Below are 70,470 nucleotides of genomic sequence, written 5' to 3'. Positions count from 1 at the left end.
CTTCTCAGAGACAGGTGGGGCCGGGGCCGTGGGACCTGGAGACCCTCCTCTCACCTGGAGCCTGAGTCTCCCCTGACACAGCTTCAGCCTGTCCCTGCTCGCCCCAGAAGACTGTCCTTCCCAAACTCCTCCCCCTTGTGGGACACAGGCTGAGCCTTAAATCCCCTTTTGGGCTAAATGGGGACAGTTATCCCAGGGGCCTCCCTCTGTCCTTGAGGACAGACTGTCCCCTGTAGGAGCACCGGGCACTGTGCTGGGTGTTTTAGGGACAAGTGTCTCTTAATCTGAATAGAATCCAGCAGAAAAAGGAGAAAAAAGTGTTACTCTTCCCAATGGACAGATGCAGAAAAGGGGCTCTGTGTCTTGCCCAAGCTTCACAGTGCAGGGGGAGTGGGATTCTCACCTAGGGTGGGCTCACCCGAGAGTCCTGACCACTAGGCTGTCCTGCCTTGGGCTCTTCAGGAGAACGTCCACCCCTCCTGTCTCCCCAGATCTCTTGCCTTTGGCCTGCTCTGGTTTCTAGAAGAGGGGCTACAGTCACCGCCCCCCACCCCGGCCCCGCCGCACCCCGAGCCATTCTCTGCCTGGGATGCCTTTCCTCCTTCTCCTCCCAGCCATTTACCAGGCGAACTCCTACTTCACTGGTGGAGCCCAGCCAAACCCTGACTTCCTTCCAAGAGAGTCCCAAACTGTACCTCCTGTCCCCTGATCTGTGTTCCCACAGAGCTCCCCAAGAAGGGGGAAAAAAACTCAGGGGACGCGGCTGGGACATGAGTTCCAACCCAGCCCTGCCTGGGCAAAGGGGAGGGGACAGTCAGCTTGTTCTGGGTGCTCAGAAGGGCAGGACTGGGGCAGGGTGGACGTGAGAAGGAGGAAGTCCTTGGCTCACCCAGGAAAAGACGGATGGGCCACCCCTGTGACTAGTTGGCTTAGAGGCCAGGAGAAGGACAAGTTCCAGAAGGAGAGGGAAGCAGAGATCCAGACTGCCTAGCAGTGTCTGGCCGGCTGTCCACTAGCCCAAGACGATAGCCAGGCCCTCCCAGTGTGTGTGCAACTGGGCCTCTGTGGCAAGGCTGGGGTTGGGGGGTTATGTTCCGTGCACAGGGGCCCTAGAGGCCTACACCCAGTGAGCATGCGCACAGAGAGACAAAAGCCTCCCCTGAGAGCCCAGAGACCCCCACCCCGGGGTGGAGACAGCCAGCACTGCGAGCAGAGTGGTGTGGTTCTTCCTAAACTCAAGAGAATCCCCAGTGCCGAGAACGGTAACTGGCACACAATGGCCGCTTGCACGTTGGTTGGGTGGATGACTGAGTGACTGCCTGATCCCAGGCCCAGGGAGGAGGACCAGGAGCCTGAAGTCTGTCTGCCTGCTCCATTGTGAGGCAAGACTGCTTGGGTTCTGTGAGCCTGGGAGAGGGGGGTCTGCAGACAGGCTTCAAGGGGCCAAGAGGCAAGGGATGGGGACTGGGAGCACCACTGTGGAGCCGCTCTGTCTCTGGTGAAGCACCCTCTGATCCCTGGGTATTCACAGCATACCCCCAGAATCCCCAGCGGGGACCCCCACACACAGTTCCACAGTGGGCATTAAAGCTGGGTCTGTGGACTCAAACATCTCACTAGCTAGACCAGTGCCTCAGTGTTCTGGTGTGCTAAGGGGCCTGATGGAGCCCCCAAGGCACCGGTTTGCCGGGCCACCCACTTCCGGGGGTGACTTTGCACCAGCCCCAGCCTCTCCCCAGGCCTCAGTTTCCCCACTTATATAGTCAGATCCTGTGACCCCCTCTCCCTGCCCCAGGCCAGACCTGGCACACAGCAGATCCCCCCCTGTGACTGGCAAACAGCCCCTGGGACTGCCCGGGGATCCACGGACCAGCATGCACACACGCGTGCACACGCAGAGGCATGCACACAGGGTTAGGCATGTGCACGCAGGCCCATGCTCCCACAGGCATGCACGTTCACACAAGCAGACACACACTCACACCTTGCAAGCACACCCCACCCTCACACTCAGTCCCTCGCCGTGTGTCCCGGCCCTTCCCTCCCGACCCTCACCCTTGCCCAGGGCACTCACACCCACTCACACTCACGCTCCCTCACACACACCCCACAACGGCTGGGCACCGACAGTTGGCGCGGGCGGGGCTGGGAGCGGGAGGGAAAAAACCCGCGACTCTGCCGGGGAAGAGGGGTGCGGGGGGTGCGCGGGCGAGGGAAATGACAGCCCGCGGTCCCCCTGAGTCCCGGCTCATGAATATTAATATGGCGGTAATTAAAATGCAGGGACGCGGCAGGATGGATGCGGTGCCTCCGGAGCGCTGGGGAGCGCGGCGTCTTCGCAGGCGGGGTGGAACCCGCTCTCGCGGGCGATCAGGCTCCGGGGCCGGGAGGGTGGTGGGGAGCTAGGGGCCGGGGCCGAGGTCTGGGATCTTTTTCGGCGCGGCCGAGCGTGGCGGCCCCGCGTTCCCACCCGCGCCCTGCCCCAGGCCGGGCCGCCCGCCAGGCCGCCGTTTCCCGGAGCCGGCCCCCTCCCGCCCTCGCGGCCTGGTGATGTCATCGGCACAAAACTTTCCGCTTCCCGGCCGTCTCGGGGCCCTGAGTCATCGCCGCCCCCGGCCCGGCCCGCGCCGTCTGTTTGTGCAGTGCTGAGCCCCGCGGGGCCCCGGCCTGACTTCAGGCTGACACGGTCCGGAACCGCGTGGGGCCCCTGAACCCCACGCTGCGGGCAGCAGGGGTGGGGGGGCGGCGCTCCTGGGGGCTGTGGAGTCGGCTGTGGCGCCGGTAGGGCACACTCTGGGGTTCCAGTCTCAAATTGCCTTGACCTTGGGCAAGTCCTTTAGGCTTTCTGAACTCACGTGTCCTCACCTGCCACTTAGCAGGTGCTCCACGAATCTTCCCAGACTCAGTAAGTGCATTGTACTGCTGGGTGACCCCAGGCCCAGAGATGGGAAGGGACTCGTCCAAAGTCACACAGCACATGGGCAGCAGAGCTGGGTTTCTGGGCCCGAGTCCTTTCTGCCTTGCCACACGCTCTTAACGACTTGGGTTGAGGACCCATTGAGGTATCTGCTGATCGGGCAGACCTAACAAGGTGGGTGGAGGGGCGTGTTCTGGAGCAGGCCCACGGCGGGGGGTGGGGGGGTGAGTCCAGGCCAGTTTTCTCATCTCTAAAAGCAGGGCTGAAAATCAAGTCAGAAATAAGAAAAGGCTCCAATAAGAAAAGACCATGCAGTGTGAAGGCTACGGGGCAGCTGTTAGCACCGTATCCAGTGAGTGGGCCGATTTGGAGTCTGATGACCTGGGTTCAACTCGCTGGCTCTCAGCCCCCTGTCCTCCACACCTTGCTCTGCGCCCTCAAGTCAGGTACTGACAGCTGAACCCTGTGCCAGAGCTGCCACCTTCCGCCTCCCCAGCCTCCTGGGTGCTGGGAATGCTTGTTAGCAAATGCCTACCCCATCAGAGATGTATGGAGACTGACTGTACCCAAAACACGGCCACTCTTAGGCTCTTCCTTGGGTCTTTGGCCTATAACCTCAGGGCCCAGTGGATAGATGGAAATGAAGACCCTTCTGGCTGCTGCTCTCTGGGGCTGAGCAGGGATTAGGTCTGGGATCCCGGACCACACAGCTTCTCAGATGGGTGGTTGTGGCTCAGGCTGTTCCCCACATGCACCCCCAGGGCCACCCAGCGTCTCTCCTGGGTCCAGGCCTGCCCCTCCCGTGGGCCCGTGTGTGTCCGTGTGGCTGAGCCCTCCTGACCCACACCCTGCTCCTGCCCACACCTCCCCACTCCTGCTCACACCTCCCCACTCCTGCCCACACACTCCCCCTCAAGCATCAGAGAAAGATTCACCCCGCATCCCTGCCTCTCCCTACCCGCCCCCCCACCCAGCTTCACTAAGACTCTTTCAAGTGCTCCAGAGCTAGGGGGGCCTCTTCTTGCCTAGAGGCCTTTGTACGTGCTCTTCCCTTCCTCTGTTAGGAACACCCCCTCTCTCCTCTCCCCTGTTTCTGGTTAACATCTCCACCATCTCTCCTTAGCTCTTCCCCTGGGGAGTGTCCTAGTTACAACCGCCCCATAACACACACACACACACATTACACAGACCACACTGCACACAGGCGCAGGCACACTCCATTACACAGATCACAGACACAAAGGCTTACACATACACACACACACTTGCACATTTACACACTCTACATGCCGTAGACTGCAGACACACACCCGCACACATCACATGGACCATTCAGTGTGCACACCTTACATGCCCTGACCACACAACAAACGCACACACATTCACACACATACCTTACACAGTGGTGCCCCTCCTGTGGGCTCCTACAGCCTCTAGTCTTGCCTCCTCCCCATGTTATTTACCCTCCCCAACTCCAGTGAGGACAGGGACCCATCCCCCTTCTCTTCCATTCCAGCACAATCCAGACCTTGCACCAATTCTTGCTCAACCTTGATCCCTTCCCATGGGCAACATTTGTTTTTTGGCTAAGCCATGCGGCTTGTGGGATCTTAGTTCCCTAACCAAGGATCGAACTTGCGCCTCTGCTTTGGAAGTGTGGAGTCTTAAGCACTGGACCACGAGGGAAGCTCCCCCCCATGGCAAACACTGTCCCAGTCCCACTCCATCAAGGTCCTCTCAAATGAATACCCGCCCCTGTTTGTGCCAGGAGCTGTCCACACTCCCACTAGAGCCACTCCAGGCCTCGCCTTCTCACCCGCAGGTCACAGGCACCTGGGCTTTGAACAGCCACACTCCCAGGTGCGGCTGTCCCAACCCCTCCCACCCCCATCAACCCTCCAGGGCCTCAGGAGTATTTGGTGGCTTGAACGGCACCAGAACCTTGAGGTCACTTCTTTCAGGAGTCTCAGCTTTCTCATCTGTAAAATGACACTGGAAGTGTCTTGCAGAAACTCAGATGTGTCCCAGTGGATGTCATTTCAGGGCTGCCACGTTCCTGCTGGGCTGCGTTTGGGAATGAACTGAGCTTTGGTTGGTGCAACTCATCTTTGAGGTGAGCCCGCTCCCCAACTGAGTGTCCCGGTCATGCCCTTCCTGCAAACTGAGACCCTAGTGCACTTTGCGCTAAGCCCTGGAGTGGGGTTGGCTTGGGGTTCCTGACAAGTAGCAGGCATTGTCTGTTTGTGGGGGCTGCCTTGCAAGGAGGAAGACTTGTGACCTCCACGGAGGCGGGGAGGGAGATGGAAGGGGGGACAGGAAACCGGGCTGGAGCCTCAGATCCCCTCCTGCCATCCAGCAGAGTGCCACTGTGGTTGCCTGGCCCTGATGAGAGAAACTTCTAGAGAAGGAATGGTTTTGGCAAGTGACCAGAATCAGGAGAATGAGGGGAGACAGGCAGGTATGGATAAAGACCTGAGGAACCTGCTTTCAAGGTAGATGCATTTATGGGAGATGGGGAAGATGAACCTCACAGTGTCCACCCTCCCCGTCACTGCCCCTTGGGTGTTAGGGCCCCTTCCCTGGCCCAGCAAGGCCCAGCAGGAGCCCAGCAGCTCACCTGAGCTCAGACTCAGGGTGGCACACAACACTCCTTATTCAGAGAGGGAGAAACAGAGGCCAGGGCCAGGAGGGGACTGACCAGGCCACATGGAAGGGGGCGTGGATCTGCTGCCTGCTGCTCTCAGAGTTTTCCTTCACGGGGGAGTTGCTGACACCTCTGTGTGCCGGGCATGGAATTACATGCTGGGCACATGGTAAAGAAAGAATTCACTCCCACCCTGGTGGAGCTTAGAGGCTAAGGAGTGAGTAAATGAGGCAGCACAAGAAAAGCAGGAAAGGATGGAGGCTGGGATGGTGAAGACAGGGCACTCACACTTCTATAAACACTCCCTTATGTGGACCTGGGTTTGTGCCCCAGAGTTTCTTCCAGAACCTTCACTCATTCTGTCTAGTTAGTTAGTTCAGTCGCTCAGTCGTGTCTGACTCTTTGCAACCCCATGGTCTGCAGCATGCCAGGCCTCCCTGTCCATCACCAACTCCCAGGGCTTACTCAAACTCATGTCCATTGAGTCAGTGATGCCATCCAGCCATCTCATCCTCTGTCGTCCCCTTCTCCTCCCGCCTTCAATCTTTCCCAGCATCAGGGTCTTTGCCAATGAGTCAGTTCTTCGCACCAGGTGGCCAAGGTATTGGAGTTTCAGCTTCAACGTCAGTCCTTCCTATGAATATTCAGGACTAATTTCCTTTAGGATGGACTGGTTGGATCTCCTTGCAGTCCAAGGGACTCTCAAGAGTCTTCTCCAACACTACAGTTCAAATGCATCAGTTCTTCGGTGCTCAGCTTTCTTTATAGTCCAACTCTCACATTCATACGTGACTACTGGAAAAACCATAGCTTTGACTAGACATACCTTCATTCTGTCTAGGAACATGCTTTGAACACCTTCGCCTGAGGCAGAGTGATAAAGAACAAAATCCAGACTCTTCCTCCTGGCTGTGTGACTTTGGGCAAGTCCCTGTCCCTCTCAAACTCTTCATGTCGTGTCCTTCTCTGGAAAAATGGGTGCATATCCCTCAGAACTCTTGTGACAAAACCCTCAGATGTGGTGAAGTGTCTTCTCTGGCATGGGGACTCGAGCTGGACTCTATTCCAAATGGCCTCTGGACGTGACTGCTCAAGCCCCCTGGACCACTGGCCTCCCATTTCTGCCTGAACCCCAGTCCCTAGCAGCTCAGCTTTGGGAGGGTATGAGCGGTCCCTGCGAGGGAAGGCCCAGCACCAGCTGGCTGTGATGACAAGATGATTGGTACACATCTGGGCACTCTGGGCTCCTGCCTGTCTGAGGTGGAATGTTTCAAATTTAGATGAGTTCTAGAACCACGGGGTCAAGTGGGTTGGGTGAGCCATGGGCCCTGCCTCCTGTGACTTACTGATTTAAAAAAGATCAGCCACAGCTTCTAAGTACTGACCACCCCCATCCACCTTGCCTAACTCACACCCAACTGTTTGCAATCCATTCAAGTCCTTGGGCACCAACTGCAGGACCTCCACAGAGAGTCTTGAGGAGGCGGGGCTGCGACCTGAGGAGGCGGGGCCAAGAGCAGGTGCTCACCTAAGGGCAGAACACCAGGGGGATGTCCCAGGAAGTATCCTGAGACCCTAGGATGTCAGGCTGGAAGAGATCCCGGGGATCACCACTTTGGCGACCCTACATTGCCTATGCAGGAAAACTTCAGCTCAAAGAAGTGGAGACACTGGTCCAGGGGCACACAGCAAGGTCCTGGCCCAGCTGGGACTAGGTGGAAGGAGGGAGGCGGTTGAGCTTTGGAACTCAGCTGCCCGGGTTCAGTCTGGGTCTGTTGCCTGCTGGTCGCCTGCTGATTGTCTGTTGCTCGCTGAGTCTGTTGTGAGCCTAAGTCTCTGAACCCTCTGTGCTCCAGTCTACTCATTCTGTAGAATGGGAAGAATAATAGTTCCTATTTCAAAAGTGAGGACTTCCCTGGTGGTCCAAGTGGTTGGGACTCAATGCTGCCAATGCAGGGGGCACCGGTTCAATCCCTGATCCAGGAACTAAGATCTCACATGCCACAGTGTGGCCAACCCCCCTCCCCTCCAAAACGAACAAAACAAAAAGCAAAAATGGTTTTGAGAAATAAACATATTCTATGAGGTGAAGGCAGGAGGAGAAGGGGATGACAGAGGATGAAATGGTTGGATGGCCTCACTGACTCGATGGACATGAGTTTGAGCAAGCTCCGGGAGTTGGTGCTGGACAGGGAAGCCTGGCGTGCTGCGATTCATGGGGTCGAAAGAGTCGGACACGACTGAGCGACTGAACTGAACTAATGCAGGTATATGAGACCTGGTACATGGCATGCATTGATACCATTCTCAGTCTCCTGATTTCTAGTTCAGGGCAGGCTCATCTGGGCCAACTGCTCTGCCAACACTCAGATGGAGAAGTGAGCAAGACAGACCAAGTCTGCCTTCCTGGTGCCTACAGTCCAGATGGGAAACACCTGAAACAGTAACTCCAGAGCAAATCAGCCCATCACATTGAAGTCTCTCTGGTTCAGGGATTCAGGGAGGGTCCCATGGAGAGGGGCCACTTAAGCTGAGACTGGCAAAATGAAGAGCAGAAAGCATGGTTCCAGGCAGAGGGAATTACATGAGTGAAGACCCAGGGGGCAGAAAGGACATAAAACTGTCCAGATTGGAGGGAAGGTCCAAAGAACTGGAGCTTAGAACCAAAGGTGATGAGAGCAAGAGAAGCTGAGGGGAGGCAGACATCCGGAGCCTGGAAACACTGCGTCACGAAACCAGAGAGCCAGTGATGGGTAGAGAGGGAAAGAAGTGGTCTCTCAGGCCAGCATATTAGAAAGATCTATCTGGGGGACATCAGTTCAGTTGCTCAGTCGTGTCCGACTCTGCCACACCATGGACTGCACCATGCCAGGCCTCCCTATCCATCGCCAGCTCCCAGGGGACATAGGGGGCAGATTGATGGGGAGGCTGGCAGAGAGTGGGAGCTGGGGGCCAAGCATGGATTGGGGCAGGGGCAGTGGGTACAGGGTGAAGGGAGATGACTTCTTTAAGTGGAAAGCTCCTTGGATCTTGGGCTGGGGGTTGTGGAGGTAGAGGAGGAGGAGTCGGGATGGCACATGGGAACCAAACAGGGTCAGGGTGCATGGAGGGAAGTGATGGTCAGAAGCGAATTCCAAAAGAGGGGAAGGGCTGCCTTCAGTTTGGGCCACCCCAGCTGTAGCAGCATCCAAGAACCACAGCAGTGTCCTCAGACCCGAATCCCAGTTTAGAGAGTGGCACTCTGGCCCTTTTCTGATTGTGCCTTTTCTCACAGGGCAAGGAATTTGTGATCTGGGCACCTGGGACCATGAAATTCCCTGTTCAGTGGCCCCCAGCTCATGTCCTGGGTCCATCCTCCTGGGGGTGGTCTGAGCTGCCAGTTTGGGCACCTCTAATCCCGAGGGGTGACCAAGAGGTGGCTGTTTACAGGGAGTGTGGGCAGAGTTCAGTCATGCAGGCTGGAGCATCAGCACCCAAGCACACCCTCCCCTCACCCCCAGAAAAGAACAAAACCTGAGGCAGAAAGAAAAGAGTGGGTTGAGTGGAAACTGGAGGCCAGGGCCACCCCTCCCCATGCTGCCACTTCCAGCGTGGACCCCAGGAGCCTGTGATTTCTAAATACAAACCCAGCCTTCCAGGTGTGTTTGTCCTTAGGAAGGTGTATTTGTCAAGGAAGGAGGACAGAACATATTTTATTTAGCAGTTTGTTAGCTTGATTTATAACTTGTAAATACTCAGACACCAGGTATGTGGGCTTCTGCTTGTACTGCTGCCTCCAGTGCTGCCCAGAGAGAAGCCGCCTCCCAGGTTCCACTTCAGCAACGGGTGGCCGAACCTGGACCAGGAGGTTGACCCCAGGAGACCCTCCAGGCTTCAGAGCTTTCTGACCCCACTTCTTGCCCACCCGCTCCGTGCATCCATCCATCCATCCTCTGCCTTTAGCCCAAGGTCCTCCTGCCTACCCCTTTGAATGTTCACCTCCAGCCCCTCCTGCTCCAGGAAGCCTTCCCTCCCCCAGGCCCTGGCTCTCCAGCTTGTCACTGGTATTATCTGGTCACAGTGGCTGCTGGTGGTCTGACTAGCTGGGGATGTGGCTCCTTTGGGACCAGGAGCTCCTAGAAGCAGCACCTCCCAGAAGAAGCAGGGTTTTGCCAGTTGGGTAGGAATGCAGACTCAGGATGCACACAGGCTTGGGGTCAAATCCCAGCTCTGTGACTTTCCTGCTGTGTGACCTTGGGAGGCGCTTCGGGGCTCTGAGCCGGTTTCCTCTTCTGAAAACCCGTAATCATAACTGCACCTCTTGCAGTGAGGAGGCAATGTGGAACGCGGAGCCCACGTGTGCCCGGCACTTGGCAAGTACTGGGGAAGGGATTAGGAAGGGCAGGAGTTACATCACTCATTTCTTTTTACAGCTGAGAAAACAAGCGGAGGAGGCTCAGGGAGGTAAGGCCGGTTGCCCAAGGTCACACAGCCCAGTAGGAGGAGGATGGGGCCCCAGCGAGGCTGGCTGACTTGTGCTCTAATCACTGAGCCCTCTGGCCGCAGGCCCGCCCGCCCAAGTACCTTTCCCTGTCTCCGTGGCCCGTGGACCCCAAAGGCTGCGTGGGGCCACGGGGACAAGTGGCAAGGCCGAGGCTGAGCCCACGGGGCCGGAAGGGTTAACGCGCTCCGCCGCAATGGGCCGGCCTCCGGGGGAACCAGCCAATGGGTACGCGCCGCGATGAGGTAATGCCGGGGACCCGCGCGCGAGTGGGCGGAGCCCGTGGGGGTCCTCGCCGGGCTCGAATTCCTCGCCTCCCCACCTACTCCTCACCTTTGACCTTGATGTTCCCCACTCCCCACCCCGCAGCCTTACAGCCGCAGAAACCTCTGTGCTGGAGCCGAGTCTCAGGCGGCCAGGCGACCCTTAAGGTCTGCGGCATATGAACCTGAAGAGAGGTCCTGCCTCCTTTGAGCCTCAGTTTCCTCTTTTGCAAGAAGATCGCTGAAGACGCGACTAGCTGGTGAACGTTCTTGGATCCCAGAACGGTTTTCAGCCCCTCCCCGCCCTTGGCCCACCGTGTAGCGGCTACGACCCTGGCCCTGCCTAGGCAGTGTACGGCACACTGGGGCAAGGAATCCGCCCGGCCAAGTGGAAGGAGCCTCGCCAGCCCGTCACCCCCTCCGTGCGGGCCCCAGAGCATCGTCCCCTCCCTATCCCTGGGGTGTCTGCGATGTCTCTTCGCTGCCCCCAAGTCCCAAGTGAGCTGCAAAAGCAGGTGGACGGGCTAGTCTGGTGGTCACAGGTCAAAGTTCATTGAACCACCAAAATTAATTGAGTATCTACTACGTGCAGCTCAGAGCTCGGCGGGCTTCGGGGGCTGTCTGCGACCCGGGCACCCCTTCCTCGCTGGCCTGCTGGGGGCCCAGCGAGAGGGTTCTGGGCACGAAGCGGTTAAAGCCTTTCTAGCCGAGAAGCTGGCTCTGCTGCTGAGGCCCAGGCTTATTAGTCAGCTCGCGGGGAGGAGGGGGAGGCGGGCGGTGGGAGAGAGGAGGGGCTCGAGCTGAGAACCGCAGAAAGCAATTCTCAGGGGCTCCCAAGTGTGGGGAGGGCGGCACAGCAGGAGCTGCTGCTTCCCAGAAAGTTGATTATTTTTAACCCAGGAAGAAGAAAGGAAAGAGGCGAGGGAGAAGGACTCAGAGAAAAGAGGAGAGGATGGCAGAGGAGAGGAGAGGATGGCAGAGGAGAGGAGAGAATGGGGAAGGGGGGAGGGGAAGGAAAGGGAAGCTGAGCAGGAGAGAGGGGCCAGGCAAGGCAAAGCTGGGAGGGACTGCAGCCAGAGGCGGGGCCAGTGGGAATGGGGGAAGCCAGCCGGGGGTCTCTGGGAGGGGACTGGATGTGGAGGGGGCACGTCACCCCCCTCCTGAAGCCCTCTGGTTCCTCTCCCAGGCCTGGGCTGGGGGCAGGGGTGCTTCTATGGGACCCACCCCAGGCCACCCAGCCTGGGCAGAAAGCAGCGCCCTCTTGGGTATCCCCAACCCAGGGCTGTGTGGGGCACAGAGGCTAGGAGAATAGGGGGCACCAGGCAGCCACAGCCCTGCCCTAGGGTGCTATCCTGCCCACAGCAGCCCCATGACTTGCCCTTGTTTCGATGGTGATCACTGGGGAGGGGACAAGGAAGACCACCCTGAAAACCCCATATGTCTCTGCAAAGGAAGGGTTCAGCTTAGGGTGGAGCCAAGCTGAACACCAAACCCAGAGGGGGCCTACGAGGAGGGTGCTGAGGACACAGTGACAAACAAGACGGACACAGCCGGCCCACATGGGGCTCACGGTCCTGCAGGGGAGGCGGAGGCTGCACAGACCATTATGAATAGTGCATTAAATAATGGCAAGGGGGTGGCAGGCTGGCAGGGGACTGTGAGGGGCACTGGAAGGGCTGGTCCCAAGAGGCTGATCTCTGCAGGGGTCATGGGAGGGATCCTCAAGGAGGAAGGAGGGGTGCCTGAGGACTGGAGGGGCTTAACTAAGGGCAGAGTTACTGGTGGAGGGGGCGGGGATGGCGTGCTTGTGGATCCCAGAGGCACAAGGGCTCAAGAGAGCATCAGGGTGGCCCACCATAGCCCTTGTCCTAGAGACGGCCGGAAGCTTCAGAAGTTTTACAGAGCAGAGAGGGGAGACCAGGGCTTTCCAGGTGGTACAGTATAAAGAATCTGTTTGCCGATGCAGCGGACATAAAAGACGTAGGTTCTATTCCTGGGTTGGGAAGATCCCCTGGAGAAGGAAATGGCAAACCCACTCCAGTATTCTTGCCTGGAAAATCCCATGGTCAGAGAAGCCTGGCGGGCTACAGTCCGTGGGGTCACAAAGAGTCAGACGCTACTAAGGATTGAGCATGTACACACACTGAGAGGAGACTAGATCCGCAAAATTCACCTGGGCTGCCGGGGACAAAAGTGGGTACCGGAGAGGTCCCAGGATCCCAGGAGAGTGATGGCAGCCTGGCCCAGGGAAGTGGCCTCTGAGATGGAGGGAAGGCTGGCCTTGGACATGACTGGGAGGTCCAGAGCACAGGAGCTGGTGTGTCATCGTGTGAGGGGAAAGGAGGCCGAGGAGGGAAGTGCCAGAACACTTCCAGGCTCTGGCTCCTGCAAGGAGGGTGGCTGGGGCTGTCCCCTAAGACAGGGCAGCCAAGGGAGCAGGTTCATGGGAGGTCAGGTGTTTGTGTTGGGCCAGGGTGGGGACAGGCTGCAGGAACAGCCTGAGCAAAGGCGCAGAGAGGAGAAGGGCAAAGGAAACCACACAAGGACCGTGGAATGTGCTGGAATCTTCCAGAAAGTGGGACTGTGGCTGGTCTTGGTGCCCTTGACTGCAGGCAAAGAGGTCTGAAACCAAGTTGTAGTCAGCGGGGAGCATAAGAAGGCAAGTTCCAATGCTGGACATGGGGAGGGCACCCAGCAGTGACCAACAGGGGCAGGGACTGAGCCTATGACAGCAGGTGTCTACACCCCAGCACTGGAGGTGGGGATGTGAATGACTGGGGCATGTCATGAGCACACCTCTGGCACAGCCTATAGGGTGGGTGAGTAAGAGTAACTGTGCGTGTGTCCCTTGCACTGAGTGTCCTAACCTTCACTCAAGGCAGGCCCTGGGGGACACCTCCAAATCCTCCAGGACCAGAGTGTGTCTGACCAGGCCAGACCAGCTCAAGGGGGATGATGGATGGAGGAGGACCTCAGCCACCAGTCACAGCTCTGGAAGTCTTGGACACACACACACACATACACACACACGAAACCGCTGTGGAACCTGGAAGCAGCATCTGGCCCCCTCCCCAACGGAGCTGGGGCAGGTAGTGCTGGGATATTGGGTTATTGACTGGGGCGGGGGCAATGTCTGTATGCTTTCAACTACTTCAGGGGCCCGAGGAAGCCTTGCAGCAGCGACCCAGGGTCACCCACGCCCTCTACCCACCTTGGGTCCCAGTTGATCTTCTCCCAGGGTGCGAGGGCAGATCTGCTTAGCCTGGGGCTGCCCTTAATACAAGGGTCCAGTGGCTCAGCTGAGGCCTGATTCCAGATAGTGGCTGGTGCTGTGGCTTGACCACCTGCAGCTCTGACCTCACCTTGAGACTCTTGGACCACATGGATTTGTGGCTTTCCCATCAGTCCTGCTACCTACCGTTAGCACACAACCCCCCAGGGTGGGTGCACATCATAAAGTCAAGGTGAAGCTGAAGGAACAAACTTGAATCCAGACTCGTTGCCCGGCTGGCTGTGAGCACTGGCCTCTTGTGCCTCAGTTTCTTCATCTGAAAAATGGGCCTAATAATGGCAGAGGCAGAGAAATGGTGAAGGTAAGGCCCTTAGCAAGGAAAGGGGCTTGTCCCAGGTCACCTGCGGCCCTGAAGCTCCCCCATCAGTATGGGTTGCAGGCCTTCAAGGTGGAGGAGAATTGGGCTTACCGCCATGTCCCACCACGGGTTGGGTGGTGGTATTGTTCCTATCTGCAGGTGAGAAGAGAAAGGCTCAGAGAAATTGGTAACTGGCCCTACAGGACAGGAAGGGTGCAAATTCTCGGGCCTGCTCTCTCCCTGGGATTTGGGATTCCATTTCCACAGCCCTCGCCCTCCTCCAGATAGAAAAACTAAAGTGCAAAATGCATTTCCCCTGCAGGACATCCTCCTCCCTCTCCCCAAAACCACACAGTGACCCTGGCCTGGCCCTCTGCGCCCAGGAGGAGCAGGGTCCCCATCAGGCATCTCGGAGCTGGCTTTCACATCGATGGAGCACAAAGGGGGCTAGCCGGGCAGAGAAAGAGCCCGACAGGCCAGGAGCCGGCTCCATGGGCGCTTTTCTCCCCTCTTTCTTCCTCTCTGGGCTCTTTGTTAAGCTCCCTTTCAGCTGAGCCGGCAGAGCCTGGGTGTTCCGAGCTGACAATAATTGCTGCGTCTAGACAGTGTCTGGTATGAGGCCTCCCTCTCCCGCGCCTCCCCAAGGCTCCCTTTCCCAGCGCTGCCGACTCTGCCCCATGCCCTGCGGTTCCCACACCCCTTCCCTTCTTTCTGGCTGCCCAGGGTCCCCGTTCTGCCTTCCTCCTGCTCAGACCCTACACTTCTCTCTCCTTCTCCCTCTTCCATCTTCAGACACACTCACCCTATTGGGTCCCCAGGCCTGAAATCCAGGGAACAAAAGTGGATTTGCATTTGGCTCCAGTTGGCAGGCCTTGGAGAAGGCCGAGTCCAGCCAACCCTCCTGACTGTGGACTTGCCCAGGATCCCAGGCGGTCCACCTTGCTGAATTCTGGGCTAACCTGGAAAGCTCTGGGATTCACCCTGCTCCCTCCCTCATCTTTCCACCCATGCTTGGATGGGAACCCAGAGGAATCACCAGAGGTCCAAGGAAGAACCTTCTGGCAGCTCTCACCATCAGTGAGGGATAGACTGCTTTCAGGAAATGCAGGGAGTGGGAAGTGGATTTTCACAAGTTCTAAGATTTGTCCCTGCCCCCGCTCCGATCAGTCATTCTGGAAGGTTTTCCAGAATCTGAAGTCTCCTCACTTCTCAATTCTAGGATCAGAGTTGAGACCCTAGTGGTGATTCTGAGACAGTAATAATAATAGTTGGCCCTCTCCCTGCACCAGGGGCCTCCCGGGTGGCTCAGTGGTTAAGAATCCACCTGCCAAGCAGGAGATACGGGTTCAATCCCTGGGTCAGGAAGATCCCCTGGTGGAGCAACTCACTCCAGTATTCTTGCCTGGAAAATTCCATGGACAGAGGAGCCTGGTAGGCTACAGTCCATGGGGTCACAAAGAGTTGGACACGACTGGAGAATTGAGCATACCCTCCCTGAGACAAGCATCATACAGGGTCTGTATGATTTCTGCATATTCATTTATTTCATTTTCTCAACAGCCCTATGAGAGAGAGTGAAAACAAGACTGTACTTTGTCCCATTTTACAGATGAGGAAACTGAGGTCCAGAGAGGTTAAGTCACTTGCCCAAAGTAACAAAGCCAAGGAAGTGGAGGAGCCTGGATTTGAAGCCTCAGAGGATGGCTCCAGAGCCCCAACAATGAATAGCAATAGGAGTATTAAATGCTTACTGAGTACCTGAGGCTGCATTTAACATTTTACTTGTGCTGTGTCCTTTATCCTCACAGTAGTGAGTATAGGCTCCAGGGTTATGCCCATTATACGCATTAAAGGAGAATAGCCCAGGGCTGCTGGGTGTGGCCAGATGGTGACCTAACTCTGTTAGAAAGGCCCAGTAATCCCTGAGCTGCACGTGAAAAGCTTGGCCTGGAGCAGGAGCTCAATAAGTGTTGCTATTTCATTTCCCACTTCTTCCTTCTGGGTTTTCGTGAGCCCCAGCTAGGCTGGAGAAGACAGTGTGGGACTCTGTCCTCATGATACCATGGCCTAGAAGAGGGACCTGGCAAACCCGTCACTTTCAGTGTGGAGGGGAAATTATGATGACGTGAGTGAGGCAAGACCTCTGGGAGACAAGAGGAGGGACCCTGAATCCAAGAAGGCTTCCTGGAGGAGGTTGAATCAACACTGTCTAGGAGAATGAGTAAGAGTTGGGCAGGTTAAGTGACTTCCCTGGTGATCCAGTGGCTGAGACTGTGCTCCCAATGCAGGGGGCCCAGGTTCGGTCCTTGGTCAGGGAACTAGATCCCACATGCTGCAACCAAGATCCGGAGAAGCCAAATAAATAAATAAATAGTTGGTCAGGTTAAGGGGGAGGGAAAGTGCTCCTGGCAGAGGGACCCACACGTAAGAAGGTCTCGAAGTCCAGGGTTATCTCAGAGAACCCGAGATCTCTAAACAGCTTTGTTGGACTGAACAGATGCAAGGAAGTTAAGGAAGGAGCCAGGTGAGCCATAAGGCTGCAGCTGCGATTAGGAAGGGCCTCAACAGCCAGGCCACTGCGCCCTGGGACAGAACCCAAGGCTGGGAGGCCAGTTAGGAGACTTCAGGAGTCTGGGCAAGCAGGACTGGGATAATCAGAAAGATGTGGAATGGGCAGCCTGAGTAAATGAGACAGAGGCCTACAGAGTTTTAGAAAGATGGCCTCCTGTGATATTGGGGACTGGCCTGTGAGTTCGCCTTCAATGCCGTTCCAGACAAAGACGCAGCAAAGATGAAGGCGTGGAGGTGGGGGGGGGGGGCCGGGTGTGTGTCTGAGAGGGAGACAGTGGGGCCAGGTACTGAGCAGCCTTCATGATCAAGGTTTGGAGGATTAACTGGGAAGATTCATCTAGAACCTTGGCAGGACGGATTAAAGGGGCAAGCCTAGAGGCAGGGAGGCTGGGGAAGAGGCCAGGAGGAGGCCGCTGCTGAGTGGATTTTCCTTCCCAGCAGGTCGGTCCTCATCTTCAGCTGCTCTTCCCTTCTGCAGAGTCATTTTGATTTTGCACCGACTCCCTCCTCACAGGTGTTCACACCTTCCACCCCAGCTAGAGATGAAAGGAGGACACTCACCATTCAGTACTCACCCAGGCCATCCATCGACAGAAACGTCAGACAGCGCATCCACGCCTGATCACCTCTCTCGGCTGCCGGGGGAGCCCACACAAGCAGGCGCATCGATGAGCTCCCGGCCTGCCAACTCTGGGCCTGCCTCAGACTGATGCAGCTGGGTGGTGGCTTCTCTGGACTTCGCTTGAAAGGCGTAGCCTGGACCTTGCCGGGAGCCATGGGTGCAGAGCATGCACCTCTGGCCTCTATCCTGAAACACTGGACTGTGGATCTGATGCTGGGAGTTCAGACTGGAAAAGGAGAAACATAGGAACCAGCAGGCGATGTAAGGCCAGCGGGGATGGTCTGGGAGCAGTAACGGCGAAGATCACGGAGGCCCACCGTCCTACACTCCAAATCCCTGGCTACATAGGTTCAGAACTCAGAATTTCCCCACTTGTAGGAGGAAAGGATTGCACGTAGACCACATATCTCCTAACACCCCCAGTGAAGTGCGGGGCAGCCCCTGTAATCAGACGTGTTACCAGGTCTGCGGCAAAGCCTACGAACAAAGACACAAATCCTCTCTGAAGCTCAGTTTTCTCGTCTCTAACGTGGAGCAATGGCTGTACCAGGCTCACAGGGTTGCCCTGAGTATTTGATGCTTCCCGTGATACCGGCCAGCCCACAGGAGACACAGGTTCTTGGCCTGCCCTGAGCCCTCTGGGGCACGTGCTGCTCCTTTCCGGAATATTCACCCCTAGACATCTCAGGAGATAGCTCTCTCACTTCCTTCAGGACCCGCCCCAGCAGGACTTGCCCTGTCTATCCCCGTCTCCTCCCGCCCCTGTTCTCCTTTGTCTTCCTTCCCAACCTCTATCATTTGAAGTATCACTTAAATCAATTACTCCCTTGTTAATTGCCTGCCCTCCTGCAGTAGATTCCAAGCTCCGTGTAGTCAGGACTCTGTGCTGTCGCCCACTTTGCCCCAGAACTTAGGAAAGAGCTGGCACAGACGGGCGCTCTGACTTCTGTTGAATGAGCGGCAGTCTGTTAAATGTGCCTTGTGCATCGAAAAGGCTCAGTGAGGCCCAGCCCTGCACCATCAGCCTTGTTATTATTGATGCTGCTGTTATTATTTACTTTTTAGTTGCCCCAGGGCATGTGGCATCTTCCTGGACCAGGGATCAAACCCATCTCCTCTGCATTGGCAGGTGGATTCTTAACCACTCCACCACTAGGGAAGTCCCACTATTATGAATATTATTATTAGCATCATTACTCTGTTCCTGAGCTGATCCCAGTCCTTGGTTCTCCAGCCTCTGAAATGAGCATCCTGGGGACTGAGGCATCAGCCACCAGAAACAGAACAGGTTCTTGCTGGAGAGACAAAGGAGGCTGCCCGCCGCCCTGGGGGAGCCTGCGCCCCTCACTGGAGAGAGAGGCCTGGGAGAAGCTTGGAGAAGGCACACAGCCCCATTGAACAGGGCTGCCAGAAGGCCATACATAATTCATTGCCAAATGGGGCGGCGGGCGGCTGTGCGCTGGGGGCTCACTCCGCGCCTGGCACTTTGCTGACTGCTCCTCACACGTTGCCTCGTTGCATCTTCTTGGATTTGTGGGGTGCGAACCTTCCCCCGCCTCTCCCTTTTCCCCGGGGGGGAGCCTGAGGTTTAGAGGATGGGGCCACCGTGCAAGTCACCAGCTTCTCAGTGGCCAAGCGGGATCCACAGTCCCTGCCTCTCTCTGGAGGAAAGAGACAGCACTGGGGACCGAGTGGGGACTGAGACCTACCCGAGACGGGGCAGCAGAGGACGGGCCGGGTCACAGCAGGGCCAAAGGAAAAGGGCAGGGGACCCGCAGCCCACCTCCTCCTCCTCTCCTGGAGGACAAGCTCCCTGCCGTGGCCGCCAAGAGTGCTGGCTCTGGAGTTTCAAGGGCTCAGTTTGCTCAGCTGGAAAGTGGGAGGAACAGAACCCATCCCCTGGGGCTCCGAGGTCCTGCAGACAGGATGCTGGCTCAGAAAGGGGCATCCGCCCAGGAGGAAAGCCAGTCCCCAAAAAGGTTACATCCTCTGTGATTCCCTTCAGATAGCATATTTGAAGTCATACAATGATATGATGGAGGACAGACTAGGGACACGCTAGATGGAGGTGGAGTCGGGGTGTGCTTTTGAAAGAGCCCCAGGAGGGATCCTTGTGCCAATGGAAATGTCCTGCATCCTCCCTGTGACGGAGGATCCACAATTTCATCCTGTGATGAAATTGTATAGAACTAGACACACAAAAGCGTGTAAGGGAAACTGGGGAATCGGAGTAAGACTGGGGGCCATGTCGACGTCTACATCCCAGCCCTGATACTGTCCCTGTTGTTCCGCTCGATGCTTCCACTGGGGGAAGCTGGGTGAAGGGCACAGGGGGTCTCTCTGTACTACTTCCTACAACTGCACGTCCATCTACAACCATCTCAGTGGAGACGTCAATTTTTAAAAATATCATCTGGAGAATTCCCTGGGGGTCCAGCGGTTAGGCCCTCACGGCTGAGGGCCCGGGTGTGATCCCTGGTCAGGGAACTAGGATCCCTCGTGTGGCACAGCCCCCCCAAAACAAAACAATGTCATCTGCCTCTGCCCCAGAAAGGATTGCATGAACCACCGCAATTCGTTCTTTCCTCAGCTCTGAATTGTCCTTTCTGCCTCTCTCTGGGGGTCCCCAGTCTTTATTCCAGAATGTTCCTGTTGTCTCTCACTTTTGCCTAGACAGGACTTCAGTACTACCCCGTGGGAATCTAGACAGACCCTAGAGGAGGACAAGGAAGGCCTTTGTCATCTGTCTCCTGTCTGCATCCAGCTGGGAATCACAGCCACGCCAAGGCTCCCAGTCAGGATTATGAAAACCGTGAACCCACCAGCCTTGGTCTTCCTCTCCAAGAGAGTGTGGGCCAGTGGAGAGCATGCTGAGTGTCCGGCCCTACGGCTTCCAGACCCAGCCAATCTTCTGCCGCACTGTGTGACTCCAGACAATCCCTGTCCTCTTTTTGGTTCCTAGTTTCCTCATCTGAAGCACAAATGAACTGGACTGGATTATCCTTAGGGTTCTTCCAGGTCCGTGGAGAGGTGAGCCTGGCCCCTATGCTGCTACTCAGGGGACTCTCCTTGACATTTGTGTGATTGGTTGAGAAGAGCAGGGCCCAGGCCTGCCTCGGGCCCTCCCTGCCTTTTAGCATCAGTGCAGTGAGAGGTCATTAAGTCACTCAAAAAACGTGCATTGAGCACTCACCAACTGCCAAACACTGGGGAATAAAAGGTAGGGGGTGGAAGGGCAATGCTGTCCCTGCCTTTGCGGAACCTGCATTCTAGGAGGGAAGAAAGCCACAAAGAAAGACAAAATAGCAACTGAGATCATGCAAAGAAGGAAAGCAGCAGCTGCATTGGCATGTTTCAAGGCCATGGTGAGGGCTTCCCTGGGAAGTGACCATTGAGCCATTGAGCTGAGATCTGAGCAAGGAATCAACTCTAAGCAAAGAAGGGGGAAGATGGCCAAGAGTAGAGGCTCCTCCACAACAGCAGCGGCAAGAGCTGGGGGCCTGTGCAGAGCAGTGGTCTGGAGTGACAAATCATGTTCCAGGAAAGATCAACAGCTTCAGTGGGTGACACAGGAGAGCCGAGATGAGGGGAGCCAGGCTGAGGAGCCTCGTCCCCATCCCAGACAGAAGGGATCCTGTGAGCTGCATTACGCAAGGGATTTGTGTTTTGGATTTGGATTTTTTGTGTTGGATTTGTGTTTTGAAAATCTCCTCCTGGTTACCAAGAGGAGAGGAGACCTCATGGGTCCTCCTTGTTGCCTTATATTTTTACCATAGTGTTATTGAGGCATGTCCAAGCATTAAATGAAGCATAAGGTCCTTATAGCTCTTTTTGAAGATTGTTTTATTTTATTGTTTATTTCCTTCTGTGCTGGGTCTTTGTTGCTGCATGCAGGCTTTCTCTAGTTGCCGCGAGTAGGGGCTACTCTCTGACTGTGATGCGCAGGCTTGTCACTGTGGTGGCTTCTCTTGTTGCAGAGCACAGGCTCTGGGTGCATGCGCTTCAGTAGTTGCGTTGCTTAGGCATGTGGAATCTTCCTGGACCAGAGATTGTACCTGCGCTGGCAGGTGGATTCTTCACTGCTAGACCACCAGGGAAGTCTTCCTTATAGCTGTGAGAGCCACAAAACCAAGACAAATTGGTCAAGCAAATACAAAATCAAATCGGATTCATTTCATGGGACGTATCTTTTTTTGAAACTCTGTCACCACCTACAGTGCAACTATGGCCCAACTACTATGGCTCTGAGTCTGTGGGACAGAGCAGATTGGTTTTATGATCCAAGAAGAAAGGGGTAGACAACTCAAGAAAAAAAACGGAAGCAATGAATTAAAATACTTCACAAATGAAGAGCCAGATAACCAGCAAATGCACGATAAAAAGTGCCCAGCTTCATGACTCATCAAGAGGAAACACAAATTAAGAAGACAGTGAAGTACCACGTCAGACACAAGAAAAGTTAAAGCAAAGAAGACTGACAATGGCAAGTGTTAGTAAGCGCAAGGAGCAGCTGGAACTCACACCCAGCTGGCGGGAATGTGAATCACTGCAACCACTGTGGGAAGCCTGGCTGAGGTCTGCTCCAATTGGGTGCATCCCACTCTCTGACCCACACTTTCATTCCAAGGCATGCGGCTGTGTGTGCTCCAGAAGATGTGATGGGAAATGTTCATAGCAGCATTGTTTGCATAATAGCCCTGCATAGAATGAATCCAAATATCCTACAGTTGTAGATCAGACAGTCTAGTGGATAATTGGTCAGCTTTAAGGATGGATAAGGGCTTCCCCAGTGACTCAATGGTAAAGAGTCCACCTACAATGCAGGAGATGCGGGTTTGATCCTGAGTCAACTTGCAAGTGGTAACCCAGGTGCTTGGGCTTGATTGCCGGGAACTTGACACCAGGCATAAGAAGGGGGCTGGCTTTTCAAGCCAGAGAACAAGAGCTTCTTTGGGGAAAGAGGTCTTATCTGCAGCCCTGCGGCACTGGAAATTGGTGGAGACCTTGGCACAGGCTTCCAGGGAAGGAGAGGGTGCTGGGCAGCATGAGGCAGCCTCACAGACCATAGGCTATTGACCCCAGGCAGCCTTGGGAAAGCTAAGCTCCAGTCCTGAGTTAAGGATCCATTTGTTTGTACCTTAACCCCTCCCTACTTTCCTCCTTTGAGGTAGGTAAAGAAGGAGGGTTATTTCTTGCTCCTGAAAAGCAGACAAGTAACCTACATGCCAATGAGAAGGGTCCTGACTGTCTGGTATACAGCTGTTGCTCAGTGAAGTCTGGCTGGATGAATGTTCAGCTGGGCATGATGCTATGTGAATGGCTAACTGGCGCCTCCCCATGGGAAGTTCACTGACAGGCTTCCAGGAAAGGGACTGTAAAATAAGTTGAGAGTTTTCACTTAAGAAGCACCCACCATGGGCCAGGCCCTCTGCTCAGAGCTTTGATGCACAACCTCATTTGATTTTACTTATACACCAATAACTCAGACGTGACCATTTTAAAAATCAAGTCTGACAGTATCTGCCTTTCAGCTGGAGAGTCTAGTCCTTTTACATTTAATGTACTTATTATTGCAGGTGGGTGTATATTCGTCATCCTGCTATTTGATATCTGTCTGTCCCCTTTCTTCTTTGTTCCTTTTTCTTCTTCGACTGCCTTCTGTTGGGTTAACCAAGTGTTTATAACATTTCATTTTGTCTTTTGCTTTTTTAGTTCTACCTGTTTATAGTGTGGGCTGCTCTCACAGGGATTACAATGTGCATTCTTAAGTTATCACAGTCTACCTGCCCATAATAGTGCACTTCTTCATGTATTCTGTAAGAACTTTATAGAAATTGAATTCTACTTGATATTCTCCTGTCCTTTGTGCTATTACGGTCACTTGACTTTTTAAAAAATTTTATTTTTGGTTGCACTGGGTCTTTGTTGCTGCATGCAGGGTTTCTGTAGTCATTGTGAGGGGTGATTACTCTTGGTTGCAGCGAATGAAAGTGTTAGTCACTCAGTCGTGTCTGACTCTTTCTGATCCCATGGACTGTAGCCTGCCAGGCTTCTCTGTCCATGGAATTCTCCTGGCAAGAATTCTGATGTGGTTTGCCATTCCCTTCTCCAGGGGATCTTCCTGACCCAGGATCCCCTGCATTGATCAAACCCAGGTCTCCTGCATTGCAGGTGGATTCTTTACCATCTGAGCCACCAGAGAAGCCCATCTGGTGCATACGCTTCTCAAAGAGGTGGTTTCTCTTGTTGAAGAGTGTGGGCTCTAGGTGTTCAGGCTTCTGTAGTTGCAGCACTCGGACTTGGCAGTTGTGCCTCATGGGCTCTAGAGTGTGGGTTCAGTGGTCATGGGACACGGGCTTAGTGGCTCCACAGCATGTGGAATCTTCCTGGACCAGGGATTAAACCTATATCCCCTGAATTGGCAAGCGGATTCTTACCCCCTGCACTGCCGGGGAAGTTCCCATATATTTTACTTCTATAGGCGATATAAATTCCAGAACACACTGTCATTTTTGCTTTAAGGACTCAATTAATTTTTAAAGATGTTAAGAAAAGGAAAATAGTCTTTTGTTTCTATTCACATATTCACCATTCCCAGTGCTACTGTTTCCTACAAAAATTTCCTTGTACATTTTCTGCAATTCTGGCATCATTTTCCTTAAGCCTAAATACTTTTCTTTAGCATTTCTTATAATGCAGATCTACTGGAAACAAATTCTTTGTTTTATATATTCAGGAATGTTTTTATTTTTCCATTTTGAAATATATTTTCACTGATCGCTTTCTAAATTGACAGATTTTAATCTCATTTGTTGTCAATTGTTCTATTGTCTCCTGAGTTGCATTATTTTAATGAGAAGTCTGTCGTCTTCTGCATTGTTCTCCTATACATAATTATTGTATGTATTTTTATAGCTGTATTTCAGATTTTCTCCTGATCTTTAGTTTTTGGCAGTCTGACCATGATGTGCCTGGATATGATTTTCCTTGTATTTATCCTGGTTAGGGTTCACTGAACTTCCTGGATCTGCAGGTTGATTGCTTTTCCAAACCCACGGAACATTCTCAGCCAATATTTCATTAAAAAAAATTTTTTTTTTGCTCCATTATCTCTCTTCCACCTCTTGAACTCCAGTTACATGTATATGTTAAGACTGCTTGATGTTGTCCTATAGATTATTGAGGCTCTGTTCACTTTTTCATCATTTTGTATCTGTGTTTCAGTGGGGATAATTTCTATTGACCTGTTTTTAAACTCACTGATTCTTTTTTTATTGATCTTGTCTATGTGTCACATGTTCCTGTTTCTTTCCATATCTTGTAATTTTTAATTTTATTCTGGACATTGTGATGATACACTGTAGGGCTTCTGGATTGTGTTATCTTCCTCTGAAGAATTTTGTATACTGTTTCTGTTTAATTGTTGGCCATTCACCTTGGTCTTGTGAAGTCCTGGTTTTAAACTTTGTTAGAGCAGGTTTATTCTGGTCCTTACTCCTAAGTGATGGTCCCCCAGGATCTCAGTGAAAAGCCTGGTGTATTTACCAAGCCACTCTAACTTGGCGAGATTTGAACTAAAAAATCTGTATCCCTAATGCCAAACAGCTGCAAATATCTCTGCTCAGCTTTTTCAGCCCTCCAGCTGTGTTTTCGCCTGGACTCCTTGGAGTCATGCCCCACGGCAGAGCCAGCCCAGAATCTGAGTGGAGTTTTCTCCCTCTGTAGCTCTGTTTTCTGGGATCTTCTTTCTCAATTTCCAGCTGCTCGGCAGGCCCCGAACTCCTAACTTCTTACTTCTCAATCAATAAGGCTTCTCTGCTTTCTCTTTGAGTCCTACCCCCTCATGTACTACATAAACTAGGAAACACTCTCAGGGGAAAATCCAGATGAATGCATTTCTTACCAGTCGAGTTTCTTAGTTTCAAGGGTCATATCTCCTCTAATTTGTCTGTTTTTGGTCACTCTCCAGTAATTCCAAACAAATCTGTTCTATATATTTCTGTATAGATTTTATAATTGTTACCAGCAGGAAGTTAATCTGATATAAACTACTCCTCCACTACCAGCAAGTCTATGCTTTACAAACTACATCATGTTGCCCAAGACTTAATTTAGTGCTCATGTTAGGTCTAATTTTAGACTTGACATTGGAAGCAATATGGTTTAGTGGAAAATGTAGGTCATTGTGTTGAGGTCTGGAGCCAGCCATCTCATAGTTGAGTCTTGACCCTGTATTGCTGTGTGACCTTGAACAAATTTCTTCGTCTCAGTGAGCCTCGGTGGCCTCGCTTGTATAACAGGAAAAACAGTCCCTGTCTTTAGGATGAGCAATGAAAGTAACCTGAGCTAAAAACCCAGCCCCATATCTGTACATGGCAAAGTGCTCGATAAATAGGAGCTGTTATTAGCAGTGAATTACCTAGTTCTATTCTTAGACATTCTGAGTAATGTCTCAGAGACATTACTTTGCCAACAGAGGTTCGTCTAGTCAAGGCTATGGTTTTTCCTGTGGTCACGTATGGATGTGAGAGTTGGACTGTGAAGAAGGCTGAGCACCAAAGAATTGATGCTTTTGAACTGTGGTGTTGGAGAAGACTCTTGAGAGTCCCTTGGACTTCAAGGAGATCCAAGCAGTCCATTCTGAAGGAGATGAGCCCTGGGATTTCTTTGGAGGGAATGAGGCATAAGCTGAAACTCCAGTACTTTGGCCACCTCATGAGAAGAGTTGACTCATTAGAAAAGACTCTGATGCTGGGAGGGATTGGGGGTGGGAGGAGAAGGGGACGACAGAGGATGAGATGGCTGAATGGCATCATTGACTCGATGGACGTGAGTCTGAGTGAACTCCGGGAGTTGGTGATGGACAGGGAGGCCTGGTGTGCTGCGATTCATGGGGTCGCGAAGAGCTGGACACGACTGAGCGACTGAACTGAACTGAACTGAACTGATTCTTACGAGTAAATATCCCCAGTGATATGATAATTAGTCAGGTCCAGTGTTGACTTTGAGTAAGTCCCTATCTGTTGACATACTTTAAGATACAAACTGATGTCTTCAAGTTTGATTTCATAGTAATGTCAGAGGTGCATCTTCTAAATGCAGGGAGAGACCTTCATCCTCTGAGATAGCCCTAACTGTGCCTCCTTGGTGGCAGAAAGTCCCCAGTTAGAAGACCAACAAAGACTCCTGATAACTCATATCTGGGCTAAGTCAAGTCCTGGTCAAATGAGAAGGGCTGGGTTGGGTGATACTCACCAGGCTTAAACAGCAACTCAGATAAGGAGATATCAATACACTCGATATTTATGGGGCAGGTCCCCCTCTAAGGGGCAAATGTCACTGACACAGCAGCCAAAACAAGCACCTTGACAGAGGGACTCATTGTCTTCAGGCAGAGCTGTGGAAGCCAAGGCTGCATCCTGGACCAACCAGTGGCCTTTAGCAAGTCCCTGCCCCTCTCTGGATCTCCTCCCACCATCTGTACAAAGAATTAACCTCTAAAAGCCCTCTCAATGGGCAATCAGAAATCAAGTGACTTCACCCCTACCCATGGTCTTGCCTCCAACATAAGAAGTGATGAGGTTGGGCATCTCACTTTAATCACTCTCTGCTTCAGTTTCCCCATCTGGACATGGGGTACACATGCTCAACACTCTCTTTTGCACCAAGCTGTCATGGATCCCTTGAAAATAACAAAGTATTCTGAAAGCCAGAATAACATATATCGAAACCCAAGATCTACAGCCTTGCACCGTGCTTGGCAAACTCAACAAAGTCTTGCATTATAAGGGCAAGGAGGGGAAATGGAGCCAGCCCACCCTTGGGGAAAAAAAAAATGAGAGCTTTCAAAGAGAGACAAATAACTTGCAATTTAAATGCATAAGAGACCAGGCTGTGCCACCGCATATGCAGATCGATGCAAATGATATGCAAATGGCCCAGAGCAAGCCTGGGTTTGCCAATGTCCTCTGCCAAGCAGCCAGTTATGGGGTTCAGCCAGGTCTGGTCTGTGCCAGAAGCTCACATCTGGGGCCCAGAGGCCTTGGGGTGAATATCCGATTACACCTCCTCCAGAAAGCTTTCCAAGACCCAGCAGGACACAGCCCTCTCCCTCCCTTCCCAGGGCTTGGTGCCTGCCTCCAGATTCTGCCAGGGTGCTACCATCTCCCCCTCCAGACTGTGAGCTCTTAAGGGCAGGGCTTTGTCTCATTCACCACTGCACTCCTGGAAACTGCACAAAGCCTGGCACCAAGCGGGTGTTCAGGGGCTGCAGACTGAGTGACCTCAGGAAAGCAGCATGGGTGGGTAAATTCATTTATAAGTTCTCCTTGACCCAGGGAAGAGGCCAAATCCTCTTCAGGGGCTTTGGGTTGAACTGTCAGCCAACAATAGGTGACCTTCAGCATTAATCCTGTTACCAGTAAGACTAAAAAACTGAAGTTTGCAAATAACAATTTATAAATTAGGAAAGATTCCCCTTTGTTGGTACAATGACATCCTTACCCCTCTCTTTCATTCTGCTGTCCTTTCTGGGGTGGGCAGGGGCCTGACCCAGAATCAGTGTCCAATAAATATCGACTGATGTTTGAATGAATGCATGCATGCATGAACAAAAGAATAAGGTTTCGGCTTACTTTCCAAAAATTGCCCATAAGCCATAGCCCATTCTGTCAAAACACAAACCTTAAGTTGAGCTACTAACTTTGTTTATTTGTTGCAACAAATACAGACTCTTTTCGGTGTCTTTCTAGACTTCAGGGACTATAGCAGACACTTCTCTGCCCCCTTACACCCCCTGGTCTCCCCTCTGGTTTCAGCTGCAATGAGGTGGACTGTCCTGACTCAGTGTAACTTGTGCCACCTTAAGCAGGAGATTTTCTGCCTCCGAGCTTCTCCCAAGGCCCCCACAAAGCCACTAGACAGCTCAGAAGTGGCAGGTAAAGATCCCCGAGCAATATTCTGCAATGGAAAAAGAAGCCAGCGGATGGATGCCCCCCTCCTCTCATCTTCCAGAAAACAATTCTGGGAGGCATTCTGTATACTTCTAGAGTTCCTAGTGGAAACCAGCCTTCTCTCACCCAAAGCAGAGAAGGACACCCCCCCACCGCTCCTCCTCCTTCTATTCCCTGCTCTCCTGCCTCCTGGGGTCACCCCAAGTCCTTAACTCAAGCTCTGCTCTCAGAGGATCCCAAAATAAGGCAGCAGCAGTTCTCAAAATCTGGTTGCACCCACAACTGGGCATTTCATGAATATGATATACATGTGAAGGTGGAAGCCAGATTGAGAAGGTCTTCACAGCCACAGGAAGTTGTTTCATGGATAAGCCAAAGGTTCAGTGGGGTTGAACAGGCACTCATTCATTCATTCAGCCTACAGCAGGCAAGGCCCCGCTCTTGGGCTGCTATAGCCCAGTGGCCATTATGATGAGGACATGAATGGGCCACTGGGAAGAGCTGTGTCTGATTCCTGAATCCTCAAAACCATTTCGTTCCCCTGTGGGCAAAACTGTGCCATTTTCAGATGAGAAAATCAGGACCTGTCCGAGGGAAAGTCAGACCACTCATAGATGTTGCAGCAGAGACCAAACCAGGATCCTGCAGATACACCTGTCTGTCCTGGGGCCCATGTTTGGTGCCCAGGGCTGTGAGTGGAGGAAAGCCTGCTTGGGAATCACGTGGCCCATGCTCTAGACCAGTGCCTCCAACAGAAATGAGATGCCAGCCACAAACACAACTCATGTGGGTAATTTGAACTGTTCTGATAGCTTCATTAAAACAAAGTCAAAAGAAGCTGGTGGAATTCATTCTAATAATATTTGTGTTTAACCTAATACATCCAAAATATTATCATTTTGACATGTCATGAATATTTTAAATTCTTAATGAGATATTTACTTTTATTTTTTCATTCCAAGTCTGTGAACCCTGGTGTGTATCTTACACTTTAGGCACCTCTAGGTTCAGAACAGCCACATCTCAAGTGCTCACTCGGTGGTGGCACCTGGCTCGTGGCCACTGGATACTGCAGCCCTGATACCCTCATCCTGACTCCAAGTCTCCCCGCCCCCCCCACACACTTGCAGAATCCCTTCCCAGCGTGTCTTCATCAGAGGGAAAGTGCTTTGTAAACTAATTGTGAGGGGGGGTCACTGCGACCTTCCTTTCATCCATGTATCTTGGCAGCCAAGGCACCCACAGAGACAAAGCTGCTGGGGGCCACAGATCTGGGGAGACAGGCACCCAGTTCCCCTTGTCTTCCCAAACTTGGACGGGGAGCCCCACCCACCCACGAGAAGGAGAGGGGAGGGGCTGGGGGGAGGAGTCCCTCTTCCCTCTTCCCCCAGGATGTTACAGCCACCAGGCTGTAACAGCTGCTTTAATTTTGTAAAATCCAAACTCTGGTTCTCTGGGAATGCCGGCTCGCTCGTTCACGCATTAGACACACATTTATGGAGCGGCTTCGGTTGTTTACACTGTTACCGTGAAGATGCTGAAGACACAGAGAGGAAAGCAGCCGGCCTCCTCCGGGGAGTGTGAGCCTGGTGGATGAGGCTGGTCAAGTGAGCAAACAGCCCCTATGAAGCTCTGCGGGCAACGCTGCAGAGGCTCCCTGTGGGCACCCGGCCTGGGCAAGGGACCGGGAACCCAAAGTTCAAAGAAGGATGAGACCCAACTTGTGATCAGGTGTGTGGCCGGCAGTCAGGATATCTAGGAGGGCTGGCTGGACATCAGATGGTACCCATGGGTAGGCTGAGTCCAGCCCAGGATGGGTCTTGAATGTTCTCTGAGACTCCTGCTCCAAACAGCAGGACTGCCAGAGATACTGACTCAGCTTTGCTGTGCCTTTTTCAAAATCGCCAATTAGGTGACTAGGACACCAATCGTGGCAATTCAGCTCCCTTTATTCACTGTTCACCGAGCCTCTATTGATGCTCTGCTGTGGGGAATACAGAGATGCAAAAGACAGTAGAAACCAGTGGCGGCGGGGGAGGGGGGGGGCACCAAAAACACAGGACTTTTATTTCCAAGCAGAATCGTGAGTTACACAGCAGAAAACCATCCTGCTACAAAGCGGGACTCCGAAACGGTGGCTAAAATATAACAAACATCCTTTTAAATGCATGGCTGAGCTTGCAAGAAAGGAAGGGAACACCCCAGGGATAAAAACAAAGACAGAGCTGAAAACCAGAGCAGGAATCATGAGGGCTAGTGTTGGTGCTGTGTTGGGCGGGCACAGGCAGGGAGGGGGCTGTGGGACTCAGCAACCTGGGATTGGGTTTTACAGCCCCTATGGGGACAAGAAATAAGGCTTTGGGCTTCACAAAGCCGGGAGTTGTAAATGAGACCTACCTCCAAGCCAGACTCTTCAGAGTTATATTCTTGGTGAAAAGGTGGGCAAGGATTTAAAAAAAAAAATGTCTACTCTCTGCTCAGACACATCACTAGTCAGCTCATCTGCTACAGCCAGGGCTCTGGGAATTTGTAATCATAGACGGAGCCCCAAGGGGGTTGGGATTTAAATTTTCACTACCCTGCTTCCCTTGTGTTCAGGAGACTCTGAAAGCAAGAAGCTAATACAAAAAGGGGTCCCTGGCTGGAGATGTCTGTGGGCACTGGGCAGAAACAAATGCAAACACTCCCTAGAGGGCCATGACCTCAACTCAGGCTGCTCAGGGTTCCCACAGACAAAGGTTTCTGCAGATGAGCTCACAAAGACAAAATTACAGAACAAAAGCAGTTGTGAGACAGAGTCAGTGGGAAAACCAATGATATGCTTGCCCCACTCCCCTCACTGACCCCCACCCATCTCACTGAACCTCAGATGATAGATCCAGGAGATAGAGACCAGAGAATAGCTGTGATTGCAATGACTAAAATGTTTTGGGAAATACGAAAAAGAATTAATATAATGAAAAAAGAATAGCCAGGGTTCCTGCTATAGACAGCAGATTAATATAAGTGCTGCCAAAGCAAGCGCTATAGACAGTAGATTAAACACAGGCATTTATCCCTGATCCCTCCTGAAAATTTTCAAAAAGGAGCAGAAAAGGAATTTTTAAAGTACCACAATAAAAAAAAAAAAAGGATAATTTTGAAATTGGAAAGCAGACTGATGAGTGAGAATGGACTTCATGGATGCAAAAAATTGAGTCCTAAACTGGCAGCGAGGAAAGTCTAGGACACACTAAACCCCCAAAGCTTCAGGAACTGAGTACCAGGTACTTTGGGCAGCACAGGTAAGAAAGCAGAGGGAACTACAGCAGACTTGAAAGAGAGCTTTAAAGAGCAGCTAGTAACCAAGATTCCATTCCCCAAGGTGACTGCCTCTACTATATCCCAACAGAATATTATTCCCTGGAGTGGGTAAAGCCATGGGACTCTGTCCTGGGGAACAGTAGACCCAGCTAGGGGCAGGGGCATTGCATTGAAAGTGGAGAAATTAAGTGAAGGTCCTCACAGTGAATACTAATACTGCCAAATGGCAAGCAGGTTTAGTATGAACCTCCAGGCAGGAGACTGAAAGATAACTCTTGCAAGCCTGAGAAACCAAGGAAGAAATACCTAAAGGCAGTGACAATAGAAGTTGCTCAGTGAAAGAGCCTAGCCAGATCACCCTTCAGTGGAGTCTCTGGAGGGCAGCCAACTCTGAGCTCTGAGCTTCTGAGCAGACTGTGTGTGTAGAAGCCAAGGATGACCAAGCACATAAGAGAAGCTCCTAACTCATAGTCAGACAATAACAAACAGATAAAAAGCAACTTGGAGGGAATACAGATGATGATAAAAAGAAAACGCCAAAAAAATTATCATTAGTATCATCAAAGACGTAAGCGCACACGTTAAACAAATACAGGATGTTATTAAAAAGGAATGTTTTGAGAACAACAACAAAAAAATCTCTCTTGCATAGCACAAATTAAAAGTTGAATGGAAAGTTTAGAAGATAAAGTTGCAGATTAGGCAATTTCCCAGCAAGTAGAGCAAAAAGACAAAATACAAGAGAGTAAAGATGTGAAAATTAGAGAACCAACCTGGGAGATCTCACATCCAAATAAAAGAAATCCCATAAAGAATAGAGAAAATAAAAGAGGAAGGGGTACTCATTCAATAAATTATTCAAGTAAATGTCTCTGAATTAAATTACATGAGTTTCCAGTTTGAAGACGCCCACTAAGTACTGAATGAAATGGATGCTATTCTCACATGAAGACACATTATTGTGAAATTTTAGATCACTGAGAACAAAACAAAAATCATACAAACTCCCAGAGAGAAAAAATTAGATTTTTCACGAAACATCAGTAATCAGAAGGGCATCAGATTTCTTAACAACAACACCAATTTAGACCACAATGCCTTCAAAATCCAGAGAAAAGTATGCATAAAACTTAGAATTCTATACCCAACCAAACTATCAGTTGTGAGTGTAGAATAAAGATTTTCAGAAATAAACAGTCTCAAAAAGCTTAACTCCCATGCATCTGTAACAGAAGGGCTTCCCTAGCAGTTCAGACAATAAAGAATCTACTTGCAATGCCAGAGACCCAGCTTCAATCCCTGGGTCAGGAAGATACACTGGAAAAGGAAATGGCAACCCTCTCCAGTATTCTTGCCTAGAAAATTCCATGGACAGAGGAGCTTGGGTGGTTAAAGTCAGTGGGGTTGCAAAGACTTGGACACGACTGAACAACTAACACAGCAACAAAGAGGAAGGGGTACTCATTCAACAGAGGTCCTGTAACAGAGCAGGACCCACGGGGCCTTCCTAGAACAGAATTCCCACTCTGCCCTGCTGCGTCCTCCTCCTCCCTTTTGTCCATAGAAAAACTTCAGTCAAAGAATAAACTTACACAACATTGCAAAGCAGCTATACTCCAATAAAAATCATTGAGAAGAAAAGAATAAAAAAGAATAAATTTAATCAGAGAAGTGGGAAAAGGCAGAAAGAAGGGGAAAGTCAAGCAAGACAAAAAATAATAGTTTAGCCATGAAACAAAGTCAATGACCTTTAGTTCCTCCTCAGGGGCTATAGCGGAGAAGCCAGTGGCAGCCCACTCCAGTACTCTTGCCTGGAAAATCCCATGGACGGAGGAGCCTGGTGGGCTACAGTCCATGGGGTCACCGAGAGTCGGACACGACTGAAGTGACGCAGCAGCAGCAGCAGCAGCAGCAAGGGCTATAGATAATATTCTGAGCTATATATCCTTTGAGCTGTTTTGCAGAAACTGAAACCCCCACAGGTGGAAGGAGTTGACTGTATGCTATCCACAAGCACTTAGACCCCAGATCAGTTGGAACCAGAAGGTTGATGATGTTGACTCTTGATTACCTCATCTCCAACCAATCAGATGAATGTCTAGGAGCTGATCACATACCCCACACACAGACGCCCCACCTCACCCTATCTTTAAAGCTCTTTATCTGAATGTACTTGGAAAGTTTAGGACTTCTAAGCACTAGTTACCTGGACTCCTTGGTTGGTGCCCTGCATTTTGCCTCCCCACATCCTAGTGTTAATAGATTGGCTTCACTGCACATAGGCAAATGAACCCAAATTTGGTTTGGGAACATCCTTTCTTGGGAATTTATTACAGAATGTGGACCTCTAAAACAGGGAATAGATCAAGAAAGAAGTTAAGATGGGAAACCCATGCCTAAGAGAAATAATGTGAGTCCTCAAGCTATTGATGAAGGGAGAACACAACAGCCTAGAGGGCAGCCAAAAGAAATAGGAACAGACCAGAGAGGTCTGTGAAAGAAATCTCCGAGACGATGCAACTGGGAAATGTGCTTGGATGTATCAAGAGGTGGTTGGTGCTGCTGAGGAATGACTTGGGATGATTTCATGATAATTATACAGAAAACAAAGCAAACAAATAGAAACTAGACAGTATCAACGACACGGAAAACAAAAGATTGTGAAAGAAAATAAAAATAGCTAATGTGTTCTATGTGGCACAAAGGTGAATAGAATTTATGTAATCATAATTATCTCTTGGACTGCAAGGAGATCCAACCAGCCCATTCTAAAGTAGATCCGCCCTGGGATTTCTTTGGAAGGAATGATGCTGAAGCTGAAACTCCAGTACTTTGGCCACCTCATGCGAAGAGTTGACTCATTGGAAAAGACTCTGATGCTGGGAGGGATTGGGGGCAGGAGGAGAAGGGGACGACAGAGGATGAGATGGCTGGATGGCATCACCGACTCGATGGACGTGAGTTTGAGTGAACTCCGGGAGTTGGTGATGGACAGGGAGGCCTGGCGTGCTGCGATTCATGGGGTCGCAAAGAGTTGGACACGACTGAGCGACTGGACTGAACTGAACTGAATAATGTTAACTTTAAATTACGATGTAAACTCTACTGGAAGAACAGTGGGACAGGAAGCATGTGTGTGCAAAGTAGGGGAGGGCTGTTGCTGGCAAAATCCAGGTAGTTCCTCACCTTCTGGTGTGAAAAGTTGACAGATAATGCCTGAAAACTAGAGGTGGGGAATAATAGAGCATGTTATTTAGTGATACAGACGTAAATTCCAAAAGCAATAGTAAAAGAGTAGAAGTTGCTTGCCCCTCGGGATCAGAAAGATGGACGAATTTGAGGATGGGGGACAGGAGGCTGAAGTTTTCATGATAAGTCTGTGGACCTACTTGATGCATTAAACTATACGCCTGTATACACATGAAAATTTAAGAAACACATAAGACACGTGGACAATACACTTCTCATATACTCTTATGTGCCAGCTTGAATCCTCCTAGCTCCACCAGTCTGCAAGAGTCTTGGCCAGTTGTTTTGTCCCAGCCAATTCTGCAAGGATTCGGATGAACTCTACATGGACACACCCTGAGAGCATTTCTGCCTCCTGCCCCCATGGGCTTCTCTATGGCTGCTGGTGCTTGAAATGCCATGGATTCACTCAGTGCCCAGACAAGCGCAAGATAGTTCCAGAAGGTCAAGGAATCAGTTGTGTTTAACATCAAGCAGTGGCCAGCTCAATAATGTACCTTCATATTGGTTCTCACTCCTTTCCTTTTTTGAGATTGAACTCCCTGAAACATTAGTGGCACTTCAGTTCAATTCAGTTCAGTTGCTTAGTGGTGTATGATTCTTTGCGTCCCCATGGACTGCAGCACGCCAGGCTTCCCTGTTCATCACCAACTCCCGGATCTTGCTCAAACTCACGTCCATCGAGTCGGTGATGCCATTCAATCATCTCATCCTCTGTTGCCCCCTTCTCCTCCTGCCTTCAATCTTCCCCAGCATCAGGGTCTTTTCCAGTCAGTCAGTTCTTTGCATCAGGTGGCCAAAGTATTGGAGTTTTTCAGCTTCAGAATCAGTCCTTCCAATGAATACTCAAGACTAATTTCCTTTAGGATTGACTGGTTTGATCTCCTTGCTGTCCAAGGGACTCTCAAGAGTCTTCTCCAACACCACAGTTCAAAAGGATCAATTCTTTGGTGCTCAGCTTTCTTTACAGTCCAACTCTCACATACATACATGACTACTGGAAAAATCATAGCTTTGACTAGATGGACCTTTGTGGGCAAAGTAATGTCTCTGCTTTTTAATATGCTATCTAGGTTGGTCATAGCTTTTCTTCCAAGGAACAAACATCTTTTAATTTCATGGCTGCAGTTAATATCTGCAGTGATTTTTGGAGCCCAAGAAAAGAAAGTCTGCCACCGTTTCCATTGTTTCCCCATCTATTTGCCATGAAGTGATGAGACTGGATGCCAAGATCTTAGTTTTTTGAATGTTGAGTTTCAAGCCAGCTTTTTCACTCTCTTCTTTCACTTTCATCAAGAGGCTCTTTAGTTCCTCTTTGCTTCCTGCCATAAGGGTGGTGTCATCTGCATATCTGAGATTACTGATATTTTTCCCAGCAGTCTTGATTCTAGCTTGTGCTTCATTCAGCCCAGCATTTCACATGATGTACTCTGCATAGAAGTTAAATAAGCAGCCTGACAATATACAGCCTTGACCTACTCCTTTCCCAATTTGGAACCAGTCCGGTGTTCCATGGCCAGTTCTAACTGTTGCTTCTTGACCTGCATACAGATTTCTCAGGAGGCAGGAAAGGTGGTCTGGTATTCCCATTTCTTGAAGAATTTTCCACAGTTTGTCGTGATCCACACAGTGAAAAGCTTTGGCATAGTAAACAAAGCAGAAGTAGATGGTTTTCTGGAATTCTCTTGCTTTTTCTATGATTCAACTAGATTCAGTCCAATCCCAGACAAAATCCTAGCAGGCTTTTCTGTAATAAACAAGCTGATTCTGTAATTTACATGGAAAGGCAAAGAAACCAAAATAGCTGAAATGATTTTGCAAAAGAAGAACAAGTTTCAGGATTCACACTACCTATTTGAAGACTTTCTACAAAGCTACAGTTTTAGTGTGGAACTGGTCATGGGATAGATACATAGGTCAATGGAGCAAGGAATATAATCCAAAAATAGAATCACACAAGTGTGGCCAGTTTATTTTTTACAAAGATGCAAAGGAAATTTTATTAAGAAAGGATAACAGGTTCTTTTATTGTTGTTTTTTCCAACAAATAGAATAATCTGGATAGCTACATTGAAAAAAAAAAAAGGGCTTCCTTCATAGCTCAATCAGTAAAGAATCTGCCTACAGTGCAGGAGACCTGGGTTCGATTCCTGGGTTGGGAAGATCCCCTGGAGAAGGAAATGGCAACCCACTCTGGTATTCTTGCCTGGAGAATCCCATGGATAGAGGAGCCTGGCAGGTTACAGTCCATGGGGTCTCAAGAGTCAGACACGACTTAGAGACTAAACCACCAACACATTGAAAAAAAAGATTGTCAATCTTATGTCACATGTTATACAGAAATTAACTCAAAATTGATCATAGACCTAAATGATAAAAGTAAAATAATAAAACTTTTAGAAGAAAATACAGGGGGAAAATCTTTTTGGCTTGGAATAAGCAAAGCATTCTTAGATATGGTATAGAAAAGTGTGAAGTCAAGTGGGCCTTAGGAAGCATTACTATGAACAAAGCTAGTGGAGGTGATGGAACTCCAGCTGAGCTATTTCAAATCCTAAAAGATGATGCTGTTAAAGTGCTGCACTCATTATGTCAGCAAATTTGGAAAATTCAGCAGTGGCCACCACGCTGAAAAAGTCAGTTTTCATTCCAATCACAAAGAAGGGCTATGCCAAATAATGTTCAAACTACTGGACAATTGAGCTCACTTCACATGCTAGCAAGGTCATGTTCAAAATCCTTCAAGCTAGGTTTCAGCAGTATGTGAACCAAGAACTTTCAGATTTACAAGCTGGGTTTAGAAAAGGCAGAGGAACCAGAGATCAAATTGCCAACATCTGTTGGATCACAGAGAAAGGAAGGGAATTCCAGAAAAACATCTACTTCTGCTTCATTGACTACACTAAAGCCTTTGACTGTGTGGATCACAACAAACTATGGAAAATTCTTAAAGAGATGGGAATACCAGATCACCTTACCTGTCTCCTGAGAATCCTGTATACGGGTCAAGAAGCAGCTTACAGTTAGAACTGGACATGGGACAACGGGCTGGTTCAAAATTGGGAAAGGAGTATGACAAGGGTGTATATTGTCACCCTGCTTATTTAACTTCTATGCAGAGTACATCATGCGAAATGCCAGGTTAGATAAATCACAAGCTGGACTCAAGACTGCTGGGGAAAAATATCAACAACCTCAGATACACAGATGATACCACTCTAATGGCAGAAAGTGAAAAGGAACAAAAAGCCTCCTGTTGAGGGTGAAAGAAGAGAGTGAAAAAGCTGGCTAGAAACTAAACATTGAACAAACTAAGATCATGACCGGAAAAGTAGAAGCAGTGACAGATTTTATTTTCTTTGGCTCTAAAATCACTGCAGACCACAGCCATGAAATTAAAAGATGCTTGTTCTTTGTAAGGAAAACTATGACAAACCTAGACAGCATATTAAAAAGCAGAGACATTACTTTGCCAACAAAAGTCCATGTAGTCAAAGCTATGGTTTTTCCAGTAGTCATGTATGGGTGTGAGAGTTGGACCATAAAGAAGGCTGAGTGTCAAAGAATTGATGCTCTTGAATTGTGGTGCTGGAGAGGACTCTTTGAAAGTTCCTTGGACTGCAAGTAAATCAAACCAGTCAGTCCTAAAGGAAATCAATCCTGAATATTCATTGGAAGAACTGATGCTACAGCTGAAGTTTCAACACTTTGGCCACCTGATGATTGGAAAAGACCCTGATGCTGAAAAAGATTGAAGGCAAAAGGAGAAGGGGACAGCAGAGGATGAGATGGATAGATGGCATCACTGACCCAATGGATGTGAATTTGAGCAAACTCTGGGAGATAGTGAGGGACAGGGAATCCTGGCGTGCTGCCATCCATGGGGTTGCAAAGACTCAGACACGACTTAGCAACTGAAAAACAACAAATAAAAGAAAAAAATGATAAATTATGTTATATCAAAAGTGTTCAACTTTGCTTCTGTAAAATACACTCTTGGAGACTTCCCTGCTGGTCTAGTGGTTAAGAATTCCCCTTGCAATCCAGGACACGTGGATTTGATCCTTGGTCAGGGAGCTAAGATCACACACGTTGCTGAGCAACTAAGCCTGTGGGCCACAACTTCTGGGTCTATGCACCAAAACTAAAGAGTCCATGCTCCACAGTGAAGGATGATGCATGACAGCGAAGATCCCGCATGCCGCAATTAAGAGCTGACGCAGCCAAATCAATTAAGCTTTTAAAAGACACTGTTAGGAGAAAAGAAAAACTACAGATTGAGAGAAAGTATTTTCAAATCACATATCCAGAGGAATGGATAAAGAAGATGTAGTACATATATAATGGAATATTACTCGGCCATTAAAACGAATGAAATACCTCCATTTGCCACAATGTCAATGGACCTAGAGACTGTCATACTGAGTGAAGTAAGTCAGACAGAGAAAGAGAAATGTTGTATGACATCCCTTATATGCACATTCTAACCAGAAATCATTCAAATGAATTTATTTACAAAGCAGAAACAGACTCACAGACTTAGACAATAAACTTATGGTTAGCAGCGGAGGAAGGATGCAGGGAAGGGACAGTTAGGGAATTTTGGATCAACATGTATACACTGCTATATTTTAAATGGATAACAACCAATGACAGATTGTATAGCACAGGGAACTCTGCTCAGTGATATATGTAACAGTGAAGAACTGACTCATTGGAAAAAACCCTGATGCTGGGGAAGGTTGAAGGCAGGAGGAGAAGGGGAAGACAGAGGATGAGATGGTTGGATGGCATCACCAACTCGATGGACATGAGTTTCAGCAGGCTGTGGGAGTTGGTGATGGGCAGGGAAGCCTGGCGTGCCGCAGTCCATGGGGTCACAAAGAGTCAGACACAACTGAGCGACTAAATTAAACGGAGATACATGTATGGTATGGCTGAGTCCCTTTGCTGTCCACCTGAAACTATCACAACAATTAACTGGCTATACTCCAAGATAAAATAAAAAGTTTAGGGACTTCCCTGGTGGTCCAGTGGTTAAGAATCCCCCTTGCAATGCCAGGGACTTAGGTTTGATCCCTTGTCGGGAACTAAGATCCCACATGTAATATAGCAACTAAGCCCGCACCCCGCAAGAGAAGCCCACAAGCCACAACTAGAGAATCGGTGCGCCACGACAAAAGATCCCACATGCAGCCAAATAAAAAGTTTAAACAATTAAAATAGAATAAAATAGAACAGACAAGAGTAAAAAACAAACGAAACAAAAAACCAAAATGAAATATGCCGGTGAGTATAAACTACACAGATTTCAAGGTTTAGCTGGAAAATATAAACTATTTTATTAATAATCTTACATTGATTATACTCTGAAATACTCCTTTTGATATATTATGTTAAATAAAGCATGTTATTAAAACTAATGTTGCCTGTTTCTTTTTAATATGGCTACTAGAAATTTTTAAATAATAATGGGACTCATTATATTTCTATTGGACAGCACAGCTTTGGACATTGTTGGGAAAATATATACCTGGGTATCAATGTCAGAAGTTTAAGGGAAACCAGTTAAACAACAGAAATACATCCATAATTTCAAAACTATCAAAGAAAAAAGGATAATAAAGAGAGCTGTAAACTTAATATAGGCTGTGTGTTGTGCTTAGTTGCTCGGTCATGTCTAACTCTTTGCAACCCCATGGACTGCAGCCTGTCAGGCTCTTCTGTCCAGGGATGCTAACACAAGAGAAATAATAATTTAAAGACATAGTGTAATGAGAACACAAAATAAAATGGTAGAAGTAACTCTAAATATATCAACAGTCATTACGAATGTAAATTGATTTCGTTTGTCTCCTTAAAGACAGAGAACGTCATATTGGATCAAAACAAAATACAATAGAGTGTTGGGTAGAAGGAACACTCTAAAGCAAAAGAAAAAGGAAAGACTGAAAATAAAATAATGGGAAAAGATACACCAGGCAAATAGGAGCCAAAAGAAAGCTGACATAGAATATTAATATCAGGCAAAATATACCTAAGGCCAAGAAATACTAAAAAGAGATAAAGAGGGACATGAGAAGATGATTAAAGTCACAAATCACCAAAAAGCCTCACCAGTAATAAGCTCTTCATATGTAACTACTAATCTTGAAATAAGTAAAGCAAAAACTGAAAGAATTAGTCTGAATAGAGGAATCACAAAAGGAACGGCTTCATAGTTGTCATGAATATACGAACATTTATTTAAAAAGTTGTCCCTGTGTTGGGTCATAAATGAAAGCCTGAGCAAACTGTGAAATGGATGTAAAGGAGGCCACATCCTCTACCCACAATGCAGCAAAATTAGAAGCAAAATAGCAAAAGCAGACTAACTATAGCTGTAACTTTGAAAACTAAAAAGCACACTTGTTGTAGGAACATTTCTTTTCTAGTCCTTATATTTCCTTCTTTGTGGAGGGAGCTAAATTAGTGTAGCACTCCCAGTCTCTCTCTGTCCCATGGAGGAAGAGTAACTCAGCTGGTCAATGTGGGGAAAATAAAATTGGCTGACTTGCTTTACCAGTGCGTTCTCTTGGCAAAACTCTGTTAGCCTTGGCCCTACTTCATTTTGTACTCCAAGGCCAAATTTGCCTGCTACTCCAGGTATCTCTTGACTTCCTACTTTTGCATTCCAGTCCCCTATGATGAAAAGGACATCTTTTTTGGGTGTTAGTTCTAGAAGGTCTTGTAGGTCTTCATAGAAAGGTTCAACTTCAGCTTCTTCAGCATTACTGGTCGGGGCACAGACTTGGATTACTGTGATAATGAATGGTTTGCCTTGGAAATGAACAGAGATCATTCTGTCGTTTTTGAGATTGCATCCAGTACTGCATTTTGGATTCTTTTGTTGACTATGATGGCCACTCCATTTCTTCTAAGGGATTCTTGGCCACAGTAGTAGATAAAATGGTTATCTGAATTAAATTCACCCATTCCAGTCCATTTTAGTTCACTGATTCCTAGAATGTCGATGTTCACTCTTGCCATTTCCTGTTTGACCACTTCTAATCTACCTTGATTCATGGCCCTAACATTCCAGGTTCCTATGCAATATTGTTTGTTATAGCATTGGACTTTACTTCCATCACCAGTCATACCAACAACTGGGAGTTGTTTTTGCTTTGGCTCCATCTCTTCATTCTTTCTGGAGTTATTTCTCCACTGATCTCCAGTAGCATATTGGGCACCTACCGACCTAGGGAGTTCATCTTTCAGTGTCCGATATTTTTGCCTTTTCATACTGTTCATGGGGTTCTCAAGGCAAGAATACTGAAGTGGTTTGCCATTCCCTTCTCGAGTGGACCACATTTTGTCAGAACTCTCCACCATGACCCATCTGTCTTGGGTAGTCCTACACGATGAGGCTCACAATTTCATTGAGTTAGACAAGGCTGTGGTCCATGTGATCAGTTTGATTACTTTCTATAATTGTGATTTTCATTCTGTCTGCCCTCTGAGGGATAAGGATGAGAGGCTTATGGAAGCTTCCTGATGGGAGAGACTGACTGTGGGGGAAACTGGGTCTTGTTCTGATGGGTGGGGCCATGCAGTAAATCTTTAATCCAGTTTTCTGTTGATGGTCAAGGCTGTGTTCCCTCCCTGTTGTTTGACCTGAGGCCAAACTATGGTGGAGCTAATGAAGATAATGGCGACCTCCTTCCAAAGGTCCCGTGCACGCACTGCCACACTCAGTGCCCCTGACCCTGCAGCAGGCTGCCGCAGACCCACGCCTCCCCCAGAGACTCCTGGACACTCACGGGCAAGACTGGGTCAGTCTCTCGTGGGGTCACTGCTCCTTTCTGCTAGGTCCTGGTGCACACAAGGTTCTGTTTGTGCCCTCCAAGAGTCTGTTTCCCCAATCCTATGTAAATTCTGTAATCAAATCCCACAGGCCTCCGAAGTCAAATTCTCTGGGGGTTCTCAGTCCCTTTGCCAGATTCCAAGGCTGGAAAATCAGTTGAGCTATTTCAAATCTTAAAAGATGATGCTGTTAAAGTGCTGCACTCAATATGCCAACAAATTTGGAAAATACTCAGCAGTGGCCACAGGACTGGAAAATGTCAGTTTTCACTCCAATCCCAAAGAAAGGCAATGCTAAAGAATGCTCAAATTACCACACAATTGCACTCATTTCACATGCTAGCAAAGTAATGCTCAAAATTCTCCAAGCCAGGTTTCAACAGTACATTAATGGTGAACTTCCACACGTTCAAGCTGGATTTAGAAAAGGCAGAGGAACCAGAGATCAAATTGCAAACATCCTTGGATCATAGAAAAAGCAAGAGAATTCCTGAAAAACATCTACTTCTGCTTTGTTGACTACGCCAAAGCCTTTTACTGTGTGGATTGCAACAAACTGTGGAAAACTCTTCAAGAGATGGAATACCAGACCACCTTACCTGCCTCCTGAGAAATCTGTATGCAGATCAAGAATCAACAGTTAGAACCGGACATGGAACAACAGACTGGTTCCAAATAGGGAAAGGAGTATGACAAGGCTGTATAATGTCACCCTGCTTATTTAACTTCTATGCAGAGTACATCATGTGAAATGCAGGACTGGATGAAGCACAAGCTGGAATCAAGATTGCCAGGAGAAATACCAATAATCTCAGATACGCAGATGACACCACCCTTATGGCAGAAAGTGAAGAGGAACTAAAGAGTCTCTTGATGAAAGTTAAAGAAGAGGGTGAAGAAGCTGGCTTAAAACTTAATGTTCAAAAAACTAAGATCATGGTATCTGGTCCCATCACTTCATGACAAATAGATGGGGAAACAGTGAAAACAGTGAGAGACTTTCTTTTCTTGGGCTCCAAAATCACTGCAGATATTGACTGCAGTCATGAAATCAAAAGGTGCTTGCTCCTTGGAAGAAACACTATGATCAACCTCAGTTCAGCTCAGTCCCTCAGTTGTGTCCGACTCTTTGCGACCCCATGAATCGCAGCACGCCAGGCCTCCCTGTCTATCACCAACTCCCGGAATTCACTCAGACTCACGTCCATCGAGTCAGTGATGCCATCGAGCCATCTCATCCTCTGTCATTCCCTTCTCTTCCTGCCCCCAATCCCTCCTAGCATCAGAGTCTTTTCCAATGAGTCAACTCTTCGCATGAGGTGGCCAAAGTACTGGAGTTTCAGCTTTAGCATCATTCCTTCCAAAGAAATCCCAGGGCTGATCTCCTTCAGAATGGACTGCTTGGATCTCCTTGCAGTCCAAGGGACTCTCAAGAGTCTTCTCCAACACCACAGTTCAAAAGCATCAATTCTTCATCGCTCAGCCTTCTTCACAGTCCAACTCTCACATCCATACATGACCACAGGAAAAACCATAGCCTTGACTAGACAGACCTTTGTTGGCAAAGTAACGTCTTTGCTTTTGAATATGCTATCTAGGTTGGACATCATAACTTTCCTTCCAAGGAGTAAGCATCTTTTAATTTCATGGCTGCAGTCACCATCTGCAGTGATTTTCGAGCCCCAAAAAATAAAGTCTGACACTGTTTCCACTGTTTCCTCATCTATTTCCCATGAAGTGATAGGACCGGTTGCCATAATCTTCGTTTTCTGAATGTTGAGCTTTAAGCCAACTTTTTCACTCTCCACTTCTTTTGTCAAGAGGCTTTTTAGTTCCTCTTCACTTTCAGCCATAAGGGTGGTGTCATGTGCATAGCTGAGGTTATTGATGTTTCTCCCGGCAATCTTGATTCCAGCTTGTGTTTCTTCCAGTCCAGCATTTCTCATGATGTACTCTGTATATAAGTTAAATAAGCAGGGTGACATTATACAGCCTTGATGTACTCCTTTTCCTATTTGGAACCAGTCTGTTGTTCCATGTCCAGTTCTAACTGTTGCTTCCTGACCTGCATACAAATTTCTCAAGAGGCAGATCAGGTGGTCTGGTATTCCCATCTCTTGAAGAATTTTCCACAGTTTATTGTGATCCACACAGTCAAAGGCTTTGGCATAGTCAATAAAGCAGAAATAGATGTTTTCTGGAACTCTCTTGCTTTTTTGATGATCCAGCGGATGTTGGCAATTTGATCTCTGGTTCCTCTGCCTTTTCTAAAACCAGCTTGAACATCAGGAAGTTCATGGTTCACATATTGCTGAAGCCTGGCTTGGAGAATTTTTAGTATTACTTTACTAGCATGTGAGATGAGTGCAATTGTGCAGTAGTTTGAGTATTCTTTGGCATTGCCTTTCTTTGGGATTGGAATGAAAACTGACCTTTTCCAGTCCTGTGGCCACTGCTGAGTTTTCCAAACTTGCTGGCATATTGAGTGCAGCACTTTCACACCATCATCTTTCAGGATTTGGAATAGCTCAACTGGAATTCCATCACCTTCACTAGCTTTGTTTGTAGTGATGCTTTCTAAGGCCCACTTGACTTCACATTCCAGGATGTTTGGCTCTAGGTCAGTGATCACACCATCGTGATTATCTGGGTGGTGAAGATCTTTTTTGTACAGTTCTTCTGTATATTCTTGCCACCTCTTCTTGATATCTTCTGCTTCTGGTAGGTCCATACCATTTCTGTCCTTTATTGAGCCCAACTTTGCATGAAATGTTCCCTTGGTATCTCTAATTTTCTTGAAGAGATCTCTAGTCTTTCCCATTCTGTTGTTTTCTTCTATTTCTTTGCATTGATCGCTGAAGAAGTCTTTCTTATCTCTTCTTGCTATTCTTTGGACCTCTGCATTCAGATGCTTATATCTTTCCTTTTCTCCTTTGCTTTTTGCTTCTCTTCTTTTCACAGCTATTTGTAAGGCCTCCCCAGACAGCCATTTTGCTTTTTTGCATTTCTTTTCCATGGGGATGGTCTTGATCCCTGTCTCCTGTACAATGTCACGAACCTCATTCCATAGTTCATCAGGCACTCTGTCTATCAGATCTAGGCCCTTAAATCTATTTCTCACTTCCACTGTATAATCATAAGGGATTTGATTTAGGTCATACCTGAATGGTCTAGTGGTTTTCCCTACTTTCTTCAATTTAAGTCTGAATTTGGCAATAAGGAGTTCATGATCTGAGCCACAGTCAGCTCCTGGTCTTGTTTTTGTTGACTGTATAGAGCTTCTCCATCTTTGGCTGCAAAGAATATAATCAATCTGATTTCGGTGTTGACCATCTGGTGATGTCCATGTGTAGTCTTCTCTTGTGTTGTTGGAAGAGGGTGTTTGCTATGACCAGTGCATTTTCTTGGCAAAACTCTATTAGTCTTTGCCCTGCTTCATTCTGTATTCCAAGGCCAAATTTGCCTGTTACTCCAGGTGTTTCTTGACTTCCTACTTTTGCATTCCAGTCCCCTATGATGAAAAGGACATCTTTTTTGGGTGTTAGTTCTAGAAGGTCTTGTAGGTCTTCATAGAAAGGTTCAACTTCAGCTTCTTCAGCATTACTGGTTGGGGCATAGACTTGGATTACTGTGATATTGAATGGTTTGCCTTGGAAATGAATAGAGATCATTCTGTCGTTTTTGAGATTGCATCCAAGTACTGCATTTCGGACTCTTTTGTTGACCATGATGGCCACTCCATTTCTTCTGAGGGATTCCTGCCTGCAGTAGTAGATATAATGGTCATCTGAGTTAAATTCACCCATTCCAGTCCACTTTAGTTTGCTGATTCCTAGAATGTCGACGTTCACTCTTGCCACCTCCTGTTTCACCACTTCCAATTTGCCTTGATTCATGGACCTGACATTCCAGTTTCCTATGCAACATTGCTCTTTACAGCATCGGACCTTGCTTCTATCACCAGTCACATCCACAGCTGGGTATTGTTTTTGCTTTGGCTCCATCCCTTCATTCTTTCTGGAGTTATTTCTCCACTGATCTCCAGTAGCATATTGGGCACCTACTGACCTGGGGAGTTCCTCTTTCAGTATCCTATCATTTTGCCTTTTCATACTGTTCATGGGGTTCTCAAGGCAAGAATACTGAAGTGGTTTGCCATTCCCTTCTCCAGTGGACCACATTCTGTCAGATCTCTCCACCATGACCCGCCCATCTTGGGTTGCCCCACGGGCATGGCTTAGTTTCACTGAGTTAGACAAGGCTGTGGTCCTAGTGTGATTAGACTGACTAGTTTTCTGTGAGTATGGTTTCAGTGTGTCTGCCCTCTGATGCCCTCTTGCAACACCTACCATCTTACTTGGGTTTCTCTTACCTTGGGTGTGGGGTATCTCTTCACGGCTGCTCCAGCAAAGCGCAACCATTGCTCCTTACCTTGGACAAGGGGTATCTCCTCACTGCCGCCCTTCCTGACCTTCAATGTGGGATAGCTCCTCTAGGCCTTCCTGCGCCCTCGCAGCCACCGCTCCTTGGACATGGGGCTGGTCCTCCTGGCCGCCGCCCGTGGTCTCCGGTGTGGGGTTGCTCCTCTTGGCTGCTGCCCTTGGGGCATGGGGTCCTCCTGGCTTCTGCCCCTGACCTCGGATGTGGGGTATTAAAAAACAGAAACATTACTTTGCCCACAAAGGTCTGGCTAATCAAAGCTATGGTTTTTCCAGTAGTCATGCATAGATGTGAGAGTTGGACTAAAAAGGAAGCTGAACACTGAAGATGTTATGGTTTTGAGCTGTGGTGTTTGAGAAGACTCTTGTCCCTTGACAGCAAGGAGATCAAACCAGTCAATCCTAAAAGACATCAGTCCTGAATATTCATTGGAAGGACTGATGCTGAAGCTGAAACTCCAATACTTTGGCCACCTGAGGCCAAGAACTGACTGTTTGGAAAAGATCCTGATGCTGGGAGAGATTGAAGGCGGGAGGAGAAGGGGATGACAGAGAATGAGATGGTTGGATGGCATCATTGACTTGTTGGACTTGAGTTTGAGCAAGCTCCAAGAGCTGGTGATGGACAGGGAAGCCTGGTGTGCTGCAGTCCATCGGGTCACAGAGTCGGACATGACTGAGTGACTTAACTAGAAGTAGACTAGAGGATGATTAAAGTCACAAATCACCAAAAGGACTCGCCTGTAATAAGCTTTTTATATGTAACTACTAACCTTGAAATAAGTAGAGCAAAGACTGGAAGACTTAGTTTGATTTGAGGAATCGCAAAAGGATTAGGTTCATAGTTGTCATGAATACATGAACATTTATTTCAAAAAATTGTCCTTGCATTGGATCATAAACGAAAGCCCGAGCAAATTTTGAAGTGGATGTGAAGCAGATCACAACGCAGGTACCTATACTGCTACCTACAGTGCAGCAAAATGAAAAGTCAGCAACAGTAGCAAAGGCACACCAACTATAGCCGTAACTTTGAAAACTAAATAGCACACTTGAGGAATATTTCTTTCCAATCCTTACGTTTCCTTCTTGTGGAGGGTGCCACATTGGTGTAGCACTCCCAGTCTCTCTCTGCCCCATGGAGGAAGAGTAACTCAGCTGGTCAATGTGGGGAAAATAAAATGGACTTTCTTGATTTACCAACTTCCTTCCTCTTCTTGGGAGTGAGCTTCTTATAGGCAGCTCTGTCCCCCATCCACTGCCCACAGCGTCACAGAGACTAGGCTTTAGGCTGCCAAATCCCCATTTTCAAGATTCGTTGTTGTACAGGCACTAAGTCACGTCCGACTGTTTGCAACCCCATGGACTGCAGCGTACCAAGCTTCCCTGTCCTTCACTACCTCCTGGAGTTTGCTCAGACTCGTCCACTGAGTTAGTGATGCTGTGTGACCACCTCATCCTCTGCCTCCCTCTTCTCCTTTTGCCTTCAATCTTTCCCAGCATCAGAGTCTTCCAGCGAGTTGGCTTTTCGCATCAGGTGGCCAAAGTATTGGAGCTTCAGCTGCAGCATCAATCCTTCCAATGAACATTTGGGGTTGATTTCCTTTAGGATTGACTGGTTTGATCTACTTCCTGTCCAAGGGACTCTCAGGAGTCTTCTCCAGCACCACAGTTCGAAAGTGTCAATTCTTCGGCGCTCAGACTTCTTTATGGTCCAACTCTCACATCCATACATGACTGCTAGAAAAATCATAGCTTTGACTACATGGACCTTTGTCAGCAAAGTTATGTCTCTGTTTTTAATATGGTGTTGAAGTTTGTCATAGCTTTCCTTCCAAAGAGCAAGCATCTTTTAATTTCATGGCTGCAGTCACCAGTATTAGAAAACCCATTTGACTGTCACATCTACCGTCATCCTCATCTTCCAACCTTCTCTTAATCAGTTAAAAAAACAAACACAAAACCCTCCCCTCACTCTTCACCTTGTCTCTGAGTTCAGAAACTAGGCATTTGAGAGAGGAAAGGGAAGTTGTTTACTGAGTACCCACGCCCAAAGACATCAACAGAAATTGCAATGGGAATTATGAAATATCTGGTACTGAGGATAAAGAAAAAAATACAAAAAAAGACTTGTAGAATGGAGCCACAATGACACTTGTAGAGAAATATATACTCTTAAGTGCATTTACTCTAAAACAAGAATGATTTAAACATAAAGGAGTAAAGCTTTCAACTAAAGAAGCTTAAAAAAAAAAAACAGTTGAAGGCCGTAAACAGTAAAAAGCACAAATGAAAAGGAAGCAATCACAAAAATGATCAACAGAGCTAAAAGTTGTTTCTTTGAAAAGGCAATAATACAAACATCAAGCAAAATTAATCAAGGAAAGAAGAAAAAAGGCACAAATATCTAATACTAAGAATGAAAGGAAGACGAAAGTACATATACAGAGGATTTAAGAATCATATGCTAGGAGCAACTTTATGCCACTCTGTATGAAAACATGAAATAGAGAATTTGTAGAAAAATAGAGATGATTAAAGTGTACTCAAGAAGATGAAAAAATAAATACATTAGTGACCATTAAAGGAAAAAAATTAGTATTTTAAAAATCACCCCTATAAACTGGTGGCTGCGGTTGACATGGGAACTCTACTCAGTACTCTGAAATGGCCTACGTGGAAAAAGAATCTAAAAACCAGTGGATATATGTGTATGTATAACAGATTCGTGTTGCTGTACACCTGAAGCTAAGAAAACATTTTAAATCAACTATACACCAATAAAAGTATTTTACAAAGTCACCCCTTTCCACCTCCCCAAGGAAACCACATAGACAGTGGAGAGGAATGAGACAGGGCTATTCCTTAGAAGCAGGCAGGAACGGCTGGAGACCTGGACGACCTCGCTGAGGTGTGCTCCATTCCTGCCCTTGTCACTATTTGCTTTCACACTTGAGCTCACAGGGCTTCCCAGGGGGCTCTAGCAGTAAAGAACCCGCCTGCCAACACAGGAGATAAAAGAGATGAGGGTTCCATCCCCTGGCGGGGAAGATCCCCTGGAGGAGGGCATGGCTACCCACTGCAGTATTCCTGCCTGAAGAATCCCATGGACAGAGGAGCCTGGAAGGCTGTAGTCCATGGGGTTGCAAAGAGTTGGACACGACTGAAGTGACTTAGCATGCATGCATGCACTGAGTTCATAAGTTTCCAGTATTCCTGAGCACAGGCACTGAGTTCATAAGTTTCCAGTATTCCTGAGCACATGCACTGAGTTCATAAGTTTCCAGTATTCCTGAGCACATGCACTGAGTTCATAAGTTTCCAGTATTCCTGAGCACATGCACTGAGTTCATAAGTTTCCAGTATTCCTGAGCACATGCACTGAGTTCATAAGTTTCCAGTATTCCTGAGCACAGAAATCCTGAGCTGGATTTCTGCCATAGGTGTAGCCCGAATACAAGCAGAGATACCACATGTCCCATTCTACTTTGAGAAATAAACGCTGCAAGAAATACCATAGGAGTGGAGAGTTCCCTGGTGGTCCAGTGGTTAGGATTTGGTGCTTTCGCTGCTGTGGCCTGGGTTCAATGCCTGGTCAGGGAACTGAGATCCTGCAAGCCACGTGGCACGGCCAAAAAAAGAAAGAAGTAATGTAGCGGTGGCGTGATGTCTTACCCGGTCTTAGGACTCCCCGGCACGTATATGCTCTTCAAAATCTCACATTTGGGGCCTGACTCTCCTTCTCTGTTTTTCTTTTTAAAGAGCTTATTTATTTGTTTCATTTTGGCTGTGCCAGGGCTTTCTCTAGTTGCGGCTGCCGTGTTTGGACTTCTCGTTTCAGTGGCTTCTCTCGTGGCGGAGCACAGGCTCTAGGCGCAGGGGCTTCAGTAGTTGTGGCCCACGGGCTTAGCTGGCCCGAGGCTCGTGGAATCCTCTCTCACCAGGGATGGAGCCCGGGTCCCGTGCATTGGCAGGTGGAGTCTCAACCGCTGTACCACCAGGGAAGCCCCCTCTCTCTTTCTCTGCCTTTCAAACAGCTCCATAGGGTCCCTCATTACGGGCCGGTCCTGTTCTTTCTTTTTTATTGCCACACCAACCTAATCCTGAACTGAAGGTCAGACTGTGGTCCCAGCAGTTCCGTCCCTGGATGAATCCAATTTTCTAATGCCCTCCCGTCATGTAGTTTGAACATGATGGAAGCAGGGGTAAGTCACAATCAGGAAAGCAGTAACCAGTTGAATGTATGCAATAAATATATTTTCAGTCAATAACTATGTGATTGGGGCTTCTTAATGAACGAAGTGGAGAAGCTCTAAACTTCAGACTAATCCTTTATCACTGCTCCTGCCTGTGGTTCTAAGATGTGCAGAGGATCTCAGGTCTCCATGCCAACCACCCAATCCCATTACCCTCAACCCCCCACCACGTCCTGAGAAATGCTGACCAATGGCCCAGCCTCTGCCTGGCCCACAGTTGGCCCTTGCTCAATATACGGTGGATCACCTTCCCCCCAACCCCATGCCAACACAGAGTTTAGCCCAGCAGCACCTCCTCCAGGAGGAAATTTCCTCTATTAGAAGGCAGAAGTGGAGAAGTTCTAAACTTCAGACTAATTCTTCAGAGGATTACTGAACTCGGAGTTTGAAGGGACACAGAGAAGGCAATGGCACCCCACTCCAGTACTCTTGCCTGGAAAATCCCATGGACAGGGGAGCCCAGTAGGCTGCAGTCCATGGGGTCGCTAAGAGTCCAGCATGACAGAGCGACTTCACTTTCACTTTTCACCTTCATGCATTGGAGAAGGAAATGGCAACCCACTCCAGTGTTCTTGCCTGGAGAATCCCAGGGACGGGGGAGCCTGGTGGGCTGCCGTCTATGGGGTTGCACAGAGTCGGACACGACTGAAGCGACTTAGCATAGCATAGCATACTCAGGGATCCACTCACTTCTCAGATGAGAAGTATAAAGGTCAAGATGGGCCTGCCTGATAGCTCAGTTGATAAGGAATCCGCCTGCAATGCAGGAGACCCCAGTTCAATTCCTGGGTCTGGCAGCTCTGCTGGAGATGGGATAGGCTACCACTCCAGTATTCTTGGGATTCCCTTGTGGGTCAGCTGGTAAAGAATCCACCTGCAATGCGGGAGACCTGGGTTGAATCCCTGGGTTGGGAAGATCCCTTGGAGAAGGGAAAGGCTACCCACTCCAGTATTTTGGCCTGGAGAATTCCATGGACTACAGTCCATGGAGTAGCAAAGAGTTGGACATGGCTGAGCGACTTTCACTTAGTGAATGAATGTTCACAGAGCATTCGGGATACTTGGGTGAATAGCCCACTGAAAGAGACTAGTGTTTCTTCCCTATTAGCACTGATATTTTAAGGCATTCATATCGATCAGTGTATAGTTCTTCGGTGTATTCTTTCTACCTCTTCTTAATTTCTTCTGCTTCTGTTAGGGCCTTGCTATTTCTGCCCTTTATTGTGCCCATATTTACATGAAATGTTCCCTTGGTATCTCCAGTTTTCTTGAAGAGATGTCTAGTCTTTCCCATTCTATTGTTTTCCTCTATTTCTTTGCGTTGTTCACTTAAGAAAGCTTTCTTACATCTCCTTGCTATTCTCTGAAACTCTGCATTCAGTTGGGTATACCTTTCCCTTTCTCCCTTACCTTCTGTTTCTCTTCTTTCCTCTGCTATTTATAAGGCCTCCTCAGACAACCACAAATGCCTTCTTGCATTTCTTTTTCTTTGGGATGGTTTTGGTCACCGCCTCCTGTACAATGTTATGAACCTCCGTCCGTAGTTCTTCAGTGATTGACCCGTGCGATAGATCCCAGGAGGTTACATTTGCTGGAAGTGTACATGAAAATTAGTGTGTGACTTTGTGTGACCCCCCACCTCTCTGCACACCCCTCTTTCTTCCTCCCTTCTTCCAGAAACATCAAGGGTCTGGGAGAACCGCTCTTGTGTGAATAAGGCTCTCATAGACGCCTCGCATTTGCCTCTTAGACTGAGAACTAGACCTTGGGATGGGAAAGCCATGAGGGCGGGCTCGTTTCTCTCTTACTCGAGACTGTACCCCACTCCCTGGCACGGGGCTGCCTGCATCAACTAGAAGCCTAATAAGTCTGGTCAAATGCGTGAGCGCAGAACGTTAGACTTGCTTCAACGTCAGGGTCACAGCCGATTAGTCTCCCAGCTTCTTGGACTAGGAGACCTGGAGAGGGGAGTGGCACCCACACCGTTCAGGTGCAAAACTGAGACACTGGGGCTTCATCCTGTGAGGACCCAGAAGACTGCGACCTGGGCTGACTTAGGCTTCATTCTACCCTTCCCCCACCCTTCCACCCTCCTCCCCTCTCGTCCCTCCCCCACCTTAGGAAATTCCAGCTGGAAATTTTGGCAGAGGCCACAGTCCATGGGGTCGCAAAGAGTCGGACACTAAGCACAGCACAGCAAGGCAGTTCTCTGATAAGCCTCTGGGTGAAAACCTGGGTCCTTTTATGTAATTTTAGCTCAGTTGGTAAAGAATCTGCCTGCAGTGCAGGAGACCTGGGTTCAATCCCTGGGTTGGGAAGACCCCCTGGAGAAGAAAATGGCAACCCACTCCAGTATCCTTGCCTGGAAAATCCCATAGACAGAGAAGTCTGGTGGGCTGCAGTCTGTGGGGTGGCAAAGAGTCGGGCACGACTGAGCGACTAACACTTTATGTAATTGCTGTTCTCCCCAGTCGCCTTCCATCTCCTCTCAAAAGTTCCATGGAACTCACATGTTGGGGGGTCATCACTTCACTGGGGCGGGGATGCAGCCCGTGATGACTGAGAAAGAGCTTCAGCAGGTGGCTGGGCCCCAGCCCTCTTTGGACCACTGTTCCCCTGCCACCGTTTCTTCCCTGTGGATTGGAAGAATCCAAGATGCCCTCCGGCTCTGGTTCCGGTACGCTAGGAAGAATCCAAGATGCCCTCCGGTTCTGGTTCCGGTACGCTAGGATTGCCTTCTTTTATGGATCACACTCCTTAGCAACGGGGTTTTGAGCAAGTCGCCAAAGCATCTGCTAGTTCATCTATAAAATAGGTACCTTACCGGAGGCAGCCTGTCAGCTAGAGTGGATTCTCACCCCTTGCTGGGGGCTCGTTGGGTCCACCTGGGAGGTGGCCCCTGGCACTTAGTTAGGAGTTCAGACCTTAGTGTCTGGCAAGGCTGGCTTTGGGTTCCAGCCTCATCAAGGACTGACTGTATGACAACTTAAACTCTCTGACCCTCAGTTTCCTCATCTGTGAAAAAACAACCTTAATAGATCCTTACTTCCCTGTTAGGACACCAGATCCACAAGCTCATAGCACATGTTAAGTGTCTACTCAGTGCTATCACTTTGCTGGTGGCTGAGAGCTGCAGGGGTCAAGGCGACCACACTGGCCTGGAGCAAGTCACCAGAGACAGAGCTGGGATTCCATTTGATTGCAGACCAGTTCTTTTTCTTTTTTTGGAATTTCTGACACCAAACGACCCTTTTGAATCATTCTTTCTTTTCTTTTTATAAAGTGAAGTATAGTTAATCAAACCAATCAGTTATAAAGGAAATCAACCCCGAATATTCATTAGAAGGACTTGCTGGAACGGAATCCAATACTTTGGCCACCTGATGCTAAGAGCCGAATCACTGGAAAAGACCCTGATGCTGGGAAAGATTGAAAGCAAAAGAAGAAGGAGGCGGCAGAGAATGGTTAGATAGCATCACTGACTCAATGGACATGAATTTGAGCAAACTCTGGGACATAGAGGAGGACAGAGGAGCCTGGTGTGCTGCAGTCCAAGGTGTCGCAAAAGTAGGACACAACTTAGTGACTGAATAACAACTAGTTAATTTACCATGTTGTGTTAGTTTCTGATTCAGTTTTATACATATACATAACTTCCCAGGTAGCATTAGTGTAAAGAACCCACCTGCCAATGCAGGAAATATAAGAGACATGGGTTTGATCTCTGGATCAGGAAGATCTCCTGGAGGTGGGCATAGCAATCCACTCCAGTATTTTTGCCTGGAGAATCCCATGGGCAGAAGAGCTTGGTGGGCTACAGTCCATAGGGTTGCAGAGTTAGACACCACTGAAGTGACTTAGCATGCATATATTTATTCTTTTTCATATTCTTTTCCATTATGGCTTGCTGCTGCTACTAAGTCGCTTCAGTCGTGTCCGACTCTGTGCAACCCCATAGACGGCAGCCCACCAGGCTCTCCTGTCCCTGGGATTCTCCAGGCAAGAGCACTGGAGTGGATTGCCATTTCCTTCTCCAATGCATGAAAGTGAAAGGTGACAGTGAAGTCGCTCAGTCATGTCCGACTCTTAGCGACCCCATGGACTGCAGCCCACCAGGCTCCTCCATCCATGGGATTTTCCAGGCAAGGGTACTGGAGTGGGTTGCCATTGCCTTCTCCGATTATAGCTTATTACAAGATATTGAATATGGTTCCCAGACCAATTCGTGAGGCCCTGGGGAGGGCCACCAAGGCAGCAGTGAGCCCTGCATGTTCTTGACCCCCCACCCTGTCCCTGCCCCACTTGCCCTTGGGCCATTTTCTGAGAAGCCCAGGACCCCATGGGCCCCCAAGCTTCTGTAAGGGTCTGACTGATTTCTGGCAGGGACCAGCCTGACAAGCCTCCATCCCACCTGATCTGTCTTCCCTCCCTGGTCTGTGCTGCTGGGTTCACAGAGATCGGCCTCCCCGCCCTGGGAGGCAGCAGCAGATCCTGCCCACTGCTTTGCTGCCTCAGAGAAAACCCTGTTCCAGCTCAGTGGCAGGAGAGGCGATCCAGGGTAACAGCTCCCCGAGCCAAGTGACCCAGCTTCCCCAGATCCCCGGGTTAAAGGAGAACTGCAGCCTTGACCTTGGCTGGTCCCTGTTGCGCGTGTGCCTTGGAGAAATCACGCTTTGAGCTGTAGATGTGTGCGCACCGTGACACACCAGCCAGCCCCACCCCACATCACCCTGCCTTCTGAAGCCTTGCTAAGACTTCTGCAGTGGAGAATCTTGCCATGCACTTGAGTTATTATTGGTGGACTCCTCCAGAGCCCTCACAGTAATAAAATGTCCCACTGAGTGAGTGCCATTCTGAACGGTGCCAAGAACTACTGGTATCTCTCCTTCAATCCACCCAGGCAAGCCTGAGGAAGTGGCTCTTACTGCTATTCTATCCCTGTTTGACAGCTGGGCAGACGGGGGTTGTGAGGGTAGCTTGCCCAAGGACACATCCGGCCAGGAAGTGGAAAGCAAAATTTAAACCCTTATCCACTGGACTCCAGGTTTTGACTTCCTTACTGGGCAGCCTCCACCCTGCCTGCTGGGACCCGAGTTCCCTGAGGGCTGAGGCTGCTTCTGGTGCTGCCTCCAGGGCCCAAGGCAAGGCCCAGAAACTGGTTGACATCTAGTTGGCATCGAATTAATACAGTGTCTACCGAGAGAACCAGTTCAATGAAAGAAAGAGCGTATCTCACCAGATAGATGGGTGTGTGGTCAGAAGCTCTTCAACTCCCGGACCGGCGGGACCCCAGGTCCTGCGGAGTTTTGACATCACTCCCTAAACCCTATGCTGGATAGGACTCAAGGGTGTAAACTAGAAAGTAGAGGTGGTAATAGGGAGCCACAGATGGTGTGGGAGCAGGGTAGTGGTGAACGCAGTGCAGACCGACACTGCTTATCCTATGCAAGTGGGTACTGGAGGAAACAGCCCAGTTCTCAGAGAAGTGGACAGACTCGGCGAGCCACGAGGGAAGACGAGGACAGACTCAAGAGTCGACCCCACTTCCCAAGTCACTGTGAACACGCTGGATCCATCCGGTCAGTCCTCTCCGCAGGGCCTGGCCCCAGTCATCCAATGGCCTTCTTAGGGAGAAGGGGACGGTCAGCGGGGAGGCCTGGAGATTAAGATTTGGGAAAGTGGGGTTCTTTCATCTGCCTTCTGCGGCTGTGATGGAGGCTGTGGAGGAGAGTTGACGCCCCAGAGCTCAGGGGCTGGGCACGCGGAACACGGATGCTCGGGCTCGGCTCACCGGGTAGGTAGGGCGCACGCTTCAGGCGCACAGGCTAGGGGTCTCCAGTTGGGATGCATAGGGCTGGGGTGCAGGGACCCGGGTGCACAGGCTGGGGAGCACTAGACTGGGGCGCTCGGGCCGGAGTTCAAGGGCCTGGGCACCCACTGGGGCGCAGCACCCGGGGCGCACCGGGGAGCCGATCCCCGCGCCCTCGCGGCCGGGACGCCCGGCTGCTACAGGAGGTACCGCTCGCGCCGCCGGTGTGTAACCTGATATTTTTCAGCACGGCCCCCCAGAGGAATTTTTCCATTACCCAGGCAGCGCCGCACGCCGCAGCCTTTCCTCTCGGCCCGCCTGGCTTGCCCGCCGCCCCCCGCCATCCCCCGCCCCGCGCAGCCCCTCCGGGCCGCGGAGCCGAGGCACTTTGTGCAAATGTAACCTTTCCGCAGGCCCCGCCTCCGCCAGGAAGCTGCGCGCCGGGTTGCCAGGAACGCGGCTCGGCGCACTTGGAGCTGGAAGGCGGCCCGTTAATCAGCGGCGGCTGACAGAAAATCAGACAGCCCGGGCGGCCGGCCGGCCTCGGGCCTCTCCCTCCCGGCGCCTCCGCGCCTCGCTCGCTGCGCGCCGGCTCTTTGTTCCCCCGGCTCGCCCTGCTCTTCCCGGCGAAGGGCTGCGTCTCTCCATCACGCCCCCTTTCCCTCCCCGATGCTCCGTCCTCTCCTCCCTTGCTTCCCGCTCTCTCCCCATCCTGTCAGATTGCCTCGACCTCGCTTCCTTTCCTTCTCCTGGACCGCAGCACGTCAAAGTAGAGGCGCTCACTCACCCCGTTCTTCGCCAGCCTCTTGTGGGGAGGTTGGGCTCCCCAGAGTGTGCCTCTTGGTAACATCTTCCCCACCATCCCGCCTCCCCCTCGCCGGGATCTCAGAGCTGGCCCGCGCCCCAGATAGAAGGATCTTAGGCAGAGCTTTATGAATGACCTTAGGGTGGAGGAATGCATGAAATCCTTGAAATGATATGTCCCACTCTGGGTGCTTGGCGAGGTGGCGGGTAGCGGGTGGGATGTCCAAAGGTTTCGTGGGTTTTTCAAAGTAGTCAGTGACTCAGAAAAGTTAGAAATCACAGCCCTAGAGATGCTTCCCTTGCATCTTCATCATTCAGCACGTATTTATGGAGACCCGCTACAGGCCAGGTGCGCGCCAAGTCCCGCAGCTACAGCCGTGAACTCCAGAGGAGGACTCTCATATTAGAAATACTACATGCAAATGACATTACAGGTGCCCCGGAGCTACGCAGTCACTGGGGAGAGGCTGAGCGCAGTGATAGGTGAGCCCAGTCTGGGCTGGGGCAGGGGTGGTGTCCGAGGACTTCATAGGTCCCTAGGTCCTACTCAGCTTGCACTCCAGCCTCCCCACTCGCAGAGCAGGGGCCAGGCCAAGGCAGCTCTTCTCCGCTGTGTTCCCACAGTCACCATAAAAAGTAGTCAAAGCATGCTGGGCGGGAGGAGGAGGGGGGAGCTGGGGACCCTAGGACCCCCACCCTGTGCTCTCTCCAAGGCAGTAGAGCTGGCAGAGTGACTGACCCAAAAGTCACGTGTTCTATGTGGACAGTCTCAAAACGTGAGTGTGGGTTTGTTTTCTTTTTAGTGTTTATTTGGCTGCGCTAGGTCTTTGTTGCTGCATGCTACATGTTGCAGCATGTGGGCTCTAGTTCCCGGACCAGGGATCGAACCCAGGCCCCCTGCATTGGGAACGTGGAGTCTTAGCCACTGGACCACCAGGGAAGTCCTTGGGTTTGTTTAGTAGTAAGAACACTTGCTAGCATCCATGGAGCGACTGCTCTGCAGCAGGCGCCGAGCTAAGCGTTTTACATGCATCATCTTTCATTCGATTATTCCTTCGCTTGCCAGGCACCCTGCCAGACGTTGGCAAGGGGCACTCCTTGCCCTCATGGAGCTCACAGTCTGCTAGAGCAGAGACAATAGACAATGATGTCACAGCCAGTGACAGGGGCTGGGAATGAAATATGCAAGGTAATGAGAGAGACAGCAAGCAGTGTGTATGACAGGAGGCAGGTGGTAGCTATGCTGGCTAGGGATAGTCAAGGAGGCCATCCCCGAGGAAGGGGTATTCAAACAATAGAAAGGGGCGAGCAGAAGCTGGTCCCCTGAAGGGCTGGTTCCCTGAAGAGCCAAAAAGGAACTTCCCAAGCAGAGGGAGCAGTCCACAAAACGTTCTACCATTCTTACAACTACGTTGGGAGATGGATGCCACTACTGTGCCCATTTTACAGATGAGGAAACTGAGGCTCAAAAAATAGAATTCCTTCTGGCCTGAGGTTACCCCGCTAGGAACAAGCAAAGCAGGTCCTGGAATCCAGGCCTTCCCCCCAACACTTTCCACTTTCTCCTCCTGCTCCCCCACTCTCCACCTCCTTCCTGGTCAGCAGGCCCTCTGTGGAGAGAGCAGTGGGTGGCAGTATTCAGTGCAAAGTGCTCTACTCTGGACCAGGAGGCCTGAGTTCTAGTCCCTTCTCTGCCTCTCCCCGCAGGGTGACCTTCGGCAGTTCATCTACTCTCTCTGGAGCTTGGTTTCCCCCTCTGTTATAAGGATGATAAAGGCATGCCTGTCACAAGGTCGCAGTCCAGTGAGGTCAAGGGCATGGAGTGTTTAGCAGAAACATTGCACACAGAATGGAGAAGGCAATGGCACCCCACTCCAGTATTCTTGCCTGGGAAATCCTGTGGGCCGAGGAGCCTGGCGGGCTGCAGTCCAGGGGGTCGAAAGAGTCGGACACGACTTAGTGACTAGACCAGCACCACCTGCACCCAGGAAGTGACGCCAGATTAAATGAAGGGTCGGAACTGAAGTAGGTGGTTTCTGGGACTTCCCTGGTGGCCCAGTGGCTAAGATTCTGTGCTCCCAAAGCAGGGGGCCCAGGTTCGATCCCTGGTCCGGGAACTAGATCCCACATGCTGCAACTAAAGATCCCACGAGCTGCAATTAAGATCTGGCTCAGCAAAATAAATAAATACTAAAAAGGAAAAAACCTGGTGAAAATGAGACAGGATTTTTTGTTGCTGTGAACGCCAATGCTAAAGGGCCTGTGGTGAAGCTGCCCGATGCTCCCTCCTCACTCACCTTCCCAAGCACCCAGCCTTTGTCTAACTGTCCACAAGCTGCCCCAGTGATGCTGTTTGCACGTCTGCCCATAAGAGGTGGCAGGGAGATTTTGCTCATGGCACCCCTGGCCTCTTTTTTTTTTTTTAAAAAGAATTTATTTTTTACAATCCTCCTCCCACTCCTGTGCTCCTGGGCTGGATACAGGAGAGATGAAGGGCAAGGAATCCCTGAGGAGGATGGGGAACTAAATTCTCAGGCTGCAGAAAGAGGAATCACAGTTGGTGGTTAATTTCCAGTGTGCACTTGGAGCCAGGCAGACCTCAGGTCTGTGAATGACCTCCACCCTCTTGTCTATAAAATGAGGGTGATGAAAAGAGCACTTCCTTTGTAGCTGATCATGTTGGAAAGGTCTTAGCCAGTTCCTGGCCCCAGAGAAGGCTCTGCTCTTGTCGGTGAACCTTTTTTATGGTGGTGTTTCTGCCCTGGGAGGTTGGGAAGACAGGACGGAGGGGGCACCATGTGAGCTGAGCACTGTAGGACAAAGAACTGGAGGGCTTAACGGAAGGGAATGACATCAGGAGCTTGGGATGAAGACATGCACACTACTGTATATAAGATAACCAGTGAAACCGATGGTATAGCACAGGGAGCTCTAGCCAATACTGTGTGATAACTTATATGAGAAAAGATTCTTAAAATAACCCAGCAAATATAGGGGACTTCCCTGGTGGTACAGTGGTTAAGAATAACTAATTAATTAATTTAAAAAAAGAACGCATGTATAACTGCACCACTTGCTGTACATCTGAAACTAACACAATCTGTAAATCAACTCTACTCCAATAAAATGAAAATATTTTAAAACAACAAAAAAAGAGGGACTTCCCTGCTGGTCCAGTGGTTAAGAACCCACCTGTCAGTGCAGGCGACATGGGTTCGACCCCTGATCTGGGAAGACCCCCACATGCTGAGGAGCAACTGGGCCCGTGAGCCACAACCACTGAGTCCACACCCTAGAGCCCGTGCTCTGCAACGAGAGACGCCACCACCATGAGAAGCCCGTGCACCCCAACGGAAGAGGAGCCCCGTCTTGCTGCAACTAGAGAGCCTGCCTCGCGATGAAGACCCAGCATACCCCAAAACAAATAAATAATACAACTTTTAAAAAAAGAAGAAGAAAGGGATCTGCAGCAGAGAAGCCCCTAGGGAATGGCAGACAGGCAAGGGGGAGCTGAGGAGCGGGGAGAGGGGTGGGACTGGATCTGAGCAGTCTCAGGGCACCCTGGGCAAGCCCCCTGGACAACTGGCTGTCTTTCACACGCTGCTTCAGTGAGGATGCTTCTGGCTGCAGGTAACAGGCATCCTGACTCAGGGTGGTTTGCTAAGTCGCTTCAGTCGTGTCCGACTCTTTGCGACACCTGGACAAAACATGCAGCCCAGCGTGGGGCCAGCTCCCAGGCTAGGGCTGTCCCTTCTTCACCCAGAGCTGAATCCTCAGGGAACTGTGGAGGCCACCTGGTTTCTTCCTGGAATCCAGCAGGAGGGAAAGAGGGCCTCCCACAGCCAGAGGAGAGTGAAAACGCTGGCTTAAAACTCAACGTTCAAAAAATGAAGATCGTGGCATTTGGTCCCATCACTTCATGGCAAATAGATGGGGAAAAAAATGGAAACAGTGACAGACCTTATTTCCTGGGCTCCAAAATCACTGTGGATGGTGACTGCAGCCATGAAATTAAAAGACGCTTGCTCCTTGGAAGGAAAGCTATGACAAACCTAGACAGCATATTAAAAAGCAGAGACATCACTTTGCTGACAAAGGGTCGTCTAGTCAAAGCTATGGTTTTCCCAGTAGTCATGTATAGATGTGAGAGTTGGACCATAAAGAAAGCTGACACTGAAGAATTGATGCTTTTGAACTGTGGTGCTGGAGAAGGCTGCTGAGACTCCCTTGGAAACAAGGAGATCAAACCAGTCAATCCTAAAGGAGATCAGTCCTGAGTATTCTTTGGAAGAACTGATGTTGAAGCTGAAGCTCCAATACTTTGGCCACCTGATGCGAAGAGCTGACTCACTGGAAAAGACCCTGATGCTTAGAAAGACTGAGGGCAGGAAAAGGGGGCGACAGAGGACGAGATGGTTGGATGGCATCATCGACTCAATGGACATGAGTTTGAACAAACTCCAGGAGACAGTGAAGGACAGGGAAGCCTGGGGTCTGCATGCTGCAGCTCATGGGGTCACAAAGAGTCAGACACGACTGAGCGACTGAACAACAACACAGCCTAGGTCTCCAGGAGATGGCCTGGAGCTGGGGTAATCCCAAACCAGTGCTGCTACACACTGGGGAAGGTTGGAGGCACCACACACATCAAGAAGAAGGGTCTTTTGTTTTACAAAGACCATTAACCTTAGGGTCAAGGGCTGGGAGCCTGATCTCTACCCCTTCCCAGGCTCGCAGCATGATGGGCTGGGTCCACCTCACCTCAATGTCCACAATGTCCAGCACAGGGCCTGGCATGGAGTGAGTGCTCCATGAGGACTTGGTAAATGAATGCTGAATGGTGCCCTATTTCTGTAAGTTCAGAGAATCAGGAGAGAGCAGCCATCAGTTAAATAAACAAGCCTTCAGACCAGGATTTCTCAGGACAGTGTCTGGAATCACTAGGAGGATGAGTGACAGGCTGAATAACTCCTAAAGACACCAGGTCATAGTCCCTGAAACCTGTGAATGCTTCCTGATAAAGCAAAGGGGGTGCTGCAGGTATGATTAAATGAAGGATCCTGAGATGGGGGAAGTTATCCTGGATCATCTGGACAGCCCCTAAATGGAATCATAACTGTCATTATAAGAGGAAAACACAGGAGATTTGATGGGAGGAAAGGTGATTTGAAGACAGAAGCAGAGACTGGAGTGATGGGGCCACAAGCCAAGGAACGCCAGCAGCCTCCGGAAGCTGGAAGAGACAAGGAACAGATTCTCCCCTGGGGCCTCCAGAAGGAACTAGCCCTGCTGAACTTGTCTGAGCCCAGTAGGACTCAGTTTGGACTTCGGTCTCTGGAACCACGAGAGGATAAATTTCTGTTGTGTTAATATTAAGCCACCCAGTCTGAGGTCAGGTATTACTGCAGCCCTAGGAAACAAAGATGGGATGGCTATTAAAATGCAGATTGCTGTTGTTTAGTCGCCAAGTTGTATCGGACTCTTTGCACCCCCCATGGATTGTTGCCTGCCAGGCTCCTCTGTCTATGGGATTCTCCAGGCAAAGAATACTGGAATGGATTGCCATTTCCTTCTCCAGGGGTCTCGAGCCAGGGCCCGAACCCAAGTCTCCTCCACTGGCAGGCGGATTCTTTACTGCTGAGCCACCAGGAAAACCCTACAATCCATGTTAAGTTCAGTTCAGTTCAGTTGCTCAGTCCTGTCTGACTCTTTGTGACCCCATGGACTGCAGCATGCCAGGCTTCCCTGTCCATCACCAACTCCCAGAGCTTGCTCAAACTCATGTCCATCGAGTTGGTGATGCCATCCAACCATCTCATCCTCTGTTGCCCCCTTCTCCTCCTGCCTTCAATCTTTCCCAGCATCGGGGTCTTTTCAAATGAGTTGGTTCTTCACATCAGGTGGCCAAAGTATTGGAGCTTCAGCTTCAGCATCAGTCCTTCCAATGAATATTCAGGACTGATTTCCTTTAGGATGGACTGGTTGGCTCTCCTTGCAGTCCAAGGGACTCTCAAGAGTTCTCCAACATCACAGTTTAAAAGTATCAATTCTTTGGCACTCAGCTTTCTTTTCTTTCTTTATGGTCCAACTCTCACATCCATACATGACTACTGGAAAAACCACAGCTTTGACTATACAAGAACTTTGTCAGTAAAGTAATGTCTCTGCTTTTTAATATACATCTAGGTTTGTCATAGCTTTTCTTCCAAGGAGCAAGGAGAATGGAAATCACAATTACAAAAAACTGACCAAACTGATCACTTGGATCACAGCCTTGTCTAACTCAATGAAACTGTGAGCCATGCCGTGTAGGGTTACCCAAGACGGACGGGTCATGGGGGAGAGTTCTGACAAAATGTGGTCCACTGGAGAAGGGAATGGCAAACACCAGTATTCTTGCCTTGAGAACCCCATGAATAGTAGGAAAAGGCAAAAACACATGACACTGAAAGATGAACTCCCCAGGTTGGGAGGTGCCCAATATCCTATTGGAGAAGAGTGAAGAAAGCACTCCAGAAAAATGAAGAGATGGAGCCAAAGCAAAAACAATGCCAAGCTGTGGGTGTGACTGGTGATGGAAGCAGAGTCCGATGCTGTAAAGAACAATATTGCTTAGGAACCTGGAATGTTAGGGCCACGAATCAAGGCAAATTGGAAGTGGTCAAACAGGAGATGGCAAGAGTGAACGTCGACATTTTAGGAATCAGTGAACTAAAATGGACAGGAATGGGCAGATTTAATTCAGATCGACCATTATATCTACTACTGTGGGCAAGAATCCCTTAGAAGAAATGGAGTAGCCCTCACAGTCAACAGTATTTGGGTGCAATCTCAGAAAACAACAGAATGATTTCCGTTCGTTTCCAAGACAAACCATTCATTCTCACAGTAATCCAAGTCTATGCCCCAACCAGTAATGCTGAAGAAGCTGAAGTTGAACGGTTCTATGAAGACCTACAAGGCCTTCTAGAACTAACACCCTAAATCCACATTACTGGGTTCCAAACTAGAAACACGGAATGCTGGGCCAGAGACTCTGCATCTTAAGCGAGTTCTTCCTCCTCCTCCCCTGCCCTGCACACTGAAGCATGAGAAAGCAGCTCTGCCTCAGAACAGAAAGGTGACTGGGACTTGACTCACACAGGAGAACACGGCTCATGGCAGCCTGTTTGCGACCCAGAGGACCCAGTCCTGTGAAACTCACCAGCTCTCCCAGGAGCCCTGCCCCAAGGCCACAGATATGCCGGTCCTGACCTGGGCCTGCCTGGGCCCCCTTCTCCTCTCATTTATCGTTCCCCTCATCTACAAGTCTTCAGCATCCCTCATCACAAATCATAGCACCAGATTGCAGTTCCCCTGCTAAGGGCTGCAAGAGCCCACAACCAAGGCAAGATCGGTCCTATCCTAACCATCAGGGTTCCCAAATTATTCCTGGCACACACGAGGGCTCAGCAAACACGTGACTGTGTTCTTGATGTCACTGACCCTTCTGTACCCCCCAGATGTTCTGGTAGTTAGTGAGACAGAAGCTGGGCAAGAGCTGGGAGGCTGGTCCTCTGGTCCCAGCCCCTCCTGTAGCAGCAGGCCAGACCCCCAGATGCTACACAGGAATGAAGGCAGAGCTCCTCCATCCCCCCACCCCCACGCCACGGGACCCTGTGTGGCCTGCCAGCAGGTAAACAGAGGAGGAATCTGGGGAGGAAGAACCCACAGCAGCCTGGCTCTTCAGGGCTGGAAGGGAGGGGAGTGGAGGGGACCCAGCACTGCCTTTCCTTTGGGACACTGCTTCTCATCTGTGCCCGCCTCTAAGCAGCTGGGGGACTGGCCGTGAGCCCATCCCCTTCCATCCCAGGTCCTCCATCCTTCAGCCAACGGGGCTCAACACCAGGGCCCCCCAGAGTTCAGAAGCAGGATTCCTGCGTTCTATCAGAAGGCACGATGTCCACAGTGTTTTGTTTCGGTTTTTCGGCCGTGCCACGCGGCATGTAAGTTCCACGACCAGGGATCAAACCTGTGCCCTCTTCAGTGGAAACACAGTCTTAACCACTGGACCACCAGGGAGTTCCCCAAATGTCTTGTGTGGGGACATGACTACTCCCCAGCTCAAAGTAGTTCTGCTGCTCCCTGGCCGTGCTCTCTCAACCTGAGGCTTTCACTTGCTGAACTCACCAGCTCTGAAGCCTTGTGGGTCTTCCCTCGCTCTATTCTCACCTAAAGCAACCTTGCAAATAAGTGGGGCCATTTTTCAGCCCATGGAGGGCTGATGGCAAAATGATCAAGTCCAGCCTTTCTTTCTGGTAGAAAGCCCCAGGATAGATGGTCGCTGCTGACTTCCTCCATATCACTCTATCTCTTAAATCCTCTGTAGCTCCCTATTGCCTACACAGTCATTTCCAAACCTCCCTTTTCTACACCTGTGTTTATAAAACAGATGAAGGCTGAACTGCTCAGGTTCAGGCAGGAGTGGAGACATGGCTGAACTCTGCCCCCACCCTCCTGTTTCCTGGAATGGTTTACTTATGTTGGCAAACCATTAGCCAAGAGATAAGGCAGATACGACCGTAGCCCACAGATCTCCCACCCCTCCTTGCCTGGCCTCTTGGGACAGGGGTCATGGTTGCAGGAAGCCTCCCCAGGAGAGGCTTCTGAGGCCAGCAGAGTCCCCACCTCCCAATGCCTACAGTTGTTGTTGCTCTTTAGTTGTTAAGTCGTGTCCCACTCTTTGCAACCCCATGGACTGTGGCCCACCAGGCTCCTCTGTCCATGGGATTTCCGTGGCAAGAATACTGGAGTGGGTTGCCATTTCCTTCTCCAGGGGATCTTCCCCATCCAGGGATTGAACTCACGTCTCCTGCATTGGCAGGCAGATTCTTTACCACCGAGCCACTGGGGAAGCAGTGCCTACAGAAGCACCCACAAATATCTGAGGGACCACCAGCCCACACCAGGCCCCGTGCTGAGCGCCAGGGTACACGAGGCAGAAGTAGTGGGCTTCAGACAGCAGGAACCTTTGGGTAGAGGCCTGGCATCCAAGAGGCAAGTCCAGGGATACATGGATGCAAATGGCAGCAAGTGCCATAAAGACAACAGAGCCAAGAAGAGGAATCTGGCATGCGGGCTGGGGGACGTCGTTAAACCAAGGGATCAGGGGTGGCCAGATCTCTGAGAAGGACAGGAACAGAGCGTCCAGACGGAGATAACAGCATATACAAAGGCCCTGAGGCTCTGTATGCTTCTAGTCAGGAATCACGGGATGAATAAAAGCGTCACATCAAGTCCCTCCCACTCCACAAAAGGACAGGTAACACAGTAACCTCACTCATCAATCAGAGACCAGAAACCGGAATAGCCACTGACAAGAGATGGGATAAATAAACGGTGAAATTCAATTGAACAATGAAAAAGGACGGGTGCTCACGTGCTCAGTGACATGGATGAATCACCAAAATATGTGGAACGAAAAAGCCAGGCACAGGGACTGCCCTGGTGGTCCAGTGGCTGAGACTCCAGGCTCCCAATGCAGGGGGCCCTGGTTTGATTCCTGGTCAGGGAACCAAGTCCCACCAGCCTCAATGAATCGAAGATCCTGTGTGCAGCAACTAAGACCCATCACAACCAAAGAAATGAATACTGTTTTTTTTAAGCCAGGCATAAAAGAGACCCTCCTCTGATTATCAGATCAGATCACTCGCTCAGTCCTGTCCGACTCTTTGCGACCCCATGAATCGCAGCACGCCAGGCCTCCCTGTCCATCACCAACTCTTGGAGTTTACTAAAACTCATGTCCATCGAGTCAGTGATGCCATCCAGCCATCATTCAGTTCAGTTCAGTTCAGTTCAGTCGCTCAGTCGTGTCCGACTCTTTGCGACCCCGTGAATCGCAGCACGCCAGGCCTCCCTGTCCATCACCAACTCCCGAAGTTCACTCAGACTCACGTCCATTGAGTCAGTGATGCCATCCAGCCATCTCATCCTCTGTCGTCCCCTTCTCCTCTTGCCCCCAATCCCTCCCAGCATCAGACTCTTTTCCAATGAGTCAGCTCTTCGCATCAGGTGGCCAAAGTACTGGAGTTTCAGCTTTAGCATCATTCCTTCCAAAGAAATCCCAGGGCTGATCTCCTTCAGAATGCACTGGTTAGATCTCCTTGCAGTCCAAGGGACTCTCAAGAGTCTTCTCCAACACCACAGTTCAAAAGCATCAATTCTTCGGCGCTCAGCCTTCTTCACAGTCCAACTCTCACATCCATACATGACCACAGGAAAAACCATAGCCTTGACTAGACGAACCTTTGTTGGCAAAGGAATGTCTCTGCTTTTGAATATGCTATCTAGGTTGGTCATAACTTTCCTTCCAAGGAGTAAGCGTCTTTTAATTTCATGGCTGCAGTCACCATCTGCAGCGATTTTGGAGCCCCCAAAAATAAAGTCTGACACTGTTTCCACTGTTTCCCCATCTATTTCCCATGAAGTGATGGGACCGGATGCCACGATCTTCGTTTTCTGAATGTTGAGCTTTAAGCCAACTTTTTCACTCTCCACTTTCACCTCTGATTATACTTGTGTGTAAATGGAAAGCTGTCCGTGGTGAGGGGTGGAGCATGACGGGAACACCCCCAGGTGATGGAGCCTGGATTTTTGCCCAGGGTGATCACACAGGAACAGACATGTGCGAAATTGTGGAGCTGTACGTGTAACCCGAGAGCTTTCTAGCTTATGTAAAGGACACGGCAGGAAAGCACGGCAAGGCAGAGACACAGAGTTGGCCCTATTTGGAAAGAAAGCCTCCCGCCTCCTCCAGCTCACCTCGTGCAAATCAGGAGTCACCCCGCAGATTCTGAGGTCACACCCCAGGGCAGAAAAGTCCTGGGTCCCCTCCCAGAAAAAGAAAAAAAAAAAAAACAAAAAACAAACCCACCCAAACCCCATCTTGTCCCATTCAAACACGAGGACCCCGACCCCGCCACCCCCAGATTTTCCACCCTCTTCCCCGCTCCTTCCCCTCGAGGCCCAAGGGCCCCAGGGGGTCTCAGGGTAGGGACCAGGTGGACCCGTAGACCAACCTTCCGGAATGTTCGGTGTCAGGCTGGGAAGGGCCCGACTCCTCCCCAGCAGCTCAGCTGTAACCCGAGCCTCCTCCCGGTTAAGCAGATTTCTCCCGGGGCAGGACCCCCACCCTCCCCAGGTTCTGGAATGCAGCCTGGGGTGGGGGTGTAGAGGGTGGGACTGGGCAGGGATAACAAAGGGTGAAACCGCTTTGAAACTCTGCTTCCTGCCCCTCCTCGACCAGTACGAGGGCTGAACAAACAGGCCCTCTCCTCCCAGCTAGGCCTTTGTTGGGAGCGGAGGGCGGGGGACCGTCTGGTGCCCGCCCCTCCCCGGGCTGGAATTGCAGTTCCCCCCACCCCCACCCTCCAGGCCCAGCTGCCCCTGCCGGCTGCCTGGAGCCCGCGCCCTCCGGTTCCGCGGGCGGGGGGCCAGAGCACAGATCCTGCGTTTCCTCACCAACTTGTCTGCCTCCAGCTTTGGGCCCACCCGTCGAGAGCGATTTAGCCCCACCGCTTGGAGTCCGGTGGAGGGAGGCATCAGGGCCTCCCGCAGTGGTTGAGACTTAGCAGTGAGGCCCAGACTGAGGTCGTGGGGTTAAAGGCCAGCTTGGTGGGGCGGGGGCATACCCAGCCCCTATCTCCCTACTCCACCCCCTACCCGGGTGGGCATCTCCCCTTGTCTACCGCATGAGGCCTCCTTGCCTGGGTCCTGCTCCAGGATTCTGGTTCTCAAACCTGGACAGACTGAGACAGGGGCTATGAAGTGTCCTCGGAACGGTTTTGTTTAGTTTCAGTAAGAGGAGCCACCTTGGGACTTCACTGGAGATCCAGGGGTTAGGACTCGGTGCTGCCAATGGCGGGGGGCTCGGGTTTGATCCCAGGTCAGGGAACTAGGTAGGATCCCATCAAAAAATTTAAAAAACAAATTTAAGGGGAGACACCTTTATTCAAAAGGGCTTCTCTGGTGATTCAGACAGGAAAGAATCTGCCTGCAACGCAGGAGACCTGGGTTCGATCCCTGAGATGAGAAGATCCCCTGGAGAAGGGAATGGCAACCCACTCCAGTAGTCTTGCCTGGAGAACTCCATGGACAGAGGAGCCTGGCGGACTATGGTCCATGTGGTTCCACAGAGCATCACACCTTTATTTGGAGCCACCCTCATCTGGGCACTTCCCTGAATCAAGTGAGGATGGGATGGGAACACAGCCCACTGGGGCCCAGTTCTTCTCAACCTCACCAGATGAATAGGGAGGGGAAGGGGCAACAGTGATGCTCCAGCCCCTCTCATCCTGCCAACTTCGCCAGAGGTGATGGGGAACGGCTAGGCAGGGCCCCTAGTAAGGAGACCTTACCGCGAGTGCATGGGGCCTTCGGAAGGGAGCCATTTATCCAGCAGGCACAAGCATGGGGAACCACCAGTATACACAGGCAGTGACACAGACACATAAGGACACACCTAGGCACCTGGTCCCCAGCTCCCAGGCCAGTCCCAGCAACTCGATCCCCCACAGGGTCCTCTAAAAAGCCCCTGTGGCTCCCAGCACTCTCCCAGAAGACCCCGCCCCACTCGCTGCCCCTCTGCGGTCTTCCCGCCTCCCTCCGTCTCTGCCCTCCCACAGTTGAGCCCCAACTTCAGCTCCCAGTCCAGTTTCCATCTGCACTGAACACACAAGGCTCCTCCAA

General features: G+C 49.9%; 2 long non-coding RNA genes across 9 annotated transcripts; one reads left to right on the top strand and one right to left on the bottom strand.

Moving 5' to 3' along the window:
- Window positions 1–10,028: 10,028 nt before the first annotated feature.
- On the top strand, window positions 10,029–20,911 carry LOC147362425 (uncharacterized). Of its 3 annotated transcripts, none has more exons than XR_015136193.1 (2): window positions 10,029–10,286; window positions 16,980–20,911. It is a non-coding gene; the product is annotated as an uncharacterized LOC147362425 (long non-coding RNA). The 3 variants fall into 3 exon arrangements; XR_015136192.1 differs by having other exon boundaries at window positions 10,035–10,286; window positions 16,907–17,921; XR_015136191.1 differs by having other exon boundaries at window positions 10,036–10,286; window positions 16,904–17,921.
- A 4-nt stretch (window positions 20,912–20,915) lies between these two features.
- On the bottom strand, window positions 20,916–68,941 carry LOC147362424 (uncharacterized). 6 transcript variants are annotated; one of them, XR_015136195.1, is made up of 4 exons: window positions 57,725–57,864; window positions 52,539–52,719; window positions 46,905–47,069; window positions 20,916–21,198 (listed from the first exon to the last, which is right to left on the bottom strand). It is a non-coding gene; the product is annotated as an uncharacterized LOC147362424 (long non-coding RNA). The 6 variants fall into 6 exon arrangements; XR_015136196.1 differs by having other exon boundaries at window positions 46,905–47,064; window positions 57,725–57,846; XR_015136197.1 differs by having other exon boundaries at window positions 46,865–47,064; window positions 57,725–57,842.
- Between the last annotated feature and the right edge of the window lie 1,529 nt (window positions 68,942–70,470).

The sequence above is a fragment of the Bos grunniens genome, chromosome 11, assembly GCF_055505025.1.
Source record: "Bos grunniens cultivar Pamir isolate PY7600 chromosome 11, Bosgru_T2T1.0, whole genome shotgun sequence".
NCBI classification, from domain to species: domain Eukaryota; kingdom Metazoa; phylum Chordata; class Mammalia; order Artiodactyla; family Bovidae; genus Bos; species Bos grunniens.
The sequence above is the reverse complement of the archived record's forward strand: the minus strand, read 5'-3'. Positions and strand labels throughout refer to the sequence as shown.